General features: G+C 42.3%; 1 protein-coding gene and 1 pseudogene across 1 annotated transcript; both read left to right on the top strand.

The window, feature by feature from the left end:
- Nucleotides 1-39,274: 39,274 nt before the first annotated feature.
- On the top strand, nt 39,275-44,131 carry LOC139354819 (uncharacterized). Its single transcript, XM_070999066.1, has one exon. It carries the CDS (start codon nt 39,275-39,277, stop codon nt 44,129-44,131), a length of 4,857 nt encoding a protein of 1,618 aa, XP_070855167.1.
- Nucleotides 44,132-44,682: 551 nt separating this feature from the next.
- Nucleotides 44,683-59,213, top strand: LOC139354818 (mitoguardin-like; annotated as a pseudogene).
- The last annotated feature ends 12,876 nt before the right edge of the window (nt 59,214-72,089 follow it).

Raw genomic sequence — 72,089 nt, 5'->3', positions numbered from 1 at the left:
TCTCATAGTTTCCGAGATCTCAGCGTTCATCCGGACGGACAGACAGACGGACAGACGGACATGGCTAGATCGACTCGGCTACTGATCAAGAATATATTTACTTTATGGGGTCGGAAGCGCTTCCTCCTGCCTGTTACATACTTTTCGACGAATCTAGTATACCCTTTTACTCTACGAGTAACGGGTATAAAAACATAAAATTAATTTCGGTTTTAATGCGTTTAATTTTCGACACATTGTATGCCTCATACTTTTGCATTATACCAACTTTTTCTAACGTTGTCAAGCTTTAATACTTATGATTGTTAATTAGGAAATCCGCCAAATGTGTATGAAAGGTAAAACGCGTTGTATTAAAACTGAAAGAGGCGACAAGGTCATCTCCTACTCAAGCGAAACGCTCAACGGTGCTGAGAAGAACTACTGAACGACCGAGAAAGAGTGCTTGGCAATCGTCTGGGTGATCCGAAAACTCAAGCCATATCTGGAAGGTTACCACTTTAAAGAAGTAACCGACTATGTGACTCTTAAGTGGCTCAACAGCATCGAAAGCCCTTCAAGAAGGATCGCTACATAGGCCCTAGAGTTTCCACAGTACTACTTTGAGATAGCGTACAGAAAGGTACAGCTAAAAATGGCGGCTGACGCCTTGTCAAGACAAGGGAAGGGAAACAACGGCGCCAATGGCTTCAGCTGGATTAAGGATAAGGACCCAGCCACAGAAGTACCCGGACTATGTGATGGAAGGATAGACCCTGTATAGGTATATACCACACAGAGCGGGCAGCGAAGGCGTCGCATCATGGACGATACTCGTCCCACATTCGCGAGAAACAGTGTTGAGGGAATTCCATGACGCACCATCTGCGGGACATGTATGAAGCCGAAAGACGATTGCACGGTTGGCAAGCCGATACTACTGGCCAGGTATGCATAGAGACGCTCGAACCCCTGTGAGGAAATGCGAGACATGAATGAGATTTGAAACGAACAAGTGCAGGCGGCTGGCAAAACCATAGGACATGGTATTTCGCAGATTTCGTCGGACCCTTACCACAGTCTAAGTACGGCATCCAAATGCTGCTGTTCCCGATAGATATATTCTCGAAATGAACGAAACTAGTGCCGTTGAGCAGTGCGACAACTAAGTCGCCTAAGAAAGCGTTTAGGTAGCGCATAATCGCAAGGTATGGGTTCCCAAAGGTGGTCATAACGGACAACGGAGTGCAGTTTGCGGGGCACATACTCAAAAGTTTTCTGGCTGAGAAGGGTATCAGACAGAAAATCAGCACACCCTAAACACCACAAGAAAATCAAGACCATGACAGCGCAGTTCGCAAGGCAGGACCAGAGAAACTGGGACGAGAAGTGGCCTGCGATTATGTTAACGGTAAATATGACCATGTCGGAGTCCACCGGTTATACACCATTGTTTCTTACCCAAGGGAGGGAGCCAGAGAACAGGACTCCGCGTCGGGCATTGGCCAGAGTCATACATGATTACGCCGGTGGAAAGGACATTATCAAAGATGTAGCACAAGGATACGATCCAGGATGTGCCTCGACTATCAGATACCCGTTAGCTAAAGTGTGCGCAAAGATGATGGAGATATGCAAGCAGCAAATCAAGATCGAGATTACAGGGCGCCACCTAGCGATGTTTACAACATTTGGTCATGCAGGCTTCTCTACGAGTAACAGGTATAATTAAATTTTCATAATTTTACAAGATACTGTTGAAAATGTGGTGCAAGTTTCAAAAGGCGCAAAAGGATAAAATACAAAGTACCAAGAACTGTTGCTAAAGATCTTGTTAATAAACATATAAACATATACTGTTTATCTGACTTTGTTTTCCACAAATCTGGAGGTTTATTAGAATCTTACACTGTTTTTGTCTTGTAATTTTACTCGTAGATATTCCACCTATGGTTTAAAATTTCAATCAATGTAAAAAAAAAGACATATACTGAGTGGAGTGGATGGAGATAATCGTAAAATAAGCTTTTTCTCCCATACAACTTGTAGTATATGATTTTATTTAAGAATTAAAATTGTCACGACCACAAACCGCCCAATGAATTGCTTTCATCAATCCCTAACGACTGGCTTAAAAACTTGATTTTAAGATCTTGTAAGTTTCGTTAAAGTTTAGTATTTAAATAAAAAAACATAAAATTAATTTCGGTTTTAATGCGTTTATTTTTCGACACACTGTATGCCTCATACTTTTGCATTATACCAACTTTTTCTAACGTTGACAAGCTTTAATACTTATGATTGTTAATTAGGAAATCCGCCAAATGTATATGAAAGGTAAAACGCCTTGTATTGCAGGTAATACCAATTTTAATATAAAGACATATTATTGAAAAATAATTTTTGGATAACATCCAAAGTAAAACTTAATTACACCTCCCACACAAGATGAGAGTAGGGTGTGAGATTTGAGTTGATAGGTATGCAGTCACTTGCATAATACCTATAAATAAAGTAAGAGGACGAGAAAATAAAAGTTATATAGAATCATGCACTTATTAGAGATCAATTGAGATGAAACTGTCAAAAAAATACGAAATGCGAAAAATCGATTAGCGCTGAGCTTTGTATTGATGTACTTAATAAATTCTACGTATCTGCCAATTTTCTCAAGCAAAAATTATTTCTCATTCAAATAATTTGACACCTTTCCAATAATCACAGACTTAATCAATAGTCTTCGTATTGTCTTTTATAAAATTTTACAATTGGTATACCATTAATATTAAAATTATTTATTAAAATTTCTAGGGTGGCTGGTGGTGGAAATCCTGTGGAAGGGGTCTAAACGGTCTATATCTTCATGATCCCCAAGACTTAACAGCTCGGCAAGGAATTGTATGGTTCCGTTGGAGGGGCTGGGACTATACATTAAAAAAGTCCACAATGATGATCCGGCCCAAGATATCACAACAACAAGCAGTGCCTTAAATATTGTCATAGACAATTTACAAACCTATTAAAGAACATCTTTACGTTTATGTAATTTAGCTATTAGAATACTTAATAATCTTTTAAATTCAATTAATTTGTTGTTAGTAAAATTTTCACTGAAAATATATTTTTCGAAAATAATGGTAATCTTGTAATCATACATTGAATGTTGTTAAAGCTTTTTTTCTTTTTATAGTTGTAAGGGCGGATTTGCCATGTAGCAAATGTAGCAACTGCTACGGGCCACGAGCTCTGGGATGCACCGCATACCAACTTTACCATCTAACAAGAAGGGAATGAAGCTTCGGCAAGCTGAAGATTCTATACCCTTGCAGGTCGTTTCCGTGGGAGCATTGTATGTCTGTACATTTTCCTTTCCGATTTTTCGAAAACTAAAAACTAATTACTGTAACTTTAAGTTAATTTTCCATTTAAATTTACCACCGAATATGTTTACCGAAAACGAAATATATCGGTCTTTGTGTAATTTTGATATAAGTATTCGGTCGTTCCTATCGCAGCTATATGATAATATTTTTTCGAAATTCTGAAATATATGTCGAAAAACCCTTAAGTTATATTTCTTGTAGATTTTTAAAAAAATATTCGTTTGTTCAATGAAACAATAAAACATTTTGGGACTTCATTTATTATATATATATTGTTGAACGTTGATGCACTAAGAGCAGTACAAACAAGTGGCCCAAGAAGACCAAGAACGTGCTTGCGAGCCCATTTTTCATTTCGGGCAAAAACGAAGAAAAACAAATAAAGACAGGACAAAACATAGAACAACTTGGACTGAAGCAAATGAGTTAAGATTTTAGTTTTTAATACAGGGATAGAAGTTGAGAAACAAATTAAATGACTTAGGTGTTATAGTTATTAGAAAGAACGCAAAAGGCTCGTGCTGACAAAAATTAGATGTGCATCGTGGCAAGTTAATAGGATAGTAGTTCCGCGTTATTCTGACAGGAACTTTAAAGGCTAGGCGGCTTACCAAATCTACGGAATCAATATTGTCGAAAAGATTGCGTGAAAATAGGACTAAGCATAACTCTTCGATTTACTACAGTTTACTACTAGTTAATCAATAGCAATTTAGTCGAGTAAGAAGGCAACCTGATGTTTTGATCCCAGTTTAAACCACGTAAGGCAAAGTGAAGAAAGTTTTTCTGTACGGACTCTATACGGTCAATGTGCACTTGATACTGTGGACTCCATACAGAAGAACAGTATTCTAAATTAGGACGGACAAGGGAGGTAAATAATAATTTCTTTAGACCAACGCTTTATAAGCCCAAGAACACTCATAGCTTTATTTATAGTAGAGGTTATGTGGGAGTCAAATTTATGGGGTACCCCTATATAAAGTTTTAACGTTGCATTTAAGATAGTTTAAATTCAAAAGGTTGCACTGACACCATTCCTCGAGTATATTAATATCTGACTGCAAGCAAAAACCAGACTCATTATTATTATATGATAAGCAAAGCTTAAAATCATCATTAGAACACGAGAGTGAGTTACGATAGGGGGAACATCGGATGGTCTACCCGACTTTTTGTACTTTTTATAGAAGTTTGTTTTAAGGTTTCCAAGGCTTTGCAGATTATTGGTAAACCAAGGAGGCCTGTCTAACTTTTGAGGAAGACTTTCAGGATCGCATTTACTAAAAAGGAGTTAAGGACACTGTAAAATAGTTCCGTTGCTCTTTTAATATGAAAGCAAGAATATAAAATTGTCCGATTATATTGAGAAATCATGTTGTTGAGTTTATTATAGTCACATTTATGTAAGCCTCTTATTTTTAGTTGGAGAAAGTAAAGAAAAGACGGTATGGACGCAGGGGAGACAAGTTGTTAGTTAGTTTTGTCAGAACAAGATCTAAAACAAATACAAGATCTAATTGTCTGTTTAGTGAAATACGTATAAAGCTTACTTGCTGTAATGAATATTCTAACAGTCATGTACAGATAAAGGTGTAGAGACAAGTGAGTCAGTGGAAGGGGACCAAGAAATGTCAGGGAGATTTAAATCACCCTAAACAATCAAGAGATCCCTTTCGGAAAGCTAACATTTGTTATTTCAGACAAATGGTGTTCATAAGTTCTTAAGTCGGATCCACGTGGAATATAAGAACATGTTACTAAAATAAAAAAGATTGCAAGGAAACTTTAACACCAATGAGTTCTATGACATTTTGATTAAGAAAGTATGTTCTCTGCGATGTGAAAGTAGAGGTAACGGCAATCAGTACCCCACCCCCCTACGAGAAGAGCGATCAGTTATATACGTATTAAAAATGGTTGGACAGAACTTCAAAGTCAGATATCTCCTTTTTCAGTTAAAGCCAGAATGTCTTCAGAAAAGGCAGAGGAGTCAGCATAAATAGGCTGCTCAGTTTTTTGAAGCCGGTACTACTGTGGAAGGCTTGTTATTAGTTCTCCGTCTGTTGGGAAGAAATTCCTTAATGACCGATTCATCATTAAGCCTAAGACTTTTAGAATAAGGTACATCAAATACCTCAAGACGAGCATATATTTTAAATGAACATACCCTACGAACATATGGAAATTTAAACTCTTCCACTGTGATGTTTTGAGATGGGAATTCTTGGTGTATGAATTCCAAAACATCTGCAAATGTGGCTTCAGGGCTGAAACGAGACACTAATATATGGAACAACCCAGGGTCTCTATCTTACCCCACCAACAATTTGAACATCGTTCGTCTAATTATTGAGACCACCACCCGTAGGCACATAAAGCTTCATAGTGTTCGACCCCTTAGGCTGACTAGCAGAAACAGGGTCTCCTCCAGAGCTTTCGGTACCTATGGGTACTGCTGGCAGTGATGCCGAATTAGCTGCCGATACCCATCTGGTAAAAATACTTAAGACTAAGTTGGGATTTGGGACTGATGCCTTTACTCCTAAAAATTTTAAAGGAACGGACTTGTTTTTAGGTGACCCAATTGCCTTTTTTTATTATCAATTAAGGCTTCAAAATCTTTGAAATCAGCAACTACTCTTATAAGTTATAGCCACCCAAATTTCAACGCATAAGGCACAAGTCTACATATAACCAACACGCAGATCAATATAGTCTCTGCCAGCTAGTCCAGTATTTCTCGGATGTATAACTGTTGCAGAGACGACAGTAAAAAAAACGTCATTAGGTGAAGATCCAAGCTGAAAATCTTTTTTGGAATAAAAGAGAGCCATTTTTATAAGTTTTTTAAGCTTATAACTTTAAAATGTAAAAAAAAGTCATTTATAAGAATCAAAAGACTTATAAATACCTTACTTAATTCGACACTGGGATCAAAAAAATAAAGCTGTAGACACACAAAATTATAAAAGCGCTTAGAGACTGCGAGAGCGAAAGAGTGGCTATCGACTAAGCGTGGCTTACGTAACACAAACCAAATATTCACGATAACAGTTTAAACGACAAGAAATGGGAGAGAGATTACAAAAAGCAATGGGAAACAACAACGAAAGCTATTGAAACAAATGCACCACAGAAGTGTTAATGAACAGGCAAAAATCAGAGCTTAGTTTTGATAAATTACTACAATAAAATAGACAATTAAACATAAAAAACGAATTGAAACACAAACACGGCTGATTATACTGGACTAGGTCACAAAGCAAGGCACCAGTAACATAGATATTAATGACAAATTGACAAAAATTACAGAGCACAAGATAAACACAACCGGTCACAAGCCACGCTAAATCTATTGATATCTGCATACCAAAATGAAGACGTTATCGACGAGCTAAATATGGCTGTATATAGCTTGTGAGGAGTTTAATAACTTCACACATATAAAGCGACTAATAACTGTACGAAGGCTCTCCAGTTGCTGAATACGCAGAGACGAGAGAGCGCCTGCTTGACGTGAGCGAAGGAATAACGGTAGATCGCCGCACTTTGGACCTTAGAGGGTTGAAGGTCGAACGGTAAAACCACGGACTTTAGACCCTGGTGTAGTGCCGTGCGCAAAAGGCGAAAAGGGGAAGCCGAGGATTAACGGTACCAGGAGTCTAGGAGATACAGCCGTGAAATTCAGCAAGGAGCAAGATCGCTACGTCGAGTCTCCGAATTGAAACACAGCAAAGAAGGCAAATACACGGTGGGGTTAAATGATTGTAGCGTCCGACGGTTATCTGGAGAGCGCAGTCGTTGACTACGTTGAGTCCGCTATTGGATACGATCCATCTCAACGAGAAACCGTCAGGCTCGGGACGAGTGTCCTGCCGATCCTGAAGTGGTATTGATGGTTTGTGGTGCCAGACGGTTTTCCGGAAAGTGCAGCCCTTAGATACTTTGAGCCCGGTATCGGACTCAACCACGTAACCCACCGGTCCTGACGTGGAGTCGATTGGTTGTAGCGCCCGACTGTTGTCTGAAAAGCGCATCCATTGGCTACCGTGAGTCCGATATCGAGAATGCCCTGGCTTCCTCGGACGGTTGCCCGAATAGCCAAGCCCGAGACCCAGTTACGCAAGACATCGCAGCGCAAAGGCGTCACACCGCAGGGGCATCACCAAGCAAGGACAACGCCGAGCAGCGCAGGACTTCAACAGCAGGCTCCCAGAATCTACGCACGCTTCAGGTACGACTGCAACAACCCTTAGAACGGTGATGCTTCCTTAAGCCCAACAGTTCAACTTTTCGTCATCTCTCGCGAGTGGCATTAGAAGTATGTGGGTAGCATTCGTGCAAGAAGCAATTGAATATAACCAAAATCGCGACTACAGCTGACGGGCACCAAGCACAACCCAACAGGCGGTGGCCACAATCCATCACTGCCCAGCGCAGGCAGCAAGCAAACACACGTTGGATACCACCGAACACTACCCATAGCAAAGAATGCTGCCAAAGTGCGGAAAATGACAGATTTCCGGATCATGAGTGGAACATCAAACGTGGTCGAGCTCCATGAAGGACGACAAACCTATAAAGAAAATAAACTACCCCTAGAACCCAAAAGTTTATGGTGAGATCAATGCGAAGGTGGACGAACTACTACAAATGGATTTCATCGAGCACTCGAAGAGCTCTTACAGCTTTCCCATAGTGATAGTGAAGAAAACAAACCGGAAAATGGAGATTGTGTGTCGATTTCAGGCAGCTTAATGCAAAATCGGTGAAGGACGCAGCCTGGACTTAAGGGACGTGTACTGGCAAATTCCTCTGCAAGAAACAAGAAGGAAATTCATTCAATGTGGCTTGGACCAAGTAATTAGACCGGACATGCGTTCGCGTATCAAGACGACATAATCGTTATTGGACGCACTCAAGGAGGCGAACCTGCGAGTAAGCCCAGAGAAGTTGTTACGTGGGCATATTAGTGTCCGAGTCCTGACAGGGACTTGGGCCGAGGGAGAGGCGTCCGATGTTCAGGCACCATTTGCCGGCATAAGCTACGTCGTATTCGTGTCTTGGTCCCTGAAATGATGAGTTCCGATCGATCTCTGGATGGTGACTCGACTCCCTCTCGTTTGTTCTGGATTGCCTGTGTGACGGAGTATCTATCCGCCTGGGTGTCCTTAGCCGATGCATCTGGCTATTGAGCATGTCCTGTGTTACTGGTTCCAGAGGCGGAGTCTCTTGATATCTCAAGAAACTGTCCGTGGGATTCGTAACAGCTCGAGGCGGCGAAGGCAGTCCCTTCTGTTCGGGTCTCCTGGATATCAGAGACTGCAACTCTGTTATTTCTGCTTTCAGAGCTTCTATCTGGGCGCTCATACCACGCTGCATTTCGTTGCTCTGCCTCAAGAGCTCCATCAATCTTTGTTCCCGCCGCTCGGCTGCTTTTAAGTTGTCCTTCTCATGCCTCTGAAATTGGGGAAGCATACTTGGTCTCCCCTTCGGCGGTCCTAGGGGTAGATTCTTCCCACCGGCGGCTCCTTCCATTTCAGTATATTGGTCCAGGTTGTTCTCCTCAGACAGGGTATCTACCTGTCCTGGCTGATTCTGTGCGAGCTCCCACGGCTCTGTTTCAGGTGATTTTCCTAGCCTTGGCGCGCTTGCACAGCGGGGTTGTTGATTTTCACCGCGCGTTGTTGCTCGGGTCACTCTTCCGGTGCTGGGTTGGAATAGGACCTTTTTCTTGGCCCCCTTCATTTATATGATTAGGCCTTCTTTAAAGGCCTCCGCTTTCTTTTATAAATTGTCACTTTGTGCTGATTAATACACGCACTACAATTTGTCTTCGCTTTTTTTTTCTGCGTTTGGTATATCAGAAACGGCGTAAACGCTGAATAAGTCGACAAAAAAATATTTGTAAGCTGGGGGTGCTTCTTTCTGCTTATCATGTTTCTTTTCGGTCAAGAACCGTCCGATATTTAAGCCCCCAAAAATAAACAAAATAAATATCCCTAACTAGAGGTGTTAGCCGCTTCTACACAACGGGGTTCCGCTAAACTAACATGCCCCTACTGTCCCTCTTTCTGGTCAGCTCAAATGTTCCAAACGGAAACTGGCTGTGGTTTAGATAAGGAATCTGTCCAAAAACCCCCTCCAGCCAGTCGTCGGAAAACCGGTTGTTTGACCGATCATTCTCGGTCTCCCCAACCGTCTACTATTTCTCTGAACTCGAACCAAGCATACGATCTGACCAACTAGCCTAATATGTTGTGGGGCATCGGCCGGAGAAACTAAAGATCGTCCACCGCCCAAATATGTCAAGGGAAACCGCAAGGACTCGAACCAAGCAAACGACCGGACAAATGCCTAGTACGTTGTGGGCCGTCGGGGCTTTGCGTTTCATGTCAGTTCCCCCACCCCCATTCTGTCCTGGATCGACAAACGAACAGTAGACCCGCACCGCAACTGCTAAATGCGTTACCGTAATGCTTGCGCTCCTGCTCTTTCTGGACTCGAACCTATCAAACGACCTGACAAATGCATAGTACGTCGTGGGGCGTCGGCCAGAAAGCACCCATAAATTTTATTTAAGTTAATTTCAACAAATAGTCGGTCGGCACTTTGTTGTAGGTATAGTATTATAAAAAGGATAACTTATAGTTCTTGGTTTAAGGAAATTCTGGTTAATTTGCCCATGCACAAAACGGGGAATTTCTACGGCTAAAAACTTTTCAAAGTCAGGCCTCTATTCTGCGACAAAGTTCTGATAGAGTGGCCTCTCAACGCTGACAGTCACAGAAGTTGGGGGCTTTACATTTACTAATTTAAAGACAAAAACCGATAAGTAGGTGCACATTTAAAATTATATAAGTTCCCTGCTCTATAAAACAGTCAAATTACTCTTGGCAAATAAAGATGAACGCTTGGCCATCCCTAGGTACATCCACTCTGATACCGCAGGCATTGAGACTGTGGACCCTGGTAAAATTCCTTAAGGAATATGGAATGGCGCCAATTTTGATACGTGGGCCCGGACTTGGGCCGAGGGAGAGGCGTCCGATGTTCAGGCACCATTTGCCGGCATAAGCTATGTCTTATTCGGGTCGTGGGATCTTGGTAAGCCTCTCTCCTCTCCAAAATAACGGGAATAAATATTAAAAGTGCCTGCAAAATAATATTAGTCATAAATTTCGTCAGTCATCAGTCCACACAGCCCAACAAGCTTAGCTGTCGCTTGATCGCAATACAATCGGGCTGTGTTTTGGCCATATTCCCTCCCCTTCCCACATTCGTGTGCCAATGGATCGTCGCGGGCCGCGCAATCCGATCCCCTATTGTCAAGGTGGTCTGTCGAAAGTTATGTCATTGTTCTTGATCTACTCCACTTCTCGCGTCAGCACACCCCCCTTAATAAAGCTCTAGCACTTCATGCTTTGATATTCTTTTACATTATAAATTTATTGGATATCTGCGTCCGTTGATTAATCTAATTTAATTGACCATTATTCTGTTAGCGGAGAGTATCGAATTTATCACCTGTCAAGGTGCACACATCAGCAAAATACTGACTATTCACGACTACAAAGTCGCTCAGAGGGCTCTTGCAATTGTCATATAACTACAAGGCTGATACTCGCCGCTGAAAACGTTTATAGTAGTCTATAAAACTGTAGGACACTGCACGAATATTTATATATGTATGTTTATAAGAAAGAAACCGTGTCCCGACAAGCTTACCCTCTTTAAATCCTGGGCGATGAGATCTCCAGATCCCGGGCTTTGGGAAAATTTTTTATGGGATATATATATATAAATATGCGTGCACCATAATACGGCTTTTCTTAAGTATACCAATTCACTTAAACACAAAATATATATATAGTAAATTATACCAGAGGCATGCGACTTCTTCAACGGCTGGTGGAGAGATACGTCCTCTCTAATTGTTCATCATGATTCGCACTTTGTCTATTGATTCGGTTGGTTTAAATATATTTCAATGCATGTTTGAATGCTTCCAATGTTTTTTTGATTTTCACTTGTTATCTAATTGTATTATTTGAGGATATTGGTATTTGGTTATGCATGAGTTCACTTTAGCTTTGGTTGGCTCGATTAACACATTTATATTGAATCACTACTTTCTGCGACGTATGCAATTGGTCGATACGCCTCTGAACGGATGGTTCCAACAACTGAACAAATTTCAGGTGCATGGAGATCACGGATACTGCGTCCACAAACATCGCAGTATGTCGGATGTCGTCCTTATTGTTGATCCTCTCCACGTTCTTTGATGACAATGGCGGCGCTGGTTCGACACATACGATTCTTTCGTACTGCAATTGGGTTATCCTTAAGGACTGTTGGATATGGTGGCTGGTCCTGGTGACAGAAGACTCTGTGGACGGCTGCCCCAGGGAAAGTCGTCTTCCCTCGAAGCTGCCGGCTTCCCGGCAGACACCCAAATGGATTCTCTCCCTTTCTCTATTTGTCTAAGGTATTTTATACCAGACTAGAGATTTTACTTGGCTGCCAGAATGGATCGGATAAACTAGGTGTTCCCACATAGGATTACTGTTATTTGATATCTGCTATCTTGGGAGTCAACGGCCGGCCCTTTGCCAGCTACCGGAGTATGGTTACCAGTAGGTTGATCGTGGCCGTTGTTCTGGCCACGCGACACCCGAGAATTGCCGAATTGCATTTTCTTCTGCCTTTACCAATATGAGTCTGGTTAGTCACATGCATCCCTCCCCCTGGCTAAAGATTCGTCGTTGTTTCTCTAATTGAATCTTTATTTTTAAATTATTTAATTTTAATTTACAAATTATTGGAAGATAGAAAATACATAAGTTTATCATAATTAGTTGCATTAGGGCTATCAAACAGTAAGACGTGACACAGTGCATTATAGTCGTCACAAAGAACCCGAAAACGGTCATGAAGGGCATAATTGGATCTACAAATTGGCAGGGACAACGGACGAAAACGACGAACTGTTCTACAGGGTACATTCCAGTTGAGGGAACTAAGAAGGAAGGGAGAGTCGACATCACCATTAATTAATTTATGCAAAAACATAACTCCATGACACTTTCTACACTGGTTCAGGGTTGGTAAGTCCAGCAGGCGCAACCTCGCATGATAAGAGGGCAATCGACTTCCTGTGCCCCAGTTTAAACGTCTCAAGGCAAATAAAAGGAATTGTTTTTGAACGGACTCTAACATATTTTGGTAACAGCTAATTTGAGGTGACCATATATACGAACAATATTCCATTGACGGACAAACAAGAGATACATACAAAAGCTTTGTTGTGTATGGACCATTAAAATCCCTTGACCGCCAGGAGACTTCTGGCTTTGTTAGCTATAGTAGATATATGGTCTTTAAAACTAAGTTTATGATCAAACAAAACGCCAAGATCCTGTACAGAAAAAATACGTTCATGGGCGTTATTTTCGATAGAATAAGAATACAGAGATCATAAAGTTACATTTAGAATAGTTCAAATTCAACATGTTAATCATGCACCACGTATACAAACAATCAAGATCTAATTGAAGGTCATTATAGGAATTAGGTAAACACATGGACAAACATACCTTGACATCATCTTATACATTAAAACAGTTGATGATTTTATGACATAAGGTAGATCATTAATCATTAAGCCAAAAAGTAAAAGGTGGCTACCCTGTGACACTCCAGAACTAACATTAATTATTTTGGAAGTTTTATTATTAAGTGGTCTATCTTAAGTTCTATTAGGAAAATGTCCACTCTAGTAGGTTGGGAGGAAAACCTAAAAGGGACAATTTATAACTAAGAATCCTATGGTTCACTGAACCAAAAGCTTTACAGAAATCGGTAAAAACCGAATCAGTTTGATGATGTGTCAGAAAACCTCTAGTAATTAAAGACGTAAATTCAAGTAGGTTTGTAGAAGTAGAGCGACATCTAGTGAAGCCATGCTGAGAAGGTAAAATAATAGACCGGCAATGATGCTACAACTGGCAGGTAATAATTTTTTCGAAAAGTTTAGAAATAGAACTGAGTTTAGCAATACCACGATAGTTTGAGATATCGGACTTGTTCCCTTTTTTAAACAATGGGATAATAAAGGATTCCTTCCATATGGATGGAAACCTACATTGACTTAGGGACAGATTAAATATCAATGTTAAGGGAAGAGCAAGATAAGATGAACAATTTGTAATTATACAACTTGGTATTCTGTCAGGACCCGGTGAAAATGAGACCTTGAGACTATTAAGACTCTAAAGAACATTAGATACATCAATCACTGGCTTAAAGATAGAGTTCAAACGAGGTAGTGGGTATGGATAATCTTTATTAATGACACTATTGCATTTTGTATACGTCGATTGAAAAAAGTCTGCGAATAAGTTGGAAATATCATTATCATCAGATGCTACATTATTATTGAGAAAAAGGAAAGGAGGGAAGCAGTCAGATTTCCGTTTAGAATTGACGAAATCACGCTTACAACGAGACAGGTAAGTTCAAAAGTACCCAACTGCATCATCAACAGGAAGGTCAACTAGAAAGGACCAGCTTACTGTCGATAAAGATTCCACTAGTCTGCCGTAATCAGTCCTCTTAAAACAAAAACTAAGCTGTACATTTATTGCAGTCCTAGGAATATTAAAAAATCCGTTAATACAGAGCTGAAATACGACTAACTTCAGCATCGCTACTATCAAAAACAACGATTAAGTCAAGAAGACGACCAATATGATTGGGAATCCTGTTAACTTGCGGCAAAGATAGTTCAACAAGACCATCAATAAAATCATTTTGCAGCGTAGGAATCATTGTCAATGAGTCCTTACTCTCCAACCAAGAGATATTGGGAAGATTAAGGTCACCAGGCACGATAAGTTGGTCTGTTTCAGCAAGCAACAAGGAGATAAAAGGTATTGCGGACAGGTGCCACGTGTATTTACACGTTACATTAAGAGCCAGGGGATATATACGAGCAGGTTAAAAAAATATTACTTTTTGGAAAGATAATTTTACGGAAATAAATTAAATACCTGATGATTCAGAAATATCAACAAACTCAGAAGTTAAATTGGATTTGACTCCAATAAGAACGCCTCCACCTCGACGGGTCTTACGAACCTTCCGATATTATTATTAGACAAAATCTCACTATCGTATACGGATGGGTTAAGCCAGGTCTCAGTGAGTAGCAGGAGCTGCATTACCTGTGGCACCGCGTAACAAGCCCGACGCAGGATACGGAAAACGGCGAAAAGGTGATCTCGAACTCCAGTCGAACCCTAAACGAAGCAGAGAAGAACTGTTTGACAACGAAGAAAGAGTGCTTGACCATTGTTAGGGCAATACTTATTTTAAGGTCCTACCTGGAAGGATACCACTTCAAGGTGATAACAGATCAAATGGCATTAAGTGGCTAAAGCATAGAAAGTCCGTCAGGTAGAATGGCCAGATGGGCCCTAGAGCTGCAGCAGTACAACTTCGAAATTTCGTACGGATAGGCTAATTAAACGTGGAAGCCGACGCTCTATCCAGACAGCCTGTGCCGGAAACTCTTCGGAGATCGGAAGAGTCTTTGTCTGATGGAGAGTGCAGCTCGATCAGGAACGTGCGTGAAAAGAGAATCACGACTTTTCCGCGGCCGGTCATGTAGGAAGCCGAAAAACAATTGGCCGACTAGCAGAACGATACTACTGGCCAGGAATGCAAAGGGACACAAGGGCGTACGTGCGTTAATGCGAGGAGTGCCTGAAATTCAAACTTAACCAGAGGCAAGCTGCGGGAAAAATGCTGTTACAAGACTCGGAAGAGCCAACAACAGAGCAACAGTGTGCGCAGTCTTTGTCGGACCACTGCTGAGATCGAGGTATGGGAGCCAGATGTTTTTGGTTCTGATAGATCGATTTTCAAAATGGGCAGAGCTGGTGCCACTACGTACAGCGACAGCGGAAACCTTACAGAAGGCGTTTAGAGAACGCATAATAGCAAGATCTGGCAGCCCAGGACCAAGCCTGGCATTACAACGTGGAATCCGAGGGTCGGCGACATCGTGTGGGCCAAGGAGCACCACCTGTCAAAAGCGGCAGAAGGTTCCGCGGCTAAAATAGCACCGAGGTACGATGGCCCTTATCAGGTTATAAACTTTACATCCAGTGATCTGTAAAATTAGATACGAAAAAGGCAGAAAAGAACGCAGATTGCACGTCAGTGACTTGAAACATCGAGAGCAGGCAGGCAATGCGAGTGATAATGAAGATATAAACGGACCACGAAACGGACCAAGAGTTGTTTAGTCCAGACAAAAGGATCGGACAAGTGGTCGTCCGGCGCATGAAGAACCAGCAGAGTCCAGCGTGAATGGGTAGCGGCAACCGTTAAATCGTCAGGCCGAAGCCGGAGTCAACGAAACACGCCACACAAAGGCCTGGACTACTGAAAGGCCGACGAAAGCACCTAGATCCAGGGATCCAGGAGGCAATGGCAGGACGTTTTATCATCATGTAAACGCCGGTCTCAACGGTCCAGAAGCCAAACTGCTGATATTTGAATACAGACGTAGACGAAACGGGTAATCAAGATTTAAACACCATCTCTCTGTGCCAAAAGCTGCGATCTGATCACTCGTCATCCGAAAAAAGTGGGGAGACAGTGCAGCTCGTGCGCAGAGTGCGAAAGGTCGAACGGTGAAACCACGGACTTCGGACCCTGGTGTGGTACCGTGCACAGAGAGCGAAAAGGAGAAGGCGAGGATTAACTGTACCAGGAACAATATATAACCATGCCCACCGCAGAAAGCAGGATCTGTCATCGATAATCAGAACGCGAGTGAACAACGACAAGCAAGTCAATGTCAAGGAGATACAGCCGTGAAAGTCAGCAAGGAGCAAGATCGCAACGTCGAGACGTTCGGGACATCATAAGTCTCCGAATTGAGACACAGGTAGCTGCAGTCCTCGAAGGCAAATACACGGCTAAGATGAGTGGAAACTAAACCGACTGTTGCAAGGACTGCTTTAGCTAGGTCGGATGTTTGCCCAAATAGTTGAGAAAGAATTCAGTGGGCATAGCACCGACGTATTCTGCCGATCCTGACATGGGGTTACCTGATTGTAGCGCCCGACAGTTGTCTAGAAAGCACAGACGTTGACAACTTTGAGTCCGCTATTGTAGGTTATCCATCTCAACGAGAAAACGTTATCCTCGGGACGAGTATTTTTTTTTTGTTATATGATGGACGTTGATGCACTACGAGCAGTACAAACAAGTGGCCCAACGACACCAAGCACGTGCTTGTTACGCGCGGGGCCCTTTTATCAATTTGGGCAAAAATACGAGTTCGCGAGGAAGATACAAAAAACAAATAGAGACGGGACACAAATGAAAATAAAAGAAGCATCTAAGAATGAAGCAAATGAGTTAAAATATTAGTTTTTAATACCGGGATAGAAGTTGAAGTGCAAATTAAATGATAAAGGTTGTTATAATTATTACATAGAACGCGAAAGGGCTCGTGCAGACAAAAATTAGATGTACATCGTGGCAAATTTAGGGGATAATAATTTCGTGTTAGTCTAACAGGAACATTGAAAGTTAGGCGGTTTACAAGTTCTACAGAATCAATATCACCTCTTATAAGATTTTGCATAAAAATAGTACCAAGCATTGTTCTACGATTTGCAAGGGTAGGTAAATTAAGCAATAGTAATCTACTCTGATAGGAAGGTAGCCTTATGTTTTGATCCCAGTTCAAACTACGAAGGGCAAAAAGAAGAAATTTTTTTGTACCGACTCAATACGGTCAATATGCACTTGGTATTGTGGACTCCAAACCGAAGAACAATATTCCAAAATAGGACGGACAAGGGAGGTAAATAATAATTTGGTTGTATAAGGGTCATCAAATTCTTTTGACCAACGCTTTATAAACCCAAGAACACTCATGGCCTTGCTGACAGTGGACATTATGTGGCAGTCAAATTTAAGTTTTGGGTCCAGAAGAACGCCTAAGTCATTAACTGAATATATACGGTCGAGTGGCGTATTTTGAAGAGAGTAACTAACAAAAGTAGGAGTACCTCTATGAAAAGTCATAACGTTGCATTTAAGGCAGTTCAAATTTAAAAGGTTATACTCACACCATCCCTGAAAACAATCAATATCTGACTGTAAGTTGAAACCCGACGCTATATCATTATGTGATAAACAAAGCTTAACATCATCAGCATACATTAGTACACGAGAGTGTGTTATGATAGAGGGAATATCGTTAATAAACAAAGTAAACAGCAAAGGGCCCAAATGACTACCCTGAGGCACTCCAGATGTCACATAGATCAGTTTTGAGGCAGCGTTCTTGAATATAACCCTCTGAGTCCTACCATTCAAATAACTTGAAATCCAAGTTAATAGATTACATGGAAACCCAAGCTGATTTAATTTGAATAAGAGAAGAGAGTGGTTGACAGAGTCAAAGGCCTTACTAAAATCAGTGTATATAACGTCAGTCTGCATTTTATTCTTAAATCCATTTATTACAATAGATGACAATTCCAGAAGGTTGGTGGTAGTCGATCTTCGCTTAACAAAACCATGCGGACACGGTGATATTAGCGAGGAACATAAATGTTGCAAATGAGAAGTAATAATACGTTCAAATGCTTTAGGAATTGTTGACAATTTAGAAATACCTCTGTAATTCTGGGAATCCGCCTTCGCACCCTTTTTGTGAAGTGGAATGATAAAAGAGTCCTTCCAGATAGTAGGAAAAACTGACGATGAAATAGACAAATTAAAAAGTTTAAGAATCGGTTTACATATGGTTGACGCACAAAACTTAAGCACACACCCGGGGAGTCCATCAGGACCGGGAGAATAAGTTGGCGTTGTTTTTTCTAAGTCTCTTACGAGAGAAATTTCCGTAATTTCAGGGGTAAAGATACAATTTGCCTTATTTAAGGGATTAGGGTAGTTCGAATTTGACCAAGCAGCCGAACTATAAGTAGTTTGGAAAAACTCGGCAAATAAATCAGCAATTTCAGAATCCGTCGATGCCTCCATTGAGTTAAAACGTACCGATGAAGGCAATGCTGACGACTTACGCTTGGCATTGACAAAGTTATAAAACTGCTTCGGATCATTTGAAAATTCAAATTTACATCGACTTAAATACATAGAATAGGAATGACTATTAAGAACATTAAAATCCGATCGAGCCACCACATATTTCGAAAAATCAGATGGCTTACCCGATTTCTTATACTTTTTATAAGTGTTTGTCTTAAGGTTTTTAAGTCTTTGAAGCGCATTGGTAAACCAAGGTGGCCTGTTTGTCTTTGAAGGAAACCTATCAGGAACGCATTCATTAAAAAAGGTATTTAACACTATATAGAAGTGTTCAGTGGCGCTTTCAATATCCATACAATTGTACAATTCTGTCCAATTATATTGAGAAATCATGTCGTTAAGTTTTTTAAAGTTACATTTTCGGAAACATCTCACTTTAGTTTGAGAAACTAAACTATCCTTATGTGGTAATGTTCAGGATCAGTTCTTCAAATGCCTCAGTACTGTACTCTATTAAATAATTCGTTCCATGTCGGTCCTTGTTATCGGGCCTGTACGCCGGGGGGTAGCGGGGAAACGTTGCCGCTGTTAGATGGCGTAAAGGGCGGCGGCCGGAACTTTCGGGGTCAGCGGGCTGCTGCGCTGGGCTTCTGCGGAAGCCACGGAATGCTGCTGGTGCGGCTAGCGTACCTCGGGTGCGGCGGACTGCTTCTGCGCTGCAGGGGAGAAAACACACGACTTGCAAAGTATCCCGTTGACCGAAAGAAAGAACACAATTTCACTTTTGTAAAAAGTCGCCTACGCCTTAAGCTTGCGTACAGGCGCCGGAGAGGATCCACCCAATCACCGTCTTCTGGGCTACTGGCAGTCCCTCGTCGACCATGTGGAAGCCTGGCTGTATAAGAAGGTGATACAGCCAGGCTTCTTAACGACACTCTCACTGAGCGCACTTCCGTTCGATTTTGAGGAGGTGCTTGATCGCCTCGCCGACTTTCGACCGAATGTAGCCGTGCAGATGCTCTCATCACCCACGTTTGTTGTCGGCAAAAGAAACGCGGCGGCCATGGATTCATCGATGGAGCTTTTCGGGGTGCGCGGATCGATGAGTGCGGCGGTGTCGAACGTCTTCTCCCCGGTCTCGACGATCACCAAAGCAGTCGGGAGGACGTTGACGCTATGTCGTTGGAGAAGTGCCGCGAGCGACGGAGATGGTGTCGAGGATGCTGAGCGCGGTGAAGGGGCCAGCGTTTGGCGAGTTGGCGGATCTTGCCGGAGCGAACGCTACGGAGAAGCGGGCTGTTGCTGGGAGCCAGACTTTTTCAGGGAAACATGTTCGTGCATGTGGAGCAGCGTGTGACGGTTCCGGTCGCACGTTCTGCACCGGTCACCGCTACGACAGCTTCCAGTGGAGTGCTCGTGTGCGAGAGAGTTTGCGCAGCACTTGGTTATGAGAGCTGCCCGCAGCCGCTTCTCCGCGCTCAGCTTTAGGAACCTCTGACACTTCCGAAGGGATGGATTCCGCGCAGACTCGGCATCGGTAGGATTGAATACCTCTCGTAAGTCTGCTATCCAATGCCTGAGCGCTATGTGGACGGGGAGCCATTTTCCTGGTTAGAGTGCGGATAAGGAAAAAACAAACAGGGCTGATTAACAATGACGTGGATAATGGTTACGTACTAAGGTGTATGGGAAACGCGGCCCGTTACTAGGTAGTTTTAGACGGCTCTGTTGGAAGAAGAACCACCTTGGTCACTGGACTACGACTACGCGGACATTGCCATCGGTTCCCGGAAAAAAGGAGTCTATTCGACCATGTCGCCGACGCGCATATTTTCTGTGGGAACTTGCCACTTGTTGCGTTTGTGGAGCTCCTTAAGGTAATCATCCTTCCATCGTGTGCTCAATTGTTGAGATAGCGCTCTGGAATTCAGACAAGCTTCGATTTTCGCTAGGAGGGTGGACAGCTCTTCAAAGGTGTACTTCCGTGTAGCGGTGTACTTGTAAAACAAGGTCTTGAGGCTCTTGACACCAGCTTCCCATAGGCCGCCCATAAGGGGCGCCGACGAAGGTCTTTCCACTGTCGGACTGGATTTGGCGAGGACACCTTCTTCTAGATACGAAACGAGCGAAGGCGGCAAGAAACTAGTCAGTCTTTAAGTCGGATGTAGGTTCTAGATGTATGGCCTTTGTAGAAAAACAAACGAAACCCAACACATACCCTTTTGTAATGAGACTAGCTCTTCCGGTATAATTTTTTATATCAAACGGGCCGGCGTAGTCCATCTCTGTGTACGTGAACGGACGGGAAAAAGACACTCGCTCTTTCGGAAAACTTCCCATCATCTGGACTTGCAATCTCTTTTTGTGGATAACGCAGACCTTGCAGGAGTTAACCACTGCCTTTACCAAGTTCTTTATTCTCGGAACCCAGTATCTGGACCGGGTGAGACGCACCACTAACTGATTACCACCATGTAATAAAATGAGATGCGTAAATTTAACCAGAAGCCGCGAGAATGCACATTCGTACGGTAGGATTATAAGATGTCGTGCATCATACCGCAAACTGTCGGAGGCCGTTACGCGGCCGCATGCCCTGATTAGCCCTTTATGGTCTAGAAAGGGGTTCAGGGAGAGAATCAAACTTGCCACGGGCTCAGGACGCTTCTGACTCAAGCAGCGGTGTTCTTCAAAAATAAAACTGCGCTGGGTACAAATTGTCATGAGCCATTCCGCGGCGTCAACGTCCTGGGCCTCTAGACGGACCCCGGAAAGCGGTGATTGTCTTCGACATCGCTGGACATACGCGAGAACCCGCAACGCTCTATCTAATTTGGGACAGCGATACAGGAAATCTTCTGTCGGCATAGACGCCACATGGGCTTTGACGTCACGCTTTTCGATCTCGGGCACCCGCAGGTCGGCCGTTGCAGGCAAGTGGGTCCATGCCACCAAAGCTGGTTATTCACAAGCTCTTGAAGGGGAACCCCTCGACCAGCTAAATCAGCTGGATTGTGTTCGGATTGAACGTCCAATGACACGATGGTTTGGCTAACCATGCTATCACAATCGTGGAATCGGTCCAACAATCGAGTTTTGAGGTCAGCCTCGGCATATTAGGAAGAATGGCTTCGGCCATGTCGGACAAAAGGAGAGCCCCACATAACTCCAGCCTGGGGAGGGACACCGTTTGGACTGGTGCCACACGCGTCTTGGCCGTGAGCAAGTGCACCGTCGTCTTATGGCCCACCTCTACGTGTACATAGATCGCAGCTCCGTATGACTTTTGCGAGGCGTCACAGAATCCGTGATGCTCTACGCGGAACTCTGGACGGAAGGAAATCCATCTGGGTATTCTAACCTGGTCTAGGACCGAATAGCTCTGGAGAAAGCTGTTCCACCTTTGGCACAGCCCAGTTGGAAGTTTATCGTCCCAACCTGATCCTGAATGCAAATCTCTTGCATAATGATTTTGGCACACACAACAAATGGAGCGAGCCACCTTGTTGGATCAAACAGCTTGGCAATTTGGGAAAGGACTTGGCGTTTCGTGCGGGAGATTTCCGTTGCTAAATCTGGTGGGTCGAAGAATAGCTTATCGGACGTTGCCTTCCATCATACGCCGAGGGTCTTGGCTCTGCTCTCGATCGATTGGTCGATCTCGAGGAAGTCTGTTGTCAGAAGATGATCGCCTTCGATATTAGCTAATATTTCTTTGTGGTTGGATGTCCGTTTTTTTAATGGAAAGCCCGCGGAGTCTAGAGCACTTTGTAGCTCGCGAACAATGAGCTTAGCGGGAGTAAGCTTCCGAAAGGACATCGTCTACATACATATGATTTCAAATGTCGCTGCTCGCTCTTGGATGGCTGCGCTGCACGTCAGTTGCTAGCTGTTGCAGGACTTGAATGGCCAGGAATGGCGCGCAATTGACTCCAAAAGTTACCATCTGTAACTCGAAATCTCGAATGTGCCCCTCGCTGTTGCGGAATAAGATGCGCTGGAACGGGGCATGCTTCGGATCCACCCATAACTGTCGATACATTTTCTCGATATCGGCACTGTAGATGTATCGGAAGTATAGCCACTTCAGGATCTGGAAAGTTAGATCAGACTGTAAGACTGGGCCAGCATGAAGGATATTATTTAAACTGACAGGCATTGAAAACGACACACTTGATGGTTGTACTTTCCGGCTTGAGCACGGCATGATGCGGAAGGTAATAACTGGAAGAATTATGGGTAGGACGGACTTCTTTCATGTGATGGAGGTCAAGATACTCTTGAATCACGGAATCGTATTTGGTTTTCAGCTCTGTCCCTTTTTAGGCGTTGCACGGTTCTTAGGAACTGCATTTAGGTGAAACAGTTTTTCGATTGGCGTCAGCCTTGGATTGTTTATATAAATGGCCGTAAACAGATCCCTAAGGGTCGGCCACCGCAGATAATCTCCGGTGAAAACCTCGGTATCGCACGGAGGCAGCCGACAGCTAGAGGAAATGTAAGTCTGGGTAGGAACAGCATGACCTTGGAGAGCTTGGGCTATCATATCCGCGATCTACGAGGGTGGTCCGATGAGTACTTAGGCTCCAAAAAAAAACGAAAATTTTGAAAAAATGGCGATGTATTTCTCAACATAATCTCAACATGACCCAGCGATGCTCCAACTTCTTTAACCCGTCTGAAAAATACGTTTTCTCGAGTTCTGCCAACTAGGCCTCTGTGGCAGCGATGATCTCCTCATTCGACGCAAATTTCTGTCCAGCGAGTGACTTTTTCAAGTTTGGAAACAAAAAGAAGTCACACGGGGCCAAATCTGGAGAAAATGGTGGATGGGGTAGCAGTTCGTAGCCCAAATCGACCAATTTGGCCTGGGCGAGAGCGGATGTGTAAGCCGGTGCGTTGTCATGATGGAAGGGCACTTTTTTCTTCCGTGCCGTGTTTTCTGCAATTCGGCGGCGAGTCGGCCCAATAACTCGGCCGTTTTGCCCTTCTTCAGGTAGTCGATGTAGATCACACCTTGTGAGTCCTCGCCTTCTTCGGAGCAGGTTCGCCGGGTGAAGCCCACTGTTTCGACTGTTCCTTGCCCTCTGGTGTGTACCAGTGGATCCATGTTTCGTCGACGGTCACGAAACGACGCAGAAACTCCTTCGGATTGCGCTTACACAGCGTCAAACACTGCTCTGAAGTGGTCTCACGGTTGCGTTTGTTGTCCGGAGTGAGCAAACGCGGCACCCATCGCGCCGACATCTTTCTCATACCCAAAATTTCATGCAGGATATGATCCACGCGGTCTTTTGACAAGCCTACTGCCTCAGCTATCTCGCGTATCTTCAATCGGCGGTCTGCCAATACGAGATCGTGGAGTTTTGTCACGTTATCCTCCGTGGTAGCCGTTTTCGGGGCACCTGGGCGTGGCACATCAAAAACCGACGTGCGACCACGTTGAAACTCGTTAAACCAATTTTTGACGGTCGCCATCGAAGGAAAAGAGTCACCGTACGCAGCATCCAAGCGCTCTTTGATTTCGCTGCGCGATTTGCCTTCCAAAAACAAGAATCGAATCACAGACCGATATTGCTCTTTCTTCATTTTTCTAAAATCCGCGGACACGTCCGATTCCACACGCAGTCAAAACAAAACTACGAGTTCGATTCGGCTGAAATTTCGATAGTAGCCGTTTACGAGAATGTACTACACGATAGTGACGCCATCGGGGGTGAGGCTTAGTACTTATCGGACTGCCCTCGTAAGCCCCACATCTCTCGTAAACGGAATAGCAGTAGCCGTATTTAGCTTTGAGACTTGGCAAACTATCAGCTGCACTGTCTCCGACTTCTGCCATGTACCCGGTGCATTCGTCGTACACTGCCTTGTTGCGGCCCCATAGCGCGCTTATTTCTTCGCGGCGAATGTTAAGCATAAAAAGAGTAGGAAGGACCGGCGAAGGAGTGTTGGTCCTGGATTCAAATTCACTCAGCCCATCTGATACCTCAATAAATTTGCTTAGAGCAATTTAAGAAGCTGTTAGTGCCATTTTGACGTTTGCACGGGTGACCCTTTTTCTGGGCCACGAGGAGTTAGCGGTTAGTTTGGGTGTGGGCGGTTCTACGGATATGCAACGGATAGTCCCCGGTGGAGTAATAGTATTATTTCGCTTTTATTATACCCGTTACTCGTAGAGTAAAAGGGTATACTAGATTCGTCGGAAAGTATGTAACAGGCAGAAGGAAGCGTTTCCAACCCCATAAAGTATATATATTCTTGACCAGGATCACTAGCCGAGTCGATCTAGCCATGTCCGTCTGTCCGTCTGTCTGTCTGGATGAACGCTGAGATCTCGGAAACTATGAGAGCTAGGCTATTGAGATTTGGCGTACAGATTCCTGAGCTTCTTACGCAGCGCAAGCTTGTTTGTAGACTGCCACGCCCACTCTAACGCCCACAAACCGCCCAAAACTGTAACTCCTACAGTTTTGATGCTAGATAGAAAATTTTAACTGAAATGTATTGTTCTCATCAATACCTATCGATTGACCTAAAAAAGTTTGCCACGCCCACTTAAACGCCCACAAACCGCGAAAACCTGTGATGCCCACAATTTGCATGCTAGATAAAAAATTTTAACTGAAATGCATTGGTGTCGTCAATACCTATCGATTGATCCAAAAATAAATTTGCCACGCTCACTCTAACGCCCATAACGCTTAAATCTGTCTACCGCCGGTAGGTGGCGCATTTTAATCTCGCTTTGCTGCTTGCATATCTCCATTTCCCTTTGAGTAACGGGTATCTGATAGTCGAGGTACTCGACTATAGCGTTCTTCCTTGTTTAAGCTTCTGAGTGAAGAAAAATACCAAAACATACCAAATGAGTTGTTGGCCGGAGGATGCTATTTGATGATTATTTAGTACTAGAGTATTCTTTTAATTTTATTTAATATTCCGAGGGAAGAGAAAATACTAAAATATAACAAAAAAAGTTGGTGGACCGAGTATGCTACGCATGCGAGGGGAATGCTGGTATTATTTTCTGTGGATAAAAATAATTTTTGCGGAGTAAATACCAAAAACCGAAAAAATACTAAATAGATTGGTGGTTGTTATATCAAACACAATTACCGGATGGCCGACGGAAAACTTTAATTATTGGGAAGTAGGAATTAAAATTATATGTGAATGGTTGTATGTGGATATGTATGTATGTAATGTTCTCAGGTTTTATATTTATTAATTAATTATTGCCTGCGGGCATGTGTTGTGGTGGATGTTTTCGATTTATTTGTTATGTGGACTGTATTTGGAAAAACGAATAAATAAATAAATATTTTAGCGGCTGCGATGGCTGTATGATTGGCATATATTTGCACAATATTTTTTCTAAGATTGGAATTTTTTGCGGCCAAATGCATTAAAAAAGGGAGTCGGAAAAATGGGCAATTTGGCCGCTTGTAGCAAAAGGAAAATCGATAAAAAAAATGGCGAAGTAATTTATTAATTGCCGTTGTTAGATTTAATCGGACTTGAATTTTGGACAAATCGCACAGAAAGTCAAACGAATTATATTTTCGAGTGGCTAACTGCAGACCGGCAATTAATAAGATGACAAAGCTTGACTTATTTTGTTCCAAGATCCGGCTCGAAGGACCAAAATGAACGCCGGGGTGCGGCGAACTGCTTCTGCGCTGTAGGGGAGAAAACACTCGACTCGCGATGTTCCCCGTTGACCAAAAGAAATAACACAATTTCACTTTGTAAAAATAGAGTCGGGGGAGCGACCGCGGTTTATTAGATGAATGACAGAATCCTACTACTTAAGCCTAAGAATAGTTTCGCGCTCCAATGCGCAGTGATGACTCCACGGAGGGGAAATGGAAACAAGGCGAGAGAGCGGGAGAGCGGTGCAATAGGAGAGAGGTGCAATTGGATAGCGGTGCCTGGGTCCAGATTCGCCGAACAGTGGGCCTGAACAGGGCCTATCAATTCGAGTTGTGTCTTAATGTTTTTATCTTGTGTCTAAAAATTATTAGCAATTTAAATATATTAACATATATACAAAATAACAAAATACATATATTTTGTAATAAAAAATATTAAAAACTAAAATCTAAAAATGCAGTCATAAATTGTTTGTGAGTTGTTCACCTAATATGTGGAGATCAGTTCAATTTCGGCAGTAGATACGAAAGGTTGTGCCATTCTTGTGTTCTCTCAAGTAATAAACCTTCAATCTTCCGAATCGAACCACCCCCCGCGACCCCGCGCCTACCTATTGATTTCTTATCAGCAGTTCAATTCAGCAACTACTGTCTTCGTCGCCAAAAACCGTCGCGTAGTCAACTGAAGACGAAAAAATGCTTGACCCCCCTGGAAACGACCCCCCGCTCCTGACGGGAAGTACCTAATTATCGCTCGATCCGACAACAACAACGACGATTCCCTAGCAAAGGTCTCGCCGTTTACACTGAAAAAAATAAATGACGTAACCGTTGGAGGAGTAGTGAAGAATGCAAGAAACTTAGAGATGGAAATATTTTGATCAAAACCAAAAACCAGACCCAAACAGACAAACTCTTAAATCTAAAAATGATCTCCGGCGACATCCCTGTAACAGTCTCAGAACATCGATCGTTAAACACCTGCAAAGGAGTCATACACTGCCCAGACCTAAATGGAAAACCGAGGAAATCCTTGACCACTTATAATCCCAAAAAGTAGTCGAAATAAGGAAGATTACCAAGCTTATACAACGCAAGCCAACTGACACAGGATTATTAATTATAACTTTTTCGCTACAAAATATCCAGGAATTTATTTACGTCGGCTACGAACGTGTTAAAGTACGCACTTACATTCCACCGGTAATGCGTTGCTTTAACTGCCTGCGAATCGGACACCCATCCAAGTACTGCAAAAACGCCGAACTATGCCTTTCGTGCAGTCAACCAGCCCACATCAATCTCGATTTGGGAGAGTCATGCACCAACAACTTAAGTTGTTGCCAGAGATAAGGTATGTCCTGTCCTTATCACCTACAAGGAAATCCAAGCAATCAAGGCCAATCAAAAAGTAAACACAACAACAGACTTCACACCACCGCAGACAACAACAACCAAACAACAAGATACAACGGACAATAAGAAGAACGGAGCAGATCAACCCTCCTGCAGTAATATTCGACCTTCAATTCAATATGAAAGCGAGGAAGAGATGGCTACAGCTTCTGACACCTCGCAACTACCTACTAACGATAAGTCTAATTTCACTACTAAAATCTACCCTTCCAAACTATCCAAAAGAGAGAAAAGATTCGTTAAACAAGATTATATGCTAACTAGGTCCAAAATTAAGGCCACAGTCAACTCCACCAATACACAAACAACAAACTAAATCCTAAGTTACACTTTAAGCCATTACATTACCAACTAAATATTATGACTATTTCAATACTACAATGGAATACGAACGGCTACTTAAACCATTACAAACAACTCCAACTCCTGATAAAAAAATACACTCCACAAATCATATGCCTACAAGAAACTCACCTAATACCCTATAAAAACTTTTCCACTCCAATCAATTATACTATATATACTCTTAACTCTGCTGTCAATGCCTCTGGAGGCGTTGCTATCCTAGTACACAACTCAATTCAACACACCGAAATTCATCTTCCACAAGACTTTGAGTCACTCTGCTCTAAAATCCAATCCAAGTATACCTTCAACATAATTTGCTCTTACATCCCACCAAGACAACATTTTACATGCAACAACCTTGAAAATGTATACAGCGATTTATCTTCCCCCACCCTCATTACCGGGGACTTCAATAGCTGGCATACGTTATGGGGTTCACCTAGGAATAACAAAAAAGGAAATACACTTTCCCAATTTATTCACCAATCTCCTCTAACCCTACTAAACGATGGTTCTCCCACACATTTCAGCACCCACAACACTCTCACACACGTCGATCTCACTCTCGCATCTGCGACCCTTGCCCTCGAATCCGTTTGGTTCATCGAGTCAAGTACATTTGGAAGCGACCACTTTCCGATCATCACAACACTATTTGACACTACTTCTACCCCTACCTTCTTACCTTAATTCAAATTAGATGACGCAAACTGGCCCAAGTACGTCGAAGCTAGTAACCACTTCCACCTTCAACGGCCCATAAGCCACAATCTTAATAAGGAAGCCGGTAACTTTAAAAGAACAGTTCATCAAAGCGCTAACTGTTCTATCCCACAATCCATATCTAATCCCCATTCAAAACGCACAGTACCATGGTGGAACACTCACCTAGAAACACTTAAAAAATCAAAAAACACTTACTTTAATATCCTTCGACGAAATATCTCCAACACGAACATAATTAACTATAGAAGAACCAATGCCCTTCTCAAACGCGAAATAAAAATAGCTAAACGTAACTCACTAGAAATATTCACCTCCGAAATTAATCCAAACTCTTCGACCTCCAAAATTTGGAGTAATCTTCGAAGATTCTGTGGACTTCGACCAAGAATCGGTATCCACTGCATCTCACAACCAAATTCAACAACTAAAATAACAAATAGCTTAGAGATAGCCAATGAACTATGTTCCTTCTGGTCCTCCGAATCAAGTGACGATAATTTCTCAGCAACCTTCACCCACCACAAAAATAACATTCTACCCATCCACCGGAATTACCAGCCTTCCACTAGCGCATTAAAAATCGATTCAACCATCACCTCCCTTGAACTCAACATAGCCCTGCCTAAGCAAAAAGGAAAATCCACAGGTCTCGATCGTGTCTCCTACCAAATGCTAAAGAACCTCCACCCAGCAGTAAAACTCAGACTGCGTGATCATTTTAACAATGTACTTAACAGCTTCGTCCCACAACATTACAAGCTTAGTAAAATAATACCAATTCACAAACCTAATACCGACAAAACATCCCTAAACTCTTATCGTCCCATATCCCTTAATTCATGCTTCGCTAAAACGCTAGACAAAATCATTGCTAATCGGCTATGGTGGTTTGTTTCCTACAACAACTCGATCAATAGTCGTCAAACTGGATTTCGAAAAGGGAAGTCAATATCAGACAATCTACTGGTTTTAGATCACCTGACATCCTCTTCCTTATCAACGAAGAATCACTTATCAGTGATCTCACTGGATTTTACAAAGGCGTTTGATAAAATTGGAATCCATACTGTTGTCGACGAACTGCAGTCATGGAAAACCGGCCCTAAGATTATAAATTATTGCATTAATTTCATGACCAACAGAAAAATCAAAGTCTATGCCAATAACCATTTTTCATTCACCCGCCCACAACACAACGGCATTCCCCAGGGTTCGCCACTCTCAGTAATTCTGTTCCTCATCGCGTTTAACAAAGTAAATCTAGTTATCCTTAACCACAAACAATTCAACTTTTGCGCCTACGCCAACGATTATCACATTTTTAAAAAGATAAACAAAGACACACAAATAAATATTGACCCCCTCCTCAATGATATCCCCTCTTGGTGTGAGTACTCAGGCGCTGTCCTCTCACTCAACAAGTGCAAACACCTTCATTTTTGTAAAAAACACTCCTGCCAACTTCGAATATCCACTACACTTGCACCAACAGACAACACTAATACGTTAAAAATACTACGAATAACATTTAATAAGAAATATAATTGGGCAGATCAGGTAGCTAGCCTCGTCTCTTCTCTCTCAAATCGGCTCAATATCATAAAGTGCATATCGAGCAACAAGTTCAACTGCAACCACCTCACCATCTTAAACATTATAAAAGCGCCTATTTTGTGAAAAATCGACTTCGGCTTACCCTTTTACGGTAATTGCCCAACATCCACAATTAAGCCAATTAAAAGCATTTACCACTCTCCCATCAGATCAGCACTAGGTGCTTTCCGAACCACCCCTATCCATAACATTCTCTTCGAGTCTAACATGATGCCAATAGATATCCGGACCAAGTTTTGTATCTCCAAAACTATAAAACCCATCCTACTCTCCCATAACTCTCCGCTAATATCGATAGTTACCAAAATATTAAAAAGAAAGAAGCGAATCCCAAAGATTCCATCTGTCGTCCACAGAGCCTTGAATTTCGGCGTAGAACTTGGTTTACCAACCAAACCACCCATTACTAAAAAACCCGTTAACCCACCTTGGTCGGATGTATCCAATTTGATAGATACAACTCTGCGTAAACTACCGAAAGCCACCACTCCGCAACTAGTCTACCAGCAAAAGTTTCTCGAATTCAAAAACAAATACCCGACCAGCACATTAATTTACACCGATGGTTCCAAAATATCAGGCGCGACATCCTTTAGTGTAGTATCCGACGACATAAGCCAACAGCACTTACTGCCATACTATAGCTCCATCTTCTCTTCCGAAATCATTGCTATCTACAATGCAGTCCTTTTAGCTCAACACTCACCAAACTCCTCAGTAATCTGTTCTGACTCCCTGTCGGCGTTAAATGCTACCCAGCCACAATCAGACAAATTCTGTTAAAAAATTGTAACAAAATATCCATAAAATGGATCCCGGGTCACTGCGGCATAGAAGGCAACGAAGTTGCTGATGAAACCGCCAAAAACGCCTTTGCATTGCCCCTGAAATTTTACGACAACCTGAACATATCCGATATGCTAAAACAAATTAAAAAACACTATAAAGAACTACAGACTTCTCTTTTTAACCAAACAAATACATATTACAAAGCAAACAATACAGATCAAAACAATATATACAATTATGGTCGACTCCAAGCCGACCTATTCATCCCACGTCATACCTTTACAAAAATCGTACGTCTTCGGTTAGGACACACTAACCTAACCCATAGCTACCTTTTTACGCGCCCTCCCACAAGACCCTCTTGCCCCCTATGCAACAACGTAATAAGAACTCCTCGACACATCCTAATAGAATGTTCCTATCTGGATTCCATAAGATCGTCTCTTTTCACTTCCACAAACCCCTTACAATCCATATTTATCCCCACCGCACCACAAATAAAAAAAATTATAAAATTCCTTAGCTTTAATAATATAATTAATGAAATTTAATAAGCTTGTAAACGTATAGATAAATGAAGTTACGAAATGAATATTGAAATTTGTTATCTAGTTTTTAAGCTTAAGGCCACGTAGCTATAGCTTAATTTAAGTTCGCCTGTAAATTTTACATTATAGTCGAATTTATTATAATAATAATAATAATATGTGGAGATAAGTGAAATTGAAGCTAAGCAAAATGCATTCAATATGTTAATAAATGCTGAATAACGGCACAAACAAAATCAAAAACCAAATCATCTGGAAGATTGTTCTACAAGAAGATTGAGAATGGAATCAACAAAAAAGGCTAAGACTAGCGAAAAAAGGGGTTTAGAATTATAACTTTTACGCCCCACTTGTGGTGAGAAATATCTTGCATCAAGGGCACGTCAACACATATTGACCGACAAGTATAAATTGCATCAGCCAGAGAAGTAAAAGACAGGGAAGAACGCTAGAGTCGAGGGCCTTGACTATCAGATACCCGTTATTTAGCTAAAGGGACCAAGGTGAGATGGAGATATGAGCGTTGAAAAGTTTTATTGGGTCAATCGATTGGTATTGACGAGACTAATACATTTCAGATCAAAATTTGTTTCTAGCATGAAAATTGTGGGCGCCACAGGTTTGGGCGGTTTTGTGGGCGTTAAGGTGGGCGTGGCAAATTCGCGTAACAAACTTGCGCTGCGTACATGGCTACGAAGTCTGGAAAGCGCAGACGTTTACAACTTTTGGACGCGATCCATATCAATGAGAAACCGTTAGCCTCGGGACGAGTGTCCTGCCGATCCTGACGTGGTACTGATGGTCTGTGGCGCCCGACGGTTGCCTGGAAAGCGCAGTCCTTAGATACTTTGAGACCGGTACCGGGCGAACCGCCAAAAGCCAAGAAATCGCAGCGCAGGGGCATTGCAACGCTGGGGCATTGCCAAGCGAGGACAACGCCGAGCAACGCACTTCGACAGCAGCACCACTGCACTCCAGATCGGCGAGGAAGGCAACCAGAATCCACGCACGCTTCAGGTACGACTGCAACAACCCTGAGGGAAGGCTAGGGTGGAATGTTCGTCCTTCACTGGGCGTTAGCTTCAGGAACAGCTGACTTTAACCGGACGGTTGCTTGGAGCGTCAAAAGGAACTGAGTGAGCCGGGAAAGGGGAAGGGACATGAGGCTGTGGTTGGCAAGGCGGTTGTCTTGAGAGCCTTTCACCATAGTCTGAATGCCGTGACGCTTCCCTTAGCCTACTCTCGCGAGTGACGGCAGGAGAACCCGGAGCAGAGGCCAAAGGCCACCGAAAGCGGAAGACTGCGAGAAGCATTGGTGCAAGAAGCACCATCAAAAGATAAGTAAACTTTGTAACCCAGAGCCGTGAATAAACGAATTCTTAATTGTTGTTACTGGTATCCGAACGGTCACGTTTACTACACATTTGGTGGGACGAATTCAAAGTCTACTGAGCTAGCTGTAAGAGTTTTGAAGCGAGCAAACGTAAGAAAATAGTTCGTTACAAGCGTATTAGCATCGAGCAGTGAGTTCCAGGAAAAAGACTCTGGTTGGGCAATACAAATTTGAAATTTTTTAAAATCTTTATCTTAAAATCTTGTGCAGTCGCTTTATTGAACGTTCTATAAAATAAACGATATTCCACTGAAAATTACATTCATAAAATTGAAGAAAGCCTATAACCGCCTATTATACCGCCATCTCTATCTATAATAAACAAAGTTGACTCTGTAAATCAGAAAATAAATTCTTGCTGAACAACAAGTGCGGTTGTGCGTGCACCTTCAGTGAAAGACAATCGGTGCGGCAGCATCTTCAGAGTGCAAGAGAGAAAAAGCTTACCCCGTCAGCTACGCTATCGCCGCTAAAGCAGCTATTTTCTATTTTCGATAAGGCAGTTTGTCGGTAAAGCAGAGAGTGGTTGCAAGCTAAGCTACAACTTAAGCTTAAAGATTAAATCTGAAAGATACAATACAAACAACCGACAAATACACCAAACTTTAATCAAATCAAAAAACAAATACACTTAAAAAAAGTCATGAGCTCTTCTGCTCCACCCACTAAACGTACCCGCAACAATTCTGGAACTGCCAGCGAACGCATATCGGATGTAAATTCGCCACCGCTTCTGGAGCTCCTAAAGACTTGATTTTAGGAACAAACCGAGAAAATTGAGTCGGCCGTTCGGTAAGCTGAACAGCGAATACTCAGCCGCCTTATGGATCGCAAATGGATGCTGAGGGTTCATGGAGTCGAAAGTGAAGATCTCAGAGCACTCTATCACAAGCTATGCTTTAATCTCCAGTTGACGCCACCACCAAAAGTCTCCGATATCTTCCGAGCGAGAAAATCACAACAAACACATGTGGATCCAGTAATAATAATTAAAATGTTAAACCCACGCGAAAAAATTAAGCTGCTTGGTCAAGTCGGAATGTACAGGTGCGAGCACAAGAAACAACTTAGCTTGCAGTTTCTGGGTTTCAACTCAGAAGCGATAATTTATATTTATGAGCAATTGTTAAAAGAGTGTTATCTCATCTTTAAAGAGGCTATGCGTATGAAAAAGCGTAAAGTCCTTACGGCTGTCTTTACACGATGCGGCTTTGCGCACGTACGCTGCACTCGAAGAGAGGGTGCCCTTTGCATTAACAGTATGGAGGAACTTTCGTCCATTAATTATTCGCCCTATCCACTCTCTACATCTCTCACTAACGCTTCGGCTGGACATGAAGCTGGTAGCTTTCGTTCTTAAGCTTATTTTTTTTTTTTTTTTTATGATTGACGTTGATGCACTACGAGCAGTACAAACAAGTGGCCCAACGACACCAAGCACGTGCTTGTTACGCGCGGGGCCCTTTTATCAATTTGGGCAGAAAATACGAGTTTGCGAGGAAGATACAAAAATAAATAGAGACGGGACACAAATGAAAATAAAAGAAGCATCTAAGAATGAAGCAATTGAGTTAAAATATTAGTTTTTAATACCGGGATAGAAGTTGAAGTGCAAATTAAATGATAAAGGTTGTTATAATTATTACATAGAACGCGAAAGGGCTCGTGCAGACAAAAATTAGATGTACATCGTGGCAAATTTAGGGGATAATAATTTCGTGTTAGTCTAACAGGAACATTGAAAGTTAGGCGGTTTACAAGTTCTACAGAATCAATATCACCTCCTATAAGATTTTGCATAAAAATAGTACCAAGCATTGTTCTACGATTTACAAGGGTAGGTAAATTAAGCAATAGTAATCTACTCTGATAGGAAGGTAGCCTTATGTTTTGATCCCAGTTCAAACTACGAAGGGCAAAAAGAAGAAATTTTTTTTGTACCGACTCAATACGGTCAATATGCACTTGATATTGTGGACTCCAAACCGAAGAACAATATTCCAAAATAGGACGGACAAGGGAGGTAAATAATAATTTGGTTGTACAAGGGTCATCAAATTCTTTTGACCAACGCTTTATAAACCCAAGAACACTCATGGCCTTGCTGACAGTGGACATTATGTGGCAGTCAAATTTAAATTTTGAAGAGAGTAACTAACAAAAATAGGAGTACCCCTATGGAAAGTCATAACGTTGCATTTAAGGCAGTTCAAATTTAAAAGGTTATACTCACACCATCCCTGAAAACAATCAATATCTGACTGTAAGTTGAAACCCGGCGCTATATCATTATGTGATAAACAAAGCTTAACATCATCAGCATACATTAGTACACGAGAGTGTGTTATGATAGAGGGAAGATCGTTAATAAACAAAGTAAACAGCAAAGGGCCCAAATGACTACCCTGAGGCACTCCAGATGTCACATAGATCAGTTTCGAGGCAGCGTTCTTGAATATAACCCTCTGAGTCCTACCATTCAAATAACTTGAAATCCAAGTTAACAGATTACATGGAAACCCAAGCTGATTTAATTTAAATAAGAGAAGAGAGTGGTTGACAGAGTCAAAGGCCTTACTAAAATCTGTGTATATAACGTCAGTCTGCATTTTATTCTTAAATCCATTTATTACAATAGATGACAATTCCAGAAGGTTTGTGGTGGTCGATCTTCGCCTAACAAAACCATGCTGACACGGTGATATTAGCGAGGAACATAAATGTTGCAAATGAGAAGTAATAATACGTTCAAATGCTTTAGGAATTGCCGACAATTTAGAAATACCTCTGTAATTCTGGGCATCCGCCTTCGCACCCTTTTTGTGAAGTGGAATGATAAAAGAGTCCTTCCAGATAGTAGGAAAAACTGACGATGAAATAGACAAATTAAAAAGTTTAAGAATCGGTTTACATATGGTTGACGCACAAAACTTAAGCACACACCCGGGGAGTCCATCAGGACCAGGAGAATAAGTTGGCGTTGTTTTTTCTAAGTCTCTAACGATAGAAATTTCCGTAATTTCAGGGGTAAAGATACAATTTGCCTTATTTAAGGGATAAGGGTAGTTAGAATTTGACCAAGCAGCCGAACTATAAGTAGTTTGGAAAAACTCGGCAAGTAAATCAGCAATTTCAGAATCCGTCGATGCCTCCATTGAGTTAAAACGTACCGATGAAGGCAATGCTGACGACTTACGCTTGGCATTGACAAAGTTATAAAACTGCTTCGGATCATTTAAAAATTCAAATTTACATCGACTTAAATACATAGAATAGCAATGACTATTGAGAACATTAAAATCCGATCGAGCCACCACATATTTCGAAAAATCAGATGGCTTACCCGATTTCTTATACTTTTTATAAGTGTTTGTCTTAAGGTTTTTAAGTCTTTGAAGCGCATTGGTAAACCAAGGTGGCCTGTTTGTCTTTGAAGGAAACCTATCAGGAACGCATTCATTAAAAAAGGTATTTAACACTATATAGAAGTGTTCAGTGGCACTTTCAATATCCATACAATTGTACAATTCTGTCCAATTATATTGAGAAATCATGTCGTTAAGTTTTTTATAGTTACATTTTCGGAAACATCTCACTTTAGTTTGAGAAACTAAAGGAGAGAGGGTATCAACGCATGGGAGGCAGATTGCCAATTCCATTGTTGGATGATATCGGTCTTCAGGTACAACAAGAGCGTCAATTCTAGATACCGTGACTTCAGACGGGTCTGAAACAAACACAAGATCTAGTTGTCTATTTAATGAATTCCTTATAAAGCTTACTTGCTGTAACGATAATTCTAGAAGACCATCTACAAAATCATGGGCGGATAGAGGTATAGCGACTAGTGAGTCAGTAGGAGAAGACCAAGAAATATCGGGGAGATTAAAGTCACCCAAAACAATCAAAAGGTCACTGTTAGAAAGAAGGGATAGAACAGATTTTTTCGCAGACAGGTGGTGCTCATAAATTATTAAATCAGAGCCAGGTGGAATATAGGAACATGTAACAAATATTGAGAATGATTGCAAGGAAACTTTCACACTAACAAATTCAATTTCATTAGGAGTATCAAAGGCTAGTGCTAACGGCAATCAGCACACCGCCTCCCCTACGTGAGGAGCGATCGGTCCTATAGGCATTAAAATTGTTTGACAGAACTTCATTGTCAGATATCTCTGGTTTCAGCCAAGTTTCCGTAAAAGCCAAAATATCAGCAGTAAATGCAGAGGAGTCAGCATAAAGCTTGGGTAGCTTCATATTTAGTCCCCTAACATTTTGATAAGCCAAAAATAAACTTTTTAGTTTTTTGGCGCAGTGGAAGGTCTGTTATTTGTTCTCGGTTTATTTGGAACAAATTCTTTTATTACTGATGATTTCATCATTAAGCCAAAAGCTTTCAGAAAGTAGTACCTTAAGCACATCAGGCGGAGCAAATATTTTAAAAGACGATATACTACGAGCATATGAAAATCTAAATTGTTCAACTGAAATATTCTAGGATGGGAATCTTTCACGAATAAATTCCAAAACATCCTCAGATGTGGTATCTGGGGTGAATCTCGAAACAAATAAATGTTTTCTATGTGGAACAACTGATAATTTTTTACGTCCCCCAGCAGCAGATTGCACCTCACTAAGCTGAGAGCCAGAAACGGTAACTTCTGTACCTATAGGTACGGTCGGCACCGTAGCCGGCACTGAAGGTTTTTATACCACCCGACTTCGAGAAGCAGTAACTTCACCTGAAACAGCTGTATCCATAGGCGCAGTAGGTTCACTTACCACAGTGTCAACAGAGACTGCTGCAGCCACCAAGTTCGGATTTGGGGTGGATACCGTGACCGTATTACCTGCCGCTAAGCTGGTTTTTTTACGTTTAGCCGACTCAGTTAGTAATTTTGTATTATTAAATTGGGCACAAGCGGAATTGAACCCCTCATTGAGCTGGTTAAAAGCACCAGAGAGATTCAAAAGGCTGTCTCGAGTCTGCTTCATAAAGCCGCTCATCTCAACAACCATTTCCTTGCAGGATCCACATGACCACATAAGTCCAGAATTCTGATCAATGAAGTCTTTGACTCTACCAGTAAATCCTGCGCATTTAACGTGCATCATCGATTCGCAGAGCCAGCAGAAAATAAAAGGGTCTTTAGTTGAAGACGAAAGAGTACAATTTTTCTTAGAGCAGACAAGAGCCATTTAAAGGAAATGAAATAAAATAAAATAATATATGAAAAATACCTCAAGTAAATTTGGCACTGGGATCAAATTCCAAAACCACAAAGGCACAAAACACGAAAAAAAATAAGAGCGCGAGATCGCGTATCAATTTAAATGTAAAAGAGCACGAGAGAATAAATCTTTTATCGATTGAGCGTTGCTTGTGGGACACTGACAACTTTACGCAGGAACAGTTACAATGTAAAGCAAGCAGGAGAGAGAGAGAGAGAGAGACAAGAGAATAGCACACCAAAAGTCTACCAGAAATTTGGCAGGTTCAGAGAGAGTTTAAGTAACAGTTGTAATATAGAGCGGGAGAGAGAGTGAGAATCAAAGAGTGTTCAGTCCCACAGTACTTAGTTCGTATGCACAGCTGATCGCCCTGCCAACTGAAGACGAAGGTCAGGAGATCTGGCAACCCGACGAACGAAGAAGAAGGGCAGTGAGAACTACAAGCTTCAGCGACCAGAACAACATGGTCTTCTTTTATTTTGCTGTCCATTGCGACCCATTATTTTGTTAAAGTTAATTAATGAAGAAGAGTGATGTGTACACATTATAAGCTAAAGAATTAAAGGCTAAACTGTTATATTTGAACTTCAGTCGTTTAATCACTCCCAAGAGCCCCTCTTACAATGACAGCCGTACAGAGCTTTTGGTTTGCACGGCGTCACAACTGAACATGGTGGCCCATGAGGGGACTCTTGCTTGAAGTTTAAAAATCTCAGTTTGATCTTTCAATTGTGGGTTATAATGCATAACAACCAGCACTCCATCTAACACAAATTGCGATCGTCTCCGTTTGTGCCCCCAACAAGTGCTCTCACACCGATAGAGCACAGTCACCAATACCAACACACCCGGTCGCCTGACAGCCCTTCTACACACACACACGGGTGCTGCAAGAAGGCCCGTTATAATTTCGCAACCAAGGAAAATCTTCTACTCAAAGCGGAATCGAAAACCAGTACAGCCTGCGCTCACGCTATATTCAACGTTACGTAACATCAGGCATAAGTAAAAAAAGGGAAAGATCACGTGAGTACGGGTGCTTTTTTATTTATCAAGCAGAGCTAGCTAGGTTCAAAATAAATTGGTAAAAATTCTTATAATATGTCTGACCACGAAGCTGATGATCCGGCCTTAGCAGGTTTTATTACACTTCAAAAGGAGCGTCTCCAAAGTCTAACACGTCTGCAGCAGAACTATAAGAAGGATGCCGCGTCTCGAAAAACCGAAAGTTATTATATGAAGCGCCTGCAGCAGATCGAGAGTTTAAACGCGGCTTTTGAGACCACCCATCAAGTAATCATCTGCACCGAGGGATATGTCAAAACGGACTATCACGCCAAGAAGATCGCTGTCAGTTTCGAGGATCTGTACATGGAAACCTATTGCCTTGTAGCTGAAGGCCAACGAATAAAGTTCCCAGTGACGCCGTCCTCAGCCTCGGCACCCACCGCCGTGTCGACGGTTGCCGACGCACGTGTCCACATGCCACAACTGCCAGTGCCCAAGTTTAGCGGAAACTGTGTGGACTGGCCTGGATATTATGACGCCTTCACTCGGTTAATTCATCAAAATGAGCGGCTGGACAATATTCAACGGTTTCATTTCCTCAAGGAATCTCTGCCAGCTGGTCGAGATTGCGATATTCGTCAAATGCCTTTGACGGCCGCTAACTATACGGTAGCATGGGACACACTAATTCAGCGCTATAACAATCCACGCGTGGTCTTCTCCAATCACATGAACATGTTGTACCAGTTGCCAAGCCTAAGCAAGGAGAAGCCCGATGATATACGATCTATGATCAGTGCAGTCAACGTCTGCGCAGCCGCCTGTAACACCATCAACGCGTCGTTGCAGAATGGGGATCACTGGCTCGCCCATTATTTGACTGCAAAATTACCGAAAGAGACGCACTCCGCCTGGGAACATCATCTCGGCAGTCAAACCCACATTCCCTCGTACAAGGATCTCGAACAGTTTCTCAACAACCGGTTACTCACCCTGGACGCCATTGAAAATAGAAACTGTTCGGGCACCAACAAATCTGGATCACCACTGGATCATCACCCCACAAAACGTATCGCGGTTCATAACACCCACGCGCAACCAAGCCCCCCTGTGCTTCGTTGCCCACACTGCAATGGTAATCATATCCTTCGTCGATGTCAGCAATTCCTTAGCTTGGATTGCTACCAACGTAAGGAGGTCGTGAGTAAGTCAAATCTATGCCTCAACTGCCTGAGGAAATCGCACATGCTGGCCCGCTGTTCAAGTGTAAAGAATTGCTACCACTGTGGACAACGCCACCATTCTTTACTTCATCCGGCCGCGGCGCCAAGCATCACTCAAGCACCCCAACCTTACTCGCCGACCGTATCATCCAGTCAACCACATACCGCTTCGATTATGAACAACGACACCTCACCAGTTAGCCCCCTTGCTAATCCAAACCTCCAATGTTATTCTTCCACAGCCTCCCATGCAACGCGACAGAATATCTTGCTAGCTACCGCACGGATTATTGTCTGCCACCCCCAAAGCGGCGCTCAAGCAACAATAACTGCCCTCATCGATCAGGGGTCGGAAGCTACAATAATCTCAGAGCATACCGTCCAAGCTCTCCAGCTTCCACGATGCAGAATCCGCGCTTCGATCGCCGGCGTCGGCCAAACTACTGGTCAACGGTGCAACTTTACGGCAAGCTGCTGCATCCGAACGTCGCTAAACCCAACGTTCAATCTAGATGTCGACTCTGCGTACGTTATGAACTCGCTGACCTCACATCTACCAAACCAATCGTTTTCGCCTCAAAACTGGAAACACATCAACGGACTCCAGCTCTCGGATCCTTTATACTATCGCTCGAAACGCATAGATCTCATCATCGGAGCCGACCTCATGGCGGGTCTTATCCTTCCGGGAACCCGAATCGGAAATCCATACGAACCTATTGCACAAAATTCTCACTTAGGTTGGATGATACTCGGCAAGTTCCAGGAATCAATCCACACACTTAATATTCGCTGTCATCAAACCACGCTAGACACGGAATCGCTTTTGAAGAATTTTTGCGAAATAGAATCTGTCCCAAGCCGATCACTTCAATCTGACGAAGAGCGGTGGTGTGAGTCCTTCTTTAAGGAAACGCACACACGTCAAACAAACGGTAGTTTTATGGTAAGACTACCTTTCAAATGGCATTTCGATTCCACAATGGCCCTAGGGAAATCACATCAAGTCGCTTTAAACAGGTTTCTTCAATTAGAGCGGCGTTATGAACGGGATCCAGAAAAATGGATTCGCTACAAGGAGGGAATCGAAGAATATTTTGAATTGGGACAAATCACACCAGCAGTCACTAGTGAGAGATCAACCGTCAGTACCTCCAAAAAATTCTGTCGGGTTGAATCCTGCGTTCTTCCTCATCACGCTGTCTATAAAGAAGACAGTCTCACCACCAAACAGCGCATTGTATTCGACGCATCGGCAAAGACCTCAAACGGTCGATCTCTAAACGATGTATTGTCCGTAGGACCCACTCTCCAAAATGATCTCCCTGCAGTGTTACTGAATTGGAGACAGTACCGACATGTTTTCACCGCCGACATCCAGCGCATGTACCGCTGCATCGACGTACATCCGGACGACACGCAATGCCAGCGGATTTTATGGCGGGCGGCGGATGGAAACATCAAGGAATATTGCCTGTCAACTGTAACTTTCGGTACCGCTTCTGCACCATTCACCGCCATTAGAGTCGTTCGTCAACTTGCAGAGGATGAACGCGAAAATTATCCACTGGCGGAAGAGGTCTTAAAGCACGAAATCTACGTCGACGATATTCTTTCTGGTGATCACACTATCTCAGCAGCACAAAACAAGAGTTTACAAATCCAGAACGCTCTAAAATCCGCAAATATGGAATTGAGGAAATGGTCTAGTAACGACATAGCGCTTCTAGACAGCATTCCTTTATCAAACCGATGCAATCAAACGTCACGAAGCTGGGACAACTCTGATACAGTCAAAACCTTAGGAATGCATTGGTTACCTAACCAAGACTGTTTCACCTACAAATTGCAAGCGAGCATTCCCACGGGTTCAACCAAAAGAGAAATTCTTTCGAGCATTGCCAGACTTTTCGATCCCTTAGGACTAATAGCCCCTATTCTCATTTCAGCAAAATTAATTCTAAAGGAAGTCACAATGGCACACCTCCATTCCGAGAACGATCGCAAGCACTTAGGGTGGGACGACCCAGTACCCAGTTCCATCGCTAACAAATGGAAAAAGTTCCGTGTCAATCTGGAGGACATCAGCAAAATCCGAATACCTCGCAGCGTACGGTATATGCCAGACTTTAGCCATGATATCCAGTTGCACGCTTTCTGCGACGGGTCCACTCACGCCTACGCAGCGGCGGTTTACATGCGTATACCCCAACCGGATTCATCGTTTTATACCACTCTCATCTCTGCAAAATCCAAAATCTCTCCAACGAAACCCCTCACGATCCCGAGGACCGAGTTATGCGGCGCTGTGCTGGCAACCAAACTAACTAAATGGGTAGTAGCAAACAATCGTTGGAAAAACGCTAAAATCTCCGTTACATACTGGACGGACGCCACTATCGTTCTCCACTGGATCAAAGGAGATGTTACTAGATGGAAAACGTTCGTTGCCAATCGCGTTGCCTACATTCTGGACCACAGCGATTCAAACCAATGGAGACATGTTCCCACGGCAGATAATCCAGCAGACAGCGCCACGAGAGGACTATCCCCATCAGAAATCTCCATCTTTGATCTCTGGTGGCACGGACCGTCATGGTTGAGGCAACACTCCAGTGAGTGGCCGGACACAGAGGTACCGAACATAAAGTTTGATGAGCAGTCCCTAGAAGCAAAATCTTTGCTAATTCGTTTGCACACCACCCAAGTAGACATTAGTCTCATTGAGCGGTTTTCAACTTACACCAAACTCGTCCGAGTCATAGCATACATACTGCGCTTTTGTCACAACGCTCAATCGAAGAAAACCAGATCTTACAGTCAGCTGTCGCCAGAGGAACTGGACAATGCACTTCGCTGCGTCGTGAAAATAGTACAAGCAGAAACCTTTCAGTCCGACATGCACGCGATCCTCGCAGAAAATCCTCTGCCTCCGAAGAGCACCCTAACAAATCTCACTCCCTTTCTTGACGACAGCATCTTACGCGTTCGCGGTCGTCTCAAACATTCCAACCTTTCTTTCGATCGCAAACATCCAATCATCTTACCGCAGCGTCATTTCTTTACAGAGCTGGTAATTCAGAACTCCCATCAAGCTACCCTGCACGGCGGCGCCCATTTTACTTTAGCCCACACGAGGTACAAGTTCTGGATTCCAAATGGAAGACAAGCCGTCCGAACAATCCTTCGAAAATGCATCACGTGCTTCCGCGCGTCACCTAGCATCGGAAGTCAATTGATGGGCGACCTGCCGGTGCACAGAGTCAACCCACCAAACCGCCCATTCGTTGCGACCGGCGTCGATTATACCGGAGCAATCGAAATCCAGGCAGCACGGCTTCGTGGGACAAGTACTTACAAAGGATACATTGCTATTTTCGTCTGCTTGGCTACGAAGGCAGTTCACCTAGAAGCGGTTACCGGACTCTCGTCGGAACACTTCCAACTAGCATTTTCTCGTTTTACTGGTCGCCGAGGACCAGTTCAACATATGTATAGCGACAACGGAACAAATTTCGTTGGCGCCAATAAGTTATTAGCAAGCGCACAACAGGCGGATCGCGACCACGCTACGTGCCCTACATGGCATTTCACTCCGCCATACTCTCCCAATTTCGGAGGCCTTTGGGAGGCTGGGGTCAAGTCCGTCAAGCATCACCTGAAGAGGACTGTCGGAAGTCACAAGCAGACTTATGAGGAACTCGCAACGGTGCTCATCCGGATTTAAGCTTGCCTAAACTCTCGGCCACTTTGTCCGCTAACAGCTGATCCAGACGACTTAGAAGCTCTCACGCCGGCACATTTTCTCATTGGTGACACCCTGCTCGCACCTGCCCATTGCCGCCCTCAAAACTCGTCGTTCCGTGAGCAATTTCTGTCTCATCAAAATTTAATCCGTCAGTTTTGGACGCAATGGAGCCGAGATTGGCTGTCCCATCTTCAAACTCGCCCAAAATGGTGTCAGGAAAAGGAGAATTTTAAAATCAACGAATTAGTACTCATGAAGGACGATCAACTGCCTCCATCACAATGGTCGCTCGGTAGAATTACCAGTCTCCATCCTGGAGAGGATTCACTCGTTCGAGTTGTAACACTGAAAACAAAATCAGGCAGTCAAAAACGCTCCATCTCCAAGCTTTGTCGCCTGCCGATCTCATGCTAATATGAACCAGCTATTGCTCCCTTGATAATCAATTGCATCCGTATGTCATTTCTCTTTCTCTTTGTCTTAGCCGCTACGAGTACAAGGGAAGTTAGATCCAGAATCCTGAACAACACATGTATCACGCGGATTTCGCATTGGCGGGCGGCATGTTCAGTCCCACAGTACTTAGTTCGTATGCACAGCTGATCGCCCTGCCAACTGAAGACGAAGGTCAGGAGATCTGGCAACCCGACGAACGTAGAAGAAGGGCAGTGAGAACTACAAGCTTCAGCGACCAGAACAACATGGTCTTCTTTTATTTTGCTGTCCATTGCGACCCATTATTTTGTTAAAGTTAATTAATGAAGAAGAGTGAAGTGTACACATTATAAGCTAAAGAATTAAAGGCTAAACTGTTATATTTGAACTTCAGTCGTTTAATCACTCCCAAGAGCCCCTCTTACAATGACAGCCGTACAGAGCTTTTGGTTTGCACGGCGTCACAACTGAACATTCATTAATTAACTTTAACAAAATAATGGGTCGCAGTGAGAACTACAAGCTTCAGCGACCAGAACAACATGGTCTTCTTTTATTTTGCTGTCCATTGCGACCCATTATTTTGTTAAAGTTAATTAATAAAGAAGAGTGAAGTGTACACATTATAAGCTAAAGAATTAAAGGCTAAACTGTTATATTTGAACTTCAGTCGTTTAATCACTCCCAAGAGTGTTTAGTGAGTATAAAAATTACACTAACAAAGCTAGGAGATTAAGCAAATCTAATATAAATGTTAAAATTACTATAATCACTGGGAGATCTAGTAAAAAACACTAAACACACTAACCCAGCGGTTAGACTAAGCTTTGTTAATAAACAAACACAAAACACTCGCAAAAAATCACAGATTAGACAAAAATTCAGAGCACAAAAGTAAACACAACCGTTCACAAGCGACGCTAAATCGACAATGTAAATTGTATTCTCTTAATTAAGATAGGTTTACGATAATAGTTTACTTTAAGAAGTATATAAGTTACGCTTTGAATATTAGGATTGCGCCCCTAATAATCTTTGATAAAAACAACGAAAAATGAGGAAGTTTGTTCCATAGCTAGTGCCATGATTAAAACTATAAGTAGTTATAAAATCTATGTCAATCTCAAAAGAAGAAGTTAAGTTAAAGAAGATTTATGAGTTTAGAGTCCTTTTCACCCAGTTTAATGTCGACGTAATATGTGTGTCTGAGACCTTTTCGATTCGTCTATTGCGTACTGGTCATGCAGGAGGTGTTGCTATATATGTGAATGTGAAGCTGAAATGTAAAGTGGTACTTAAACAGCCAACACATAGAAGAACCTTTCTAGGTTGCATATATAGAACGAATCGGACAATTGACTACGGGTCATTACTTAATGTTGTATCAGACATTTCGTTGGAGTACACCGACATCATATTGGCAGGCGATTTCAACAGCAACCTATTGTCAGAAAGCCATCTCGCGGATATCTTAAGATCTCTATTCTGTATTCCGTAAACGAAACGATTCCCACGCACTGTAGCAACCACTGTGATACATTTCTTGACTTATTACTTATCAATAACCCTAGTAAAATTATACATTATGACCAGGTTTCTGTACCAGCCTTCTCCAGACATGACCTAATATTTGTAACATACGACTTGACCTTTGACAACAAAATCAATTCTTTTACGTATAGAGATTACAAAAATATAAGCTTTTATGGTTTAAAAACGCAATTTTTCTATTGTGACTGGTCATGTATTTACCATCTTCGTCATGTAGATTGTCAATTAGAGGTTTTAACCAACAGTAATTGTTCAACAAGTTTGTGCCCCTAAGGACCAAGGTGCTTAAGCCAATGCAAAATCCGTGGTTCAGTAGTGAAATTGAAAACTTAACCCGCCAGCGAGATGTAGCTTACCTCCGGTGGAAACGATACAAAACTGATTAATTTCGCAAACAATACAAAGAGGCTAGGGTAAAAGTAAACAAAAAGATAAAATCAGCAAAGAGAGAGCATTATAATATACAATTTAATAACTGCTTTAACTCAAAAAACAGATAGAACAAACTAAAACGGTTAGGTATTGGAAAATGTAAACAACAAATAAAGTCTGAGGTGGACGTCAAATTAATAAACAAAAAGTTTTTGGAAATAGATGTTCCTGAAGCAACATGCAATCCTTACCTAAATACTCCACCCCTCTGTGATACTAGTTTTAGCTTTATAAGTATAAGCCAAAGGGATGTCCTAGCTGGTATTCTGCATGTCAAGTCCGATGCTGTAGGTCTCGATAATATGAGTCCAAAATTTGTCAAACTTTTGCTCCCCTTAATGTTGCTCCATGTTACATATATTTTTAACACTATATATATTTTTAACAACAATATGGAAAAGCGCCAAAACCTTCCCAATTCCTAAGCTAAACCATGACTATACCCTTTTTCAATATTACCTTTTCTATCAAAAGTCTTTGAAAACCTTATGCCCTCACAGATTCAACTATTCTAAGCTAATAATTCTCTACTCAACGAAAAACAATCTTGATTCCGAAAGAAAAGTAATTGTATCACTGCAATCACTAATCACTAGACAAAAACTGGACAGGAACTGAGTAACGTTTTAAACGCTCCTTGACCACAGTAAGGCTTTTGATTCTGTGAATCATAATATTCTCTGTACCAAGCTTAGGAATATGTTTAATTTCTCCACTAATGCGACGCAGCTTATTAGGTCGAATTTAACGAATAGGTATCAAGCAGTCGTCTCTGGGACGCAAGTTTCTTCTCTCCGGAATTTATACAGGGGAGTGCCACAGGGATCTGTGCTAGGCCCTTTATTGTTTTCTATATATGTCAATGATTTCCATAGTATCCTGTCTGAGTGTGAAGTACATTTATATGCTGATGATGTCCAAATATATGTTAGTAGACCCGTAACTGAAACATATGCCTGTATATAAGTAATAAAATGTTGTCACTCATTGAAAAGTGGGCAAAGGAAAATGGCTTGGGTATAAATCCTAAGAAATCGAAGTGCTTGGTAATCGGCAAAAAGCTAATTTTAACACTTTCACTACAAAAATAATACTATAATAAACTATGAAGTGAATGCACTAATCTGGAGATAACATTTAACATTACTTTATCATGGAGCAACCATATAGTCAAAGCGAAAGGACGTACATATGCTCTGTTCAGAAAATTTTCATTCTCTAAATCTTTCCAAACTAAGGAAGTTAGATTATTAATCGCCGAAGTTATCCTCATGCCCACTTTTTCTTACGGCATAGAAATTTTGGAAATTGTGATGCCCGAGATATGCGCACATTAACAGTAACTTTAAATTCAATTGTCCGTTATGTGTTTAACTTAAGACGTTTTGACCATGTATCACAACTGACATATAATAGACTTGACCTTAATTTGACCTCCTGGATCGATCTTAGAACTTTAATATACTTTTACAAAATAGTGACGAGTGGAGAACCAAAATATATTTTTAAAAAACTTACCCCAGCCACTTCTGTAAGAACCAAAATTTATATATGCCCTCGAATACAAACACAGTGTTCGAGAAGGCAATTTTTCATAAATGGTATCCGGTTATGGAACAATCCACCGCACCAATACAAACAATTAGGAGCGTAACTAAATTTTATAATAAAGTTAAAGATCTCTTAAAATACCAGTACACATAAGTATTAAAAAAAAAACAAATGAAATAAAAAAATAAATAAAAAAATATTTAAAAGCAATAATACGACGAAAATTTGATGTTTGTCAATAATATTAGTTAAGAGAGTGAGAAAATTGTTTTTATAATTTAAAAATAATAATAATTTAAAACAAGGAAGAACGCTATAGTCGAGTACCTCGACTATCAGATACCCGTTACTCAAAGGGAAATGGAGATATGCAAGCAGCAAAGCGAGATTAAAATGCGCCACCTACCGGCGGTAGACAGATTTAAGCGTTATGGGCGTTGGAGTGGGCGTGGCAAATTTATTTTTGGATCAATCGATAGGTATTGACGACACCAACACATTTCAGTTAAAATTTTTTATCTAGCATGCAAATTGTGGGCGTCACAGGTTTTCGCGGTTTGTGGGCGTTTAAGTGGGCGTGGCAAACTTTTTTTTGGGTCAATCGATAGGTATTGATAAGAACAATACATTTCAGTTAAAATTTTCTATCTAGCATCAAAACTGTAGGAGCCACAGTTTTGGGCGGTTTGTGGGCGTTAGAGTGGGCGTGGCAGTCTACTGAAACAAACTTGCGCTGCGTAGGAAGCTCAGGAATCTGCACGCCAAATCTCAATAGCCTAGCTCCCATAGTTTCCGAGATCTCAGCGTTCATCCGGACAGACGGACAGACGGACAGACGGTCAGACGGACAGACGGACAGACGGACAGACGGACAGACGGACATGGCTAGATCGACTCGGCTAGTGATCCTGATCAAGAATATATATACTTTATGGGGTCGGAAACGCTTCCTTCTGCCTGTTACATACTTTCCGACGAATCTAGTATACCCTTTTACTCTACGAGTAACGGGTATAAATATCAACTTAATGTGACTAGCGCGATAATTATAAGTGTGCACTTGTAGCGCTGGGATATAAATATAATAAATATAAATATTACCATAATCAAACTAGAAAATATTCCTGCTAGCGGGTACATACAGGCTTCGAAAATTATAAGAGCACTTATACACTTATAAGAGTACAGAATACCGACGTATTTAGTTTCAAGTGGTGCATACTAGCATTCATAGCTTATAAAAGGCATGACAGTGCTACCTTTGCAACACCAAGGCAAAACAAGAGAGAACGCTATGGTGGAGTGTCTCGACTATCAGATACCCGTTACTCAGCATTTAATTGAAAATTGATGAAAGTTAAGTTCAAATCTTAAGATGACCGCCTTAAAATTTGAATTTGAAAACCAAAATCACTGTGGACGGCAGTACACGTAGTGGCGAAGCGCTCAAGAGAGCGTGCGAGGACAACTACTATATATAGCCGCAGAATTGAAAATCTGCAATTATGGTCCGATCATAACGAGTGATACACCAATCGAAAGGTATCGCACTAAACAAAAAGAGAAAAAGCGATGAAAGTGTAAAAGAAAAAATTTAGAAAATTGGAGCTGCTGGATACGGTGGGAATAAAAGCCCCAAGCTGTTTAGCTAGTTTTATTCTTACTGAGAATACGCGTCGAATGACACCTCATTTGTTGAAATCCGATGTTCCGTTCAAAAGTAATTCAAAAAACAAGATTTTCTTCTTCCCAAAATGAAAATGTTTGTCCCTTTGTTTATGGGTTTGTATGCATCCCATCTTAGTTTTAGGGTTTTGGAAACCATATGGATGTATAAAGTAGCTTGAAATAGAAAACGTTTGTTCTACGACTTTTGGAAAAACCCGCTAGTTTAGCGGAAAATCAAAAATAAAAGCCAGTTTTAAAATGCTTATAGTAGCTAAACTACTAATGCTACAGAAACGTGCTGTATATCTCTGAAAAGATAATTTAATTTGCTAAATACTCTTTATATAGTAAAATTGTATGAATATAATAGATTTAGAGTTACGATAAAAAGTTATTTTTTAAAACCACTTTTTGACTATTTTCTCTAAATTGAGTCGAACGATTTCTTTTTAAATTTTATATCTTGTAGCCCTTAAGATTCCTCCTTTTTACCCTAAAGATTACCGTTTGGAAGATATTAAGCGATAAGAAGTGCAACTGGTTTCAGCTCCGTATACGTAATATTTCATACTTATTGGAATAAACAAGAAAAAAACCAATTTAATAAAAAATATTCTTATTAGATTTTTTCAAACGGAAAATCTGTTATGGTTTTAGGGTCCTTTACTTGCATGAAGCTAATCGAAATAGGAAACTTGATCTATTTGTTCTACCACTTTGGAAAAAACCGCTAGTTCAGCGGGAAATGTAAGAAACGACAGATTTCTCTTCGAATCGGAAACTGTACAACCCTTTAGATTCCAAACTTGTGCTATTAAAATAGGTAATTGAAGCGATAAAACTTGTTATTAAAAAGTTTAATATTCATATTATATGTTTCATTCTTATTAAAATGTGAGTGTAAACAACCCATACCTTATTAGAATAAAGTTAAGCCGAAGTGGAACATGAAAGTGTGTGTTTGGTTTTTCAATAGCCAAGCCATATGGGGACGACTCCTAGTCATGGTATTGAGGTACTTAAACTCTTGTGCAAAAAAAACTTCTGATATCAAACAAAAACACCTCTTAACGAGGTAAAAAGTAGTGGCGAAAGCGCTCTTAACAAAAATGATATCAACAATTGTGACGAAAAATGATATTACATTCGATAAAATAAATAAACTATATTAAATTTATGTATTCGGTACGCTACAGCAGAAAATTTACGTGCAGGTAAATAAATATTTACTGTTGCAATCCGAAATTGCCACCTTCAAAAAATCATAAAAAATATAAGCAAAATGATTTTTGAAAAATTCTTTTTGCAGTTACTATTATTTTTGTTTGAAGAAAATATTTTTTTATTTAGTTTTTTATTTCATTTATTTTTTTTTAATACTTATGTGTACTGGTATTTTAAGAGATCTTTAACTTTATTATAAAATTTAGTTACGCTCCTAATTGTTTGTATTGGTGCGGTGGATTGTTCCATAACCGGATACCATTTATGAAAAATTGCCTCCTCGAACACTGTTTTTGTATTCGAGGGCTTATGTAATTTTTGGTTCTTACAGAAGTGACTGGGGTAAGTTTATTAAAAAGATAATTTGGTCTCCACTCGTCTCTATTTTGTGAAAGTATATTAAAGTTCTAAGATCGATCCAGGAGGTCAAATTAAGGTCAAGTCTATTATATGTCAGTTGTGATTCATGGTCAAAACGTCTTAAGTTAAACACATAACGGACAATTGAATTAAAAGTTACAGTTAATGTGCGCATATCTCGCGCATCGCAATATCCAAAATTTCTATGCTGTAAAAGAGAGCGGACATGAGGATAACTTTGGCGATTAATAATCTAACTTCCTTAGTTTGGAAAGATTTAGAGAATGAAAATTTTCTGAACAGAGCATATGTACGTCCTTTCGCTTTGACTATATGGTTGCTCCATGATAAAGTAATGTTAAATGTTATCTCCAGATTAGTGCATTCACTTCATAGTTTATTATAGTATTATTTTTGTAGTGAAAGTGTTAAAATTAGCTTTTTGCCGATTACCAAGCACTTCGATTTCTTAGGATTTATACCCAAGCCATTTTCCTTTGCCCACTTTTCAATGAGTGACAACATTTTATTACTTATATACAGGCATATGTTTCAGTTACGGGTCTACTAACATATATTTGGACATCATCAGCATATAAATGTACTTCACACTCAGACAGGATACTATGGAAATCATTGACATATATAGAAAACAATAAAGGGCCTAGCACAGATCCCTATGGCACTCCCCTGTATAAATTCCGGAGAGAAGAAACTTGCGTCCCTGAGACGACTGCTTGATACCTATTCGTTAAATTCGACCTAATAAGCTGCGTCGCATTAGTGGAGAAATTAAACATATTCCTAAACTTGGTACAGAGAATATTATGATTCACAGAATCAAAAGCCTTACTGGGTCAAGGAGCGTTTAAAACGTTACTCAGTTCCTGTCCAGTTTTTGTCTAGTGATTAGTGATTGCAGTGATACAATTCCTTTTTTTGCGGAATCAAGATTGTTTTTCGTTGAGTAGAGAATTATTAGCTAAGTATAGTTGAATCTGTGAGGGCATAAGGTTTTCAAAGACTTTTGATAGAAAAGGTAATATTGAAAAAGGGTACAGTCATGGTTTAGCTTAGGAATTGGGAAGGTTTTGGCGCTTTTCCATATTGTTGGAAATGAAGACGTTGTAATAGCCGTGTTAAAAATATGTGTAACATGGGGCAACATTAAGGGGAGCAAAAGTTTGACAAATTTTGGATTCATATTATCGAGACCTACAGCATCGGACTTGACATGCAGAATACCAGCTAGGACATCCCTTTGGCTTATACATATAAAGCTAAAACTAGTATCACAGAGGGGTGGAGTATTTAGGTACGGATTGCATGTTGCTTCAGGAACATCTTTTTCCAAAAACTTTTTGTTTATTAATTCGACGTCCACCTCAGACTTTATTTGTTGTTTACATTTTCCAATACCTAACCGTTTTAGTTTGTTCTATCTGTTTTTTGAGTTAAAACAGTTATTAAATTGTATATTATAATGCTCTCTCCTTGCTGATTTTATCTTTTTGTTTACTTTTACCCTAGCCTCTTTGTATTGTTAGCGAAATTAATCAGTTTTGTATCGCTTACACCGGAGGTAAGCTACATCTCGCTGGCGGGTTAAGTTTTCAATTTCACTACTGAACCACGGATTTTGCATTGGCTTAAGCACCTTGGTCCTTAGGGGCACAAACTTGTTGAACAATTACTGTTGGTTAAAACCTCTTATTGACAATCTACATGACGAAGATGGTAAATACATGACCAGTCACAACAGAAAAATTTCGTTTTTAAATCATTAAAGTTTATATTTTTGTAATCTCTATACGTAAAAGAATGGATTTTGTTGTCAAAGGTCAAGTCGTGTGTTACAAATATTAGGTCATGTCTGGAGAAGGCTGTTACAGAAACCTGGTCATAATGTATGATTTTACTAGGGTTATTGATAAGAAATAAGTCAAGTAATGTATCACAGTGCAACAGGGCGTGGGAATCGTTTCGTTTACGGAATACAGAGTAGGGATCTTAAGATATCCGCGAGTTGGATTTTCTGACAATAGGTTGCTGTTGAAATTGTCTGCCAATATGATGTCGGTGTACTCCAACGAAATGTCTGTTCCGTTCAAAAGTAATTCAAAAAACAAGATTTTCTTCTTCCCAAAATGAAAATGTTTGTCCCTTTGTTTATGGGTTTGTATGCATCCCATCTTAGTTTTAGGGTTTTGGAAACCATATGGATGTATAAAGTAGCTTGAAATAGAAAACGTTTGTTCTACGACTTTTGGAAAAACCCGCTAGTTTAGCGGAAAATCAAAAATAAAAGCCAGTTTTAAAATGCTTATAGTAGCTAAACTACTAATGCTACAGAAACGTGCTGTATATCTCTGAAAAGATAATTTAATTTGCTAAATACTCTTTATATAGTAAAATTGTATGAATATAATAGATTTAGAGTTACGATAAAAAGTTATTTTTTAAAACCACTTTTTGACTATTTTCTCTAAATTGAGTCGAACGATTTCTTTTTAAATTTTATATCTTGTAGCCCTTAAGATTCCTCCTTTTTACCCTAAAGATTACCGTTTGGAAGATATTAAGCGATAAGAAGTGCAACTGGTTTCAGCTCCGTATACGTAATATTTCATACTTATTGGAATAAACAAGAAAAAAACCAATTTAATAAAAAATATTCTTATTAGATTTTTTCAAACGGAAAATCTGTTATGGTTTTAGGGTCCTTTACTTGCATGAAGCTAATCGAAATAGGAAACTTGATCTATTTGTTCTACCACTTTGGAAAAAACCGCTAGTTCAGCGGGAAATGTAAGAAACGACAGATTTCTCTTCGAATCGGACACTGTACAACCCTTTAGATTCCAAACTTGTGCTATTAAAATAGGTAATTGAAGCGATAAAACTTGTTATTAAAAAGTTTAATATTCATATTATATGTTTCATTCTTATTAAAATGTGAGTGTAAACAACCCATACCTTATTAGAATAAAGTTAAGCCGAAGTGGAACATGAAAGTGTGTGTTTGGTTTTTCAATAGCCAAGCCATATGGGGACGACTCCTAGTCATGGTATTGAGGTACTTAAACTCTTGTGCAAAAAAAACTTCTGATATCAAACAAAAACACCTCTTAACGAGGTAAAAAGTAGTGGCGAAAGCGCTCTTAACAAAAATGATATCAACAATTGTGACGAAAAATGATATTACATTCGATAAAATAAATAAACTATATTAAATTTATGTATTCGGTACGCTACAGCAGAAAATTTACGTGCAGGTAAATAAATATTTACTGTTGCAATCCGAAATTGCCACCTTCAAAAAATCATAAAAAATATAAGCAAAATGATTTTTGAAAAATTCTTTTTGCAGTTACTATTATTTTTATTTTTATTTTTTTTATTTCATTTATTTTTTTTTAATACTTATGTGTACTGGTATTTTAAGAGATCTTTAACTTTATTATAAAATTTAGTTACGCTCCTAATTGTTTGTATTGGTGCGGTGGATTGTTCCATAACCGGATACCATTTATGAAAAATTGCCTCCTCGAACACTGTTTTTGTATTCGAGGGCTTATGTAATTTTTGGTTCTTACAGAAGTGACTGGGGTAAGTTTATTAAAAAGATAATTTGGTCTCCACTCGTCTCTATTTTGTGAAAGTATATTAAAGTTCTAAGATCGATCCAGGAGGTCAAATTAAGGTCAAGTCTATTATATGTCAGTTGTGATTCATGGTCAAAACGTCTTAAGTTAAACACATAACGGACAATTGAATTAAAAGTTACAGTTAATGTGCGCATATCTCGCGCATCGCAATATCCAAAATTTCTATGCTGTAAAAGAGAGCGGACATGAGGATAACTTTGGCGATTAATAATCTAACTTCCTTAGTTTGGAAAGATTTAGAGAATGAAAATTTTCTGAACAGAGCATATGTACGTCCTTTCGCTTTGACTATATGGTTGCTCCATGATAAAGTAATGTTAAATGTTATCTCCAGATTAGGGCATTCACTTCATAGTTTATTATAGTATTATTTTTGTAGTGAAAGTGTTAAAATTAGCTTTTTGCCGATTACCAAGCACTTCGATTTCTTAGGATTTATACCCAAGCCATTTTCCTTTGCCCACTTTTCAATGAGTGACAACATTTTATTACTTATATACAGGCATATGTTTCAGTTACGGGTCTACTAACATATATTTGGACATCATCAGCATATAAATGTACTTCACACTCAGACAGGATACTATGGAAATCATTGACATATATAGAAAACAATAAAGGGCCTAGCACAGATCCCTATGGCACTCCCCTGTATAAATTCCGGAGAGAAGAAACTTGCGTCCCAGAGACGACTGCTTGATACCTATTCGTTAAATTCGACCTAATAAGCTGCGTCGCATTAGTGGAGAAATTAAACATATTCCTAAACTTGGTACAGAGAATATTATGATTCACAGAATCAAAAGCCTTACTGGGTCAAGGAGCGTTTAAAACGTTACTCAGTTCCTGTCCAGTTTTTGTCTAGTGATTAGTGATTGCAGTGATACAATTCCTTTTTTTGCGGAATCAAGATTGTTTTTCGTTGAGTAGAGAATTATTAGCTAAGTATAGTTGAATCTGTGAGGGCATAAGGTTTTCAAAGACTTTTGATAGAAAAGGTAATATTGAAAAAGGGTACAGTCATGGTTTAGCTTAGGAATTGGGAAGGTTTTGGCGCTTTTCCATATTGTTGGAAATGAAGACGTTGTAATAGCCGTGTTAAAAATATGTGTAACATGGGGCAACATTAAGGGGAGCAAAAGTTTGACAAATTTTGGATTCATATTATCGAGACCTACAGCATCGGACTTGACATGCAGAATACCAGCTAGGACATCCCTTTGGCTTATACATATAAAGCTAAAACTAGTATCACAGAGGGGTGGAGTATTTAGGTACGGATTGCATGTTGCTTCAGGAACATCTTTTTCCAAAAACTTTTTGTTTATTAATTCGACGTCCACCTCAGACTTTATTTGTTGTTTACATTTTCCAATACCTAACCGTTTTAGTTTGTTCTATCTGTTTTTTGAGTTAAAACAGTTATTAAATTGTATATTATAATGCTCTCTCCTTGCTGATTTTATCTTTTTGTTTACTTTTACCCTAGCCTCTTTGTATTGTTAGCGAAATTAATCAGTTTTGTATCGCTTACACCGGAGGTAAGCTACATCTCGCTGGCGGGTTAAGTTTTCAATTTCACTACTGAACCACGGATTTTGCATTGGCTTAAGCACCTTGGTCCTTAGGGGCACAAACTTGTTGAACAATTACTGTTGGTTAAAACCTCTAATTGACAATCTACATGACGAAGATGGTAAATACATGACCAGTCACAACAGAAAAATTTCGTTTTTAAATCATTAAAGTTTATATTTTTGTAATCTCTATACGTAAAAGAATGGATTTTGTTGTCAAAGGTCAAGTCGTGTGTTACAAATATTAGGTCATGTCTGGAGAAGGCTGTTACAGAAACCTGGTCATAATGTATGATTTTACTAGGGTTATTGATAAGAAATAAGTCAAGTAATGTATCACAGTGCAACAGGGCGTGGGAATCGTTTCGTTTACGGAATACAGAGTAGGGATCTTAAGATATCCGCGAGTTGGATTTTCTGACAATAGGTTGCTGTTGAAATTGTCTGCCAATATGATGTCGGTGTACTCCAACGAAATGTCTGATACAACATTAAGTAATGACCCGTAGTCAATTGTCCGATTCGTTCTATATATGCAACCTAGAAGGGTTCTTCTATGTGATTTATTGTGGATTTTTAATAATATGTATTCAATAGTACTGTCACTTGGCTGTTTAAGTACCAGTTTACATTCCAGCTTCACATTCACATACATAGCAACACCTCCTGCATGACCAGAACGCAATAGACGAATCGAAAAGGTCTCAGACACACATATTACGTCGACATTAAACTGGGTGAAAAGGACTCTAAACTCTTAAATCTTCTTTAATTTAACCTCTTCTTTTGAGATTGATATAGATTTTATAACTACTTATATTTTTAATCATGGCACTTTGATTATTTTTTTTATGATTTTTTGAAAGTGGCAATGTCGGAAAAAATTTGTATGGTAAAAAAAAATATGGCTCAAATTCATGTTTATAAAAATTTTCAAAAAATCCTAAAAAATATAAGCAAAATGATTTTTAAAAAATTCTTTTTACAGTTACTATTATTTTTGTTTGAAGAAACTTTTTGCATCAAAAAATTTAAGTTTTCAAGACGAGGAAAAAAGTTTAAATAGTAGATTTTCACACAAAATCGTCCTTTTCAATAAGTATTGTGTGGGTTAAGAAATGTATTGTATCATTCAAACGCCATTTAAATTACCTTTTCATTGATGCCAAAGTTAACAAGAAGTAAGTTCAAATAATGAGTATGTTTAACTTTTGGTTTGTGAAAATACTTTTGACCACCCCTGGATATAAAAGTACGCAACCCCAAAATACCACTACAGATTCGAAAAGAAATTAGCCTTAGAAGTAGGCAAAGGATTACGATAGCCAAAAAGTCCAAAATGTTTCCGTTAAACAGCTTAGTTTACGCCATAGCTTTAGAAGTAGTAAGCAAAGCAAGAATGGTTAAAAATTATGTTAACCCTTTGTCGACAACAATGTTAGGATAAAGCTTAACTGAATTTATAATGAAATGTACATTAATAAAAGAAATACCCGGAACGACGTTTCGCAAGATATTACAAAAAGTTAGCTATAAAAACGGTCTAGCTATAAAAATGGTCTAGCAAGTTTTTGTTGGAATAGGGATATAATGGAATAATCGGGACAAACAGGGTCGTCTCCGATATTGGAAGGCTAAAACGGGAAATCAGAAAAACACGAGACCCAGATTTCCGGCTTTGGGGGATAAGTCCGGCAGCGTCCTAAGTCGAGCAGGTTCCGATCCGAACTTTGATTCCGCGGAGAGTTTTGCCTCTGCACTAGACCAGGTGGCGGATCTGCGTGAGTTCGACGGCTTTATCGAGACCTCGTACGAGGAGTATCCGCTATTCCAGATTGCCCTCAAGCACCACGATGAGTACACGGTGCCGTGCCGCACTATTCGGGTGGAGCACTGCAGCACTGACACGAAATAGTTAGCCCAGCTTCACTGCGTCCGACTGGCCTTTCAGTTCCTGTTCAAGGATCCCGCGGTGGGCCAGTAGATCTGCGATTCCGGCCGGCAGATCCTTACTGATCTACTTTGTCTGATCGATAAGGATACCAAGGAGTTTCTCGTGGGCTACGAGGACATAGTGAACTATCTGCACGACAGCAACAACTGGCCGTGCATCCAAATGGAGCTGAAGCAGCGCAATGTTAAGGCGATGACCTTCTACGACATCTGCCTGGACTTTATCATCCTGGATGCGTTCAGGGACCTAGATGCACCGCCCGCCAGCGTTACGGCAGTGGTGCAAAACTGCTGACTGTCCAATGGATTTGAGGTGACGGCCTTAACCACAGCCGTGTGGTCGGTGCTGAAGGCAAAGAAGCGGATGCTTAAGTTCCCCAACGGGTTCATGTCGCACTTTTACGTGATATCCGAGCAGATATCGCCACTAATGGCCTGGGCCTTCTTTGGACCCAACGAGAACCTGCGCGACTTCTGCCACTACTTCCGGGAGCAGCTGCTCGCCTTTCTGGGCGACATCTTCAGCTTCCAGAAGAGCCGCTTCACCACCATCGAGGAATTCTCGCAGGAAGTGCTGCAGCATATGCAAACGCGCGTCAACAACATTGGCGTGAAGTTTATCCAGTAAACTTCTAAACTTTAGCCTTTACCCATACTTGGACTCCCTATAACTTTTTTACAAACGCGTTTGATTCGGTAGTTTTGTGAGGAGTTGAATAATTCCCCACAAATAGAAGCAGCAGCAGATGGCCGGCCGCTTACCAGTTACGCGGCGAATTCGCGTAGTAACGGCGCGGCGAGGAGAGTTTGGAGACTGGGATGGAGAACGAGAGAGTTTGGAGACCAAGGATGGAGATCGAGAGAGTTTGGAGACCAAGGACGGAGAGCGAGAGAGTTTGGAGACCAAGCATGGAGAACGAGAGAGAATGAAGACTTCGCGGGCAAGGCAAGAGTGCCGTGTGCAGAAACGGGATAACGGAACTCCACTGGACTTTGGACTCTCCCGTGAACTTTGGACCGGGAAAGGAAGTGCCACTTCTCGGCAGTGGAGCGGCACGCAGGCGTGTCACAAGCGGCACGGGAATCAGCGGAACGGCAGCAGTGGGCGGAGCATCTATTGGAAGCGGTACGTGAAGGACAAGTGGGTCATCCAGGAGGCACGAACTTTGGACCCAGAGTGGAGAGATCCAGCGGGCCGTGCGCAAAAGGGAAATAACGGTGCTTGGAGGCCCTATATAAGGCCGCAGAGCGCTGGCAGCTGGATCAGTCGATCACGAGGAGTCAAACCTTCAAGATCAGTTAAAGTACCAAGTAAACAGTCAGTCAAGCAAATAATCTACGAGGGAGCTACAACCAAGCGAGTCGTCGGAAGCAGCGCCGTGGGAAGCATACAAGGAGCAAGATCGCCACGTCGAGACGTTCGGGATTAGGACATCAGGAATCTCCGAATTGAGACACAGGTGGCTGAGTTCTGGAAGGCATCACGCGGCTAAGTCCAGGCGTTTGTTTTCTAACTTTGTCACGACCACACCCTGGCGAGTCGCCCGGCGGGTCTGTCAGAGACAAGCAAAAGAGTCCTACGACGAAGAGCCGTCAGATTGGGGAGGAAAGTTGCCTGCGTCCCAGCGTACCTTGCCTGACCAAGCAGGACCTGGCGGGGACACACGAGGAAACGACCAATGGTCACCACCACACCAAGCCAGACGACAGCAGGCAACAGACGCACCACGCGGAGCCCATTGGGCACCACCCCCACAGCAACAGAGACAGCCAAACAATACCTTGTGGAGGCCGCCAAGCAACACACAGAGGCCACAGGAGGCCACCCATATCACAGACCCGCAGGAGGCCTGTCGGAAATGCGGTGGGAACGGACACTGGGCTAGAGGATGTCGAAACCAGCGGCTGCTGTTTTGCTGGATATGCGGCAAGGTGGGTGTCAGGAGCGTCGATTGCTGCCAACGATCGGGAAATGGCCAGCGATCTCAGCCGTAGAGAGGCGAGCGGGGATCGCACAATGCCACCTCTCCAAACTAACGGGCAAGCTAATCGAGGAGGAGCAGCAGTTGTCCGCAGCTGTGATGATTGGTGGGAACAGCTACAAAGCCACAATCGACACCGGAGCAACGGCAAGCTTCGTGAGCGAAGAATTGGCGGACAATATTGCTGCTCTAGGAAAGATTACTAGGACGAGACGGCAAGTTAGGTTGGCAGATGGAAGGTGCGGCGGAATTGATGCGCAGCTCGAGGTGGAGGTCAAATTCGGCAACAAACAAGTGACCATGAGCCTGTTGATTTTACCCGGAGTAGTGGACCCATTAGTGTTGGGATGTAACTTCCTGAAACAAGTCGGAACCGAGATAAGGTGTGCTGGACACGAGATAATAATACCAGCCAGGAACCGACACAATGGATGGCTTGAGGAGAAGCTATCAGTAGCAGTCGTTCAACAAGTAAACGAGTTGGACGATACTACAGCGTTCCTTGAAGCAGAGCTGGCAGACTTCAGCACAATGACGGGAACATCGAATATGGCAGAACACCAGATTAAAATGAAGGATGACAAGCCAATCAAGCAGAGATACTACCCCAAGAACCCAAAAATTCAAGGGGAAATCAACGTAAAGGTGGACGAGCTTCTCCAAATGGGGTTCATTCAAAGAGCCCATACAGCTCCCCCATCGTGATGGTGAAAAATAAGACAGGCAAGTGGAGACTGTGTGTCGACTTCAGGCAGATCAACGCGAAGTCAGTTAAGGATGCCTACCCAATGCCTCGCATAAACTACATCCTGGACCAACTAAGGGAAGCGCGGTACATCAGCAGTTTGGACCTGAAGGATGGATACTGGCAAATCACACTGGAAGAGAGTAGCAGGCAGTATACGGCGTTCACGGTACCAGACAAAGGTCTGTTTCAGTGGAGGGTAATGCCGTTCGGACTTCACTCGGCGTCGGCAACGTTTCAGCGAGTTTTGGACCAAGTAATTGGCCCCGAGATGTCACCTCACGCATTCGCTTACCAGGATGACATAACACAAAAGAAACCTGAGAGAAGTGTTCCGGCGTCTAAAAGAGGCAAACCTGAGGCTGAATCCAGAAAAATGCCAATTCTTTAAAAAGGAACTACTGTACCTGGGACATCGAGTGACAAGCGAGGGGATAGGAACAGATCCAGAAAAAGTAGCCGCCATAGCCGAACTGGAACCGCCATCGACCGTCAAAGAACTTCGGCAATACCTAGGAGTAGCGTCGTGGTACCGCCGATTTGTACCAGATTTTTCCAGAATCGTCAAACCCCTGAATGACCTGCTGCGCAAAGGCAGTAAGTGGGAGTGGACACCAGAGCACCAGATGGCGTTTGAGGAGGTTAAGGCAAGACTCGTGGCAGATCCAGTGCTAGCATGCCCGGACTTCAGTAGAACTTTCATCCTGCAAACAGACGCCAGCGACTACGGCATCGGAGCGATACTGACCCAGGACACCGAAAAGGGCGAAAGAGTAATCTCTTACTCAAGCCGAACACTGAACGGCGCGGAAAAGAACTACTCGACAACGGAGAAGGAGTGTTTGGCGATCGTCTGGGCGATCCGGAAGCTCAGGCCATATCTGGAATGTTACCACTTTAAGGTAATAACCGACCACATGGCCCTGAAGTGACTCAAGGATACCCTAATAATGCCCCAAGAATACCAAGGATACCAACCAGGAACGCCCCGAAGCAAGGTGTAGGCCCAAGGACAACTTCCAAGGATACTCACCAAGGGTAATCAAGGTAGGGTCTCAAGTAAGTTGGTTACGGAACCGGGAGGTAATCTGAGGGAGTACAACTTGTGGTTTACGAAGAGGGAAGACGGTACAGCAAAGAGAGCTGTACCGTAAGAGAGCGAGCGCCCCAAAGAAAGGACATAACGGTATCGGGCAAAAGGAAGGCGCGCAACCGAGGTTTCATGTATGGGGAGCCTGGCGACGGTCGAGCACTACAATTCAGAACACCAATATGAGCACACGCGTCACCAGAGCCGAAGCACGCAGGAGGATGGCGGCCCTTCAGGAACCTCGCCCGGGGCAAGGATGGTCGGAGACCCGGCCTACCCGAGCTCCGCGGCTGGCCCTGGAGCGGACCCGAGACGAGGACTCCGCACCAGAACCCGCGGTGAGCTCCGACAGCGACGTGGAGGTGGTCGGCGATCCCGCCGTCGAGGAGAGAGAGTGGCGACTCCGGAAGGCGGCCGAGGAGCGAGGATGGGGAGGAGCCATGCGCGCCATCCCCTCCGCGGTGGTTGCCAGAGGTGCCACCCACTCCCCGCTACGAGGGGGAGTGGCTCACAGACGACGCTCGAGACGGCGACGGAGGAGCACCGTTGGCCACGTCGCCGTGGAGGCCGGCCCGGCCACCCACGCCGCGATACACCGAGCCACAGCGACCGGAGGAGCAGACGCCAAGCGAGGAGTCGACCGCGCAGCCGATGCCAGAACCGCACGAGGAGGCAGTCCACCAGGCATAGGCGGATGCGTGGGTCCCGCCGACACCAAGCACGGGCCCGCCAACACCGGCGACGACGGCAGCGACGGGGGAGGCGGAGTCGCTGGAGAAGGGACCGTGGGTGTGGCCCGAGCCACCGGCCACCCAAAGACCGCCGTTGCAGCGTCAAGCTTCGACGCCCGGATCGACGCGCCTGCGGCCGCAGTTCATGCGGCAAGTTTCGGCCCCGGAAGAAGGCGGTTGGCGCGAGGTCGCCAGGAGCGAGTGGCCGGAGGGAATTGAGGAGGCACCCGCGGTCGCGACGGCACGGCGGAAGGGCGGCAGGCGTTGCGTCCTGGTCTGCGAAGGCGGAAGGAGGTACCGGGTGAGGCTCGGAGTCGCGGGCATCCGGGTGTTCACTCAATAAATAAACGAAAAAAAATCAAAAAAAAAAAAAACAACACAAGGGTTTTCCCAAGCAACAAGAGAAGGGGTTACGGGGCCAAGAGTTTGATTGGGGGTGGCTGGAAGAAGAACGGGGCATGCATGGGCCACTCCAACAACCTGTAAGTCAAATGGTTTTAGTACAGGAAGAAGAAATGAACGTCAATTACTTACCTGCTGTCCCGGTTGCAAAGTGAATGCGAAGTCCTCTCCGCACCCGCTCTCGAGGGCTGCCAATATGGAGTCCGATGCAGCCGATAGAGGACGAGTGAAGGGCGAGAGAGGACGAAAGGAGAGGAAAGGATGAGATGAAAAGGAGTGCAAGAAATGCGAAAAAAACTTACCTATGAAATTTGCAAAATCAGGGAAGGGGGCGCCTCGATAGGCGATCGATTGGCACTGGACGATAGTGCGAACGATGGGCACACGAAAGTGGAAAAATCTGCCAAGGTGGAAATATCACAACGAGCAGGTGGCAACGCCGCATCGATCACGCACGAATGGTGCGACCAGGCGGAGGAAACATGGAAAGGAGTGAGACGCAGCAATGAGCAGCGAGCTGGGGATCGATAGCACATGAGTATCGATGTCCCAGTGGAAACACGGGAAATATCGGCGCGGGAGATTTAAAGTTGCTACGAGGAGGACGACCAGCGCTGTAGAAACTCAAGGGAGTTAAGAGCGTCGAGGGAGCATCGAGGGAGCAACGAGGGAGCGCCGCGAGAATCACAAGGACTCGAAGGCTAGGACATGCAAGGAAGCGCCGGAGAGTAGAAACAAGTTTAAATGCTTCCCGAAGTAAAGCGGGAATGTGAGGAGTTGAATAACTCCCCACAAATAGAAGCAGCAGCAGATGGCCGGCCTCTTACCAGTTACGCGGCGAATTCGCGTAGTAACGGCGCGGCGAGGAGAGTTTGGAGACCAAGGATGGAGATCGAGAGAGTTTGGAGACCAAGGACGGAGAGCGAGAGAGTTTGGAGACCAAGCATGGAGAACGAGAGAGATTGGAGAATTCGCGGGCAAGGCAAGAGTGCCGTGTGCAAAAACAGGATAACGGAACTCCACCGGACTTTGGACTCTCCCGTGAACTTTGGACCGGGAGAGGAAGTGCCACATCTCGGCAGTGGAGCGGCACACAGGCGTGCCACAAGCATCACGGGAATCAGCGGGATGGCAGAAGTGGGCGGAGCATTGATTGGAAGCGGTACGTGAAGGACAAGTGGGTCAACCAGGAGTCACGGACTTTGGACCCGGAGTGGAGAGATCCAGCGGGCCGTGCGCAAAAGGGAAATAACGGTTCCCGGAGGCCCTATATAAGGCCGCAGAGCGCTGGCAGCTGGATCAGTCGATCACGAGGAGTCAAACCTTCAAGATCAGTTAAAGTACCTCATGATTAGAGAACTCTCAGTGAACGGTCGTGTTTTTGTCTTGCGCTCCGAATTTTTGTTCTTTTTGTCCATAAACCATCGGGGTTTAATTCATATTTTCATACGTCTATATAACTTTTTATGTCCCTAACAACATCCGTTCGCTTCGCGAGTGCATAGTGATTGTTTTGTGTTTAAATTAACAAAATTAGTTTGCACGTCTAATCTCTGTGCAGTGTTTGTTGTTATAGTTTTTTTCTAATTGCCTTCTTCTTTTCTTCCAAACGCTGTTTGGAGCGGTAAGTGTCTAAACGGTAGTTACCCGCTCTCCCGCACTCCCGCTTATAACTTTGTTTTTGGAACATCTAAAACTTACGCTCCCCAAGCTTACTTACTCCCGCTCATTCTCTCCCGCTCTCTAACTCTCTCTTTTACTTGCGTAGCTTTATTCTCTTGGCACTGTGGTTCGGAATATCGCGATAATGGCTGTCTGCAATTTAAAGAAATGCAAGTCGTTAATTTCGGCTGGACAACAGAGCATTCCGTGCCATTCGTGTGAGAATATTTTTCATGCAAAATGCCTTGGCTATTCGGGCCTGGTACGCGATGCAATCGACATGAGAAGTGGCTTGCGCTACTATTGTGATGAATGCATTGCGTATGAAACCCAGGCACTCTCTATAAGGCGGCTTACAAAAAGCACTGTTACGGAATTAATCCGGAACAGCCGTAAAAATACGGATCTGCTTGTGGCGCTTGAGTCGCAGCTCACTAGCCGTATGCTATCTGAGCCCGATTCTCCTAAGCGTAAAAAGATCGCGGTCGATAGACAACCCACGGTAGCCGCTAGTGTAACTCTCTCTGGCGATCCGGGGTCTGCAGCACAGCAGTCGATCTCAGCCGCCGCACAAATGGTACTGAGATCGAAAGCTAAAAAAGATTCGGTTTCCGAATGCAAAGGACGCGAGATTTTGCCGCATGAGACGCCCGAAAAATCTGCTATAAGCAATACTTTAATAATTCCAACGCCGCATGTTGACTTAACGTCCGGAGTACCGAGTGAAACTGGTAGTGCAGCCGTAAATGCCGTAGTACCTAAACCTGTCACATGCGTGGTACCTAAAACAGTCACCTGTGTACCGCAGCGGAAACAAATTTTTGTTTCTCGGCTAAATCCTGACCTTTCATCGCTGGACATTACGGCCTATATCCGTAACAAAGTTCAGATTGATGATTTAAAGGTTGAACGATTTAATTTTCCATATGCTAGGGAAGTATCATCTTTTAAGATCGGTGTTCCCTGTGCTCATTTTGCAACTATGTGCTCAGCCAATTTTTGGCCTGTTGGCATTTTTGTTAAAGAGTACGAAGCTAAAAAAAAGAAAATTCGTTCAAAAGAAGTTGGAAATCCCTTTAAAGAGCCATCCACATCTACATCCTCATCTATCTCAAAAAACTAGATTCTTTTCTTCAGCTTTATTATCAGAATACAAGAGGTTTACAAAGTAAGTTGACCAAATTGTATACTGATAGTTTTTCCTTGTCTTCCCATGTTATTGTTTTTACTGAAACCTGGTTAAAACCGGAAGTTCTAAGTTCCGAAGTTTTTCCAAGTAAGTACACAACTTACAGGCTTGATCGTCCGTCCCGACGTGGAGGTGGAGTTTTAATTGCAGTTGACTCAGAATTAACGTCTGAAGTAATAACGTCCGACGAAATAAATGACATTGAATTTCTGTGTATAAAACTATCCCTTCCGGGTATTTCTATATACATAACATGTTCATATATTCCGCCATCATCGGAATTCCCGACATATGCGAATCATCTGTCCGCTATCCAGTTTATTTCAAGTAAACTATCAGATAGGGATCAGTTAATAGTTTTAGGTGACTTTAATATACCTAGGGCGACATGGTCCACCGTCGAAACCTCAAATATATTGTTACCTTCAACGCAGCATGATTTTCTTGACGGTTTGCTTGATATTTCATTGTCTCAAGTAAATCATGTATTAAATTTCTTAGGACGATTACTGGATCTATGCTTTGTTTCCAGTCCAGATTGTGTCTGCATAGCTAGAACCTCTGCAATTACTTTACCAGAAGACCCTTATCACCCAACGCTAGAGCTGACTATTGACACGGGTACAAAAGTGTATGAAGTATCTGAAAAAATAGCTAAACGCATCCCCTGCTTTCGTAAAGCGAACTTTGCACTCATTAATAGCCTTATAGCTTGCTCGGATTGGTCCAATCTGTACTTAAGTACTAATATAAATGAAGCGGTTAATATATTTTATAACATATTAAATGAAGTTTTTGATACATGCGTTCCTACGTATTATCCTAAAATTTCAAACCAACCTCCGTGGTTTAACAAAGAGCTGGCACGACTTAAAAATGTAAAGTCTAGACTCTACAAAAAGTTTAGAGCTGCAGGTTCACAAGCTGCCTTTTCCCGATACTTAAGTGCTCGGTCCGATTTCACCGTGCTTAACGCTCAGTGTTATAAAAACTATTTAGCTCGTTGCAAGACCCAGTTTACACTGGATCCAAAACAGTTTTATAATTTTGTTAATACAAAGCGTAAATCTTCTAGTTACCCATCATCACTTAAATTTGAAAATTCGGCTGCTAGCACTGATCAAGCCATAGCCGATCTTTTTGCACAGTTTTTTCAAACCACCTATTCAACATCAAGTCCTCCAGATCAGTCTTACCCATATGTCATTCCTAAATCAAACTTTATTTGTTGTCCTGTTATAAGTAAAAGCTCACTTTTTTTAGAATTGCAAAGGGTCAAACCAGTCTACTCTCCGGGTCCTGACGGAGTCCCTGGATGTGTGCTTAGGTATTGCGCTGAGACTTTGTGTAGACCATTGCACAAACTGTTTACTTTGTCTTTAGAAACATCCGATTTCCCACACAGATGGAAGGAATCGTTTGTTATCCCGCTTCATAAAAAAGGGAGTAAATTGAACGCATGTAATTACAGAGGTATTTCAAAGCTATCAGCTATACCGAAGCTCTTTGAGAACATTATTACGCCTCATTTACAACACAGTTGTAGGTCCCTTATTTCCTCTTGTCAACACGGATTTATAAAACGTAGGTCAACGACAACCAACCTTTTGGAGTTTACTTCATTTGTTATAGGAGGTTTTAGAAAGAATCGTCAGACTGATGTGGTCTACACTGATTTTAGTAAGGCGTTTGATTCTGTAAGTCACCCGATTTTAGTCCGGAAATTGGACCTTTTAGGGTTTTCAGGTGATCTTCTTAGGTGGATTTTAAGTTATTTGAATGATAGGACTCAAAGGGTCATTTTTAAAAACTCTTTGTCATCCCTAATCCGAGTTACTTCCGGTGTACCACAAGGAAGTCATCTTGGTCCGCTCCTGTTTACATTATTTATAAATGACCTTCCATTAGTCTTAACGAAGTCACGGGTTCTTATGTACGCAGATGACGTTAAGTTGTGCCTGCAATATAATGACCCCGCACAAAGTTTAGCTTTACAATCGGATCTAAATGCATTTCAAACATGGTGCATGGATAATGAATTGAATTTAAATGGTTCTAAGTGTAAACTAATGACCTTTTTTCGTGTCAGCCCCCACTACTCAACGTATACTTTGAGTGGTTGTGCGTTAGATAGGATAACGCATGCTGACGACCTTGGAGTCTACATGGATCCTAGACTTAAATTTTCCGATCACATTACTACTATGGTAAATAAAGCCAGGGGCGTGCTTGCATTTATCAAAAGGTGGTCGAAGGAATTCGATGATCCCTATGTCACAAAGACCTTGTTCATTTCATTAGTCCGACCAATTCTTGAGTACTGCGCTCCGGTTTGGAGTCCCCAATATGGGGTGCATATAGACCGGATTGAGTCTGTGCAAAAAAACTTCTTAATATTTGCCTTACGGAGACTTAACTGGGATACAAGCCTAATACTACCATCCTACTCTAGTAGACTACTTCTAATTAACTTACCATCGTTAGCTAACCGTAGAACTATGCTTGGTATTACGTTTATTAGAAATCTTATTCATGGTGATGTAGAGAGTCCCGAGTTACTGGGTCGCCTGCATTTTAATGTGCCAAATAGATTCACTAGAAACTATATTCCTTTAGTATTAAATCACTGTATCTCTAATTACGCAATGCATGAACCTTTTAGAGTACTTTGCAATGATTATAATAGACTATATCATCTAATATCTACTACTGACTCACTTCCTATCTTTAAATCAATAATACTATCCTCCCTAGTAACTAATTAGTTTTACTTGATGTATTTTGTCTATTCGTATTGACCTGTATTTTTAATTGTCTATTGTTACATTGTCTTTTTCTTTGTCCGCGATTATGTTTACTCGCCCAAAACGGTGATGGGCTCCGCGGGTAACAAGCTTTGCTTGGTGTCGTAGGGCCACTTGTTTGTACTGACCATAGTGCATCAACGTCCAAGAAAAAAAACAGTCAGTCAAGCAAATAATCTACGAGGGAGCTACAACCAAGCGAGTCGTCGGAAGCAGCGCCGTGGGAAGCATACAAGGAGCAAGATCGCCACGTCGAGACGTTCGGGATTAGGACATCAGGAATCTCCGAATTGAGACACAGGTGGCTGAGTTCTGGAAGGCATCACGCGGCTAAGTCAAGGCGTTTGTTTTCTAACTTTGTCACGACCACACCCTGGCGAGTCGCCCGGCGGGTCTGTCAGAGACAAGCAAAAGAGTCCTACGACGAAGAGCCGTCAGATTGGGGAGGAAAGTTGCCTGCGACCCAGCGTACCTTGCCCGACCAAGCAGGACCTGGCGTGACGGACGAGCGGTAGACCGATTTGCGGTTTCAAGAGGCGGCAGCCTGGAGAGCCCTGCGCTTACCGGCGAAGTCCCGAGCAGCGACCGCCCAGCTCCCCGAGCGCCAGAACGACGAGATACTGGTCAGAAGACAGCGCAGAGGACATCGACAGCGACGCCAGCAGACATTTCCGGCAGCCACGTTACCATCGCCGCGTGGAGCTCATTGGGGAGCGCAGGAGCGTCGCGGACGTCACGCATTAGGGTAAAGCCGGGTGGAACGTTCGTCTGCGCTAGGCGTAAAGCGAAGTGAACCGCTAGACAGCCTCCTGGCGGCAGCATCGACTGTCAGCGCGAACTGAGCAAGAACCTAGCGGGACCGTCCGGGAGAGCAAGGCTTGTTCACCCTAGTCTGAGAACGGTGACGCTTCCCTAAGCCCACAAGGCCGAACTCTCTGCGGGTCTAAGGCGCAACAAGCGACCCCGAGGCAACGCGTCGGCAAGCAAGCAGAGGCGGCCACTACGAGCGTCCCGAGACCCAGGATCCAGAGGAAGACAAGTCAACGCGTCGAGGAGCCAGCAAGAGGAGCGCCAGCAGCCGGCGGAACCAGAGCCAAGAGATACCAAAGCTAGCCCAGCCACACACCCGCTGTACTAATACCACGAGAATAAATCCCACTGTTACCATTTGAACCCTTTGTTTTCTCACTGATCTACGGGCAATCACGTCATATAAATTTGGTGGGACGAACGCACAATCTTCTGAGCTAGCCGCACGAATCTCGTAGCGAGCAGACACACAAAATCAGTTCGTTACAGTTTCCCTAATAAATACTCCATAAGTTGACTAATTTTAAAGCCACACGACACCAAATCCACGCATAGTCATTGTATGAATAAGCTGCATTTAAGTCGCCAAAACATATGTAAAATAAAACTGTTTACCACCCGGTCCGAGCAAAAATCCAGCTGCGATGCCTCCAATTGCATGGGAGAAGTGTGCCTAGGTAACCGAGACATCGCATACCCTGTAACTATATAATTCAGTGACACTGACATAACTACGCACAAAAGAAAATACTTAAGTCAAGAATTAAACATGAATTAGTTATTTAAAAATTGTTAAGAGCATTGGAATTTGCTGTTTTGTTACAAATTTTACAAAGCTATGTTATATAGTTATGTTAAATCGATAAAAAAGTTAAAAGATTTATGTTGATGTTTTCAAATTGATGAGCGTACATAGTGTATTAAAAAACTTAAAAAAATGGTTTAATATTTTTTAATGAAACGAACAATTTAGAGATTAAATAAGCACTTCAAGACATAATAACCAGCCTTCATTACGATTTAGCGTCGCTTGTGAACGGTTGTGTTTACTCTTGTGCTCTGAATTTTTGTCTATTCTGTGATTATTTGCGAGTGTTTTGTGTTTGTTTATTAACAAAGCTTAGTCTAACCGCTGGGTTAGTGTGTTTAGTGTTTTTTACTAGATCTCCCAGTGATTATAGTTATTTTAACATTTATATTAGATTTGTTTAATCTACTAGCTTTGTTAGTGTAATTCTTATACTCACTAAACTTGCTAAAACTCTTCGATTCTCACTCTCTCTCCCGCTCTATATTACAACTGTAACTTAAACTCTCTCTGAACCTGCCAAATTTCTGGTAGACTTTTGGTGTGCTGTTCTCTTGTCTCTCTCTCTCTCTCTCTCTCTCTCTTGCTTGCTTTACATTGTAACTGTTCCTGCGTAAAGTTGTCAGTGTCCCACAAGCAACGCTCAATCGATAGAAGATTTTTTCTCTCGTGCTCTCTTACGTTTAAATTATTACGCGATCTCGCGCTCTTATTTTTTTCGTGTTTTGTGCCTTTGTGGTTTTGGAATTCGATCCCAGTGCCACATTTACTCGAGGTATTTTTCATATATTATTTTATTTTATTTAATCTCCTTAAAATGGCTCTTGTCTGCTCTGAGAAAAATTGTACTCTTTCGTCTTCAACTAAAGACCCATTTATTTTCTGCTGGCTCTGCGAGTCGATAATGCACGTTAAATGCGCAGGACTTACTGGTAGAGTCAAAGACTTCATTGATCAGAATTCTGGACTCATGTGGTCATGTGGATCCTGCAAGGAAATGGTTGTTGAGATGAGCGGCTTTATGAAGCAGACTCGAGACAGCCTTTTGAATCTCTCTGGTGCTTTTAAACAGCTCAATGAGGGGTTCAATTCCGTTTGTGCCCAATTTAATAATAAAAAATTACTAACTGAGTCGCCTAAACGTAAAAAAAACCAGCTCAGAAGCAGTTAATACGGTCACGGTATCCACCCCAAATCCGAACTTGGTGGCTGCAGCAGTCTCTGTTGACACTGTGGTAAGTGAACCTACTGCGCCTATGGATACAGCTGTTTTAGGTGAAGTCACTGCTTCTCGA

Source organism: Drosophila suzukii, unplaced genomic scaffold (assembly GCF_043229965.1).
Source record: "Drosophila suzukii unplaced genomic scaffold, CBGP_Dsuzu_IsoJpt1.0 scf_26, whole genome shotgun sequence".
NCBI lineage: Eukaryota > Metazoa > Arthropoda > Insecta > Diptera > Drosophilidae > Drosophila > Drosophila suzukii.
Note: the sequence above shows the minus strand (reverse complement) of the source record. Positions and strands in the feature narration are given on the sequence as shown.

Excerpts from the sequence above, each read along its gene's own strand:
- LOC139354819 (XM_070999066.1), top strand. The coding sequence starts at position 39,275 with ATGTCTGACCACGAAGCTGATGATCCGGCCTTAGCAGGTTTTATTACA.